The 72,089-nt window shown below is 39.1% G+C and overlaps 1 protein-coding gene across 1 annotated transcript; it reads right to left on the bottom strand.

The window, feature by feature from the left end:
* Positions 1-34,095: 34,095 nt before the first annotated feature.
* ABCB5 (ATP binding cassette subfamily B member 5) lies at positions 34,096-66,878 on the bottom strand. The gene is made up of 28 exons (XM_030968954.1): positions 66,830-66,878; positions 65,718-65,805; positions 65,535-65,583; positions 64,569-64,713; positions 64,066-64,132; positions 63,644-63,835; positions 62,311-62,482; positions 61,207-61,331; positions 58,695-58,869; positions 58,280-58,393; positions 57,297-57,407; positions 54,804-54,929; positions 53,363-53,566; positions 51,975-52,145; positions 49,440-49,601; positions 48,744-48,977; positions 46,658-46,804; positions 46,046-46,150; positions 45,133-45,210; positions 44,545-44,628; positions 42,406-42,609; positions 41,607-41,707; positions 40,175-40,315; positions 39,528-39,684; positions 37,029-37,226; positions 35,905-36,111; positions 34,812-34,958; positions 34,096-34,293 (listed from the first exon to the last, which is right to left on the bottom strand). The coding sequence occupies exons 1-28, from the start codon at positions 66,876-66,878 to the stop codon at positions 34,096-34,098; spliced, it is 3,951 nt and encodes a 1,316-aa protein (XP_030824814.1).
* Between the last annotated feature and the right edge of the window lie 5,211 nt (positions 66,879-72,089).

Genomic DNA, 72,089 nt, shown 5'->3' with positions numbered 1-72,089 from the left:
GAAAGGCTTTGGATAAAAATGCAGGGAATGCCTAGACTTTTAGTTTTTCAGTTTTAAATAAATATCTTTCTACATATTTTACTAATTACTACAAAATGCAAAGTGGTAAGGGGACAGAAGGGATGCCTGAAGAGAGGATAAATAAACACTGACAAGCTGAGAAAGTTATTTTAGGTGGTTTCAATTTAACTGTAAATTTTTTAGCAACGCATGTTTCATATTTTCCTGAAAAACACTCAAATCCTTTTCTCCAGCCTCAATTTATTAGTGTGCTTGACACACTATGTGGTTTAGAGTAATTCCAGGCATGTCATGCCTTTTGGATGTGCAAATATACTGGGATCATGGTTGTGGTGGATTAAAAAAGTCGTACCATCACATCTGAGATCAACAAGGCCTCCTCCAGATTAAACAGCACCAGCTTTCAGCCACTCCTTGTAAGACTCATGCTCCAGGCCCTTCCCCAGCTCCACTGCCCTTCTCTGGACACTCTCCAGTGCCTCAATGTCTTTTTTTGTAGAGAAGGGCCCAAAACTGATCTCAGGATTCAAGGTGTGGCCTCACCAGTGCTGAGTACAGAGGGACAGTCACTGCCCTGGTCCTGCTGGCCACTCTGTTGCTGACACAGGCCAGGATACCACTGGCCTTTTAGCTTATCTCCAGCCAGCTCTCAGCCAGCACCCTGAAGTTGCTGCCTGCTGAGCAGCTCTCAAGCCACTCTTCCCCAGCCTGTAGTGCCACCTGGGGGTTGCTGTGATCTGAGTGCAGGACCCTGAACTCCTTAAATGTCATGCAGTTGTCATCAGCCCCCCAATCCATCAAAGATCTCCCTTCATAACTTTCCTGCCCTCCAGTAGATTAACACTCCCACCTAACTTGGTGTTGTATGTGAACCGTCTGAGGGTGAGCTCAAACCACTCAGCCAAATCATCAATACAGGTATAAAACAGGACTGACCCCCACACTGAGCCCTGGGGAGCCCCCAGAGTGGCTGGGTGCCAGCTGTGTTTAGCTCCATTCACCACCATTTCAGGGCCTGGCCAGTCAGTTTTCCACCCAGCAATGACTACACCCATCCAAGCCACGAGCAGCCAGTTTCTCCCAGAGAATGCTGTGGGATGTGGTGCCAAATGCTTTACCAAAGTCTAGATAGGCAGCATCTGCAGTCTTTCCCTCATCTGCTGAGTGGGTCACCCCATCCTAGAAGGAGATCAGGTTGGTCAACTGCCCTGCCTTTTGTAAACCAGTGATGACTGGGCCTGATTCCCTGGTTGTACTGCATGTGCTCTGTGATGGCACTCAGGATGATCTGCTCCATGACCTGCCTTGGTGTTGAGATCAGGCTGACAGGGATCTGCTCCATGACCTTCCTTGGTACTGAGATCAGGCAGACAGGCCTGTAGCTCCCCGGATCATCCGACCTCTCTTGCAGAAGGACACTACATTTGCTAATTTCCAGTCAGCTGTCAACCAGGACTGTTGGTAAATGATTGAAAATGGTGTGGCATTTTTTTTGCCAGCTCCCTCATTACTCTCACATGCCATCTGGACCCATACACTTGTGAGTGCCTAATTGGCATAACAGGCATAATCCTTTCTTCTTTCTTCCCCATCACTAACTTCCAGCTCTGGGAGCTGGGTAACCTGAGAACAACTGGTTTTGGTATTAAATACTGAGGCAAAGAAGTCATTAAGTACCTTAGTCTTTTCCCTATCCCCAGATGCTATGCTACTCTCTGCAACCAGCAAAAGATTGAGCTGCTCCTTAGCCCTCCTTTTGTAGCCAAAGTATTTATAGAATTTTTTTGTTTCTTCAACCACAGTGGCTAAATTGAGTTCCAGTTTTATCCAAAAGGCTGTTGCTGAAATAGGAGCTGAAGTATTTTGAGAAAGTCTCTAGAGTTTCAAAGAATACAGATATAAACTAGAATTTATTTCCTTCTACTCAGAAGGCAATTTATCTTTGTGACAGTGAAATATTTTCCAAGATGTGAAGGGAGGTGTAAATCTGCACATTCTTAATAAACACATTTATGTTTATTAATTTATATGGCTTGCCTGAAAACACCCTTCACAGTCAGTCTCACATGAATAATTAGATACATCCTCAACCTGAGTCCTTCACTACAGGGGAAATACAGAAAATCAATCCTGAATCCTTAACAGGACCTACCTATCTCAACACTATTCTAAGTATTTCTGAAATACTCACTATTTAGAAACATAACTCACTTGAGAAAACCCAACATCATCTCCATTTGAAGAGTCAGGGAGTTCCATAAATGAGACAGCTTCACTAGTAACTGTGGTTCATATATGCAGCGAGATCCTGTGCACAGTAAGACACAGACGATCTCTTCTAATCTCTTCTAATCTCTTCTATTGCTTTCCTAATCTCTTCTATTGCTTTCACTAGGGAGTCTGTATAAGATATGACAAATTCAGGTGCAAATGACTGCTTGGTGAAAACCTGAAAATACATTATTTAATACAGAGCATCCATAAGTACAGATCTGCCCTTGCGAAACAGATCCAAACTTGTGAAACGTCAGTTGCAGTACTGCATCCAGCTCTGGAATCCTCAGACAGGAAAGACATGGACACAGTGGAGAAGATCCAGAGGAGGGCCACAAAAACAATCACAAAACTAGAATATGTTTCCTATGAGGACAGGCTGAGAGAGCTGGGGCTGTTCACACTGGAGAAGAGAAAGTTCTGGGGAGACCTTACAGCAACATTTCAATACTTGAAGGGCCTTACAAGAAAGATGAGGACAAACTTTTTAGTAGGGTCTGTAGCTACAAGACAAGGCATAATGATTTTAAACTAAAAGAGGGTAGTTTATGACTAGATACAAGGAGGAAGTTTCTTACACTGAGGGTAGTAAAACATTGGAACAGATTGCTCAGATTAGGGGTGGATGCCTCATCCCTGGAAACATTCAAGGTCAGGATGAAAGGCTCTGAAGAACCAGATCTAGTTTAAGATGTCCCTGCTCAATGCAAGGTCTAGATGACTATTAAAGGTCTCTTCCAACACAAACTATTGTATGATTCTATAATTCTATAATCCCCTGATTCTGTCCCAATGTCATATCGCCAAAGCCCCCCAACACTTGAAGAAGGAGGAAAAAAGCTTTCTGGAATCTTTTAAAACAGCATCCTTCAAGCAAGGCATCTGGGCAATGTTTGCTAACAACATATCACTCCTAGGAATATGCCTTGGAAGCCAGTCTGTCAGTCTATTCCTGACTGTGTGAGATCAGTTACTCTGAACAATTCTCCTTCCGCTTCTAAGAAATCAACATGGACTTGGTCTCAATCTGTTTCAGGTACCCAAAGGAAAAGGTACCTTTCTTTCATGTACAAAAGCAGAAGTATTTGCAGGATGAAATCACAGAACTACAAAAATAAATGTTGTTTTCAACTGTTTATAACAGGTCAGCATTTAACATCTAATCACCCAAATGTAACATCTTTCCCACATAAGAATTACCTAAATATGAGAAATGATGGTCATCAGAATTATTATAGCTAGCTACAAAAGGGCTAACAAATGGCAATGTATGATGCTATATCGTCTGTATTTCCTCTACATTATTTTATTTTTACTTTCAAATTGGTATTGAAGGCTGTTTCCTCCCTAAGAAACCTGTGCTCATCTACATCAGACAGATTTTGCTAGCTTTTCCCTCCTCATTTTTGCTTCTGAGGAGTTTATGAATTGTCCTGTTCTTTGAGGTTATATGACTGGGAATGAAGGGAATGTGCCTCTGCATGCCCCAGGAGTTACGCATGTTGTCTCTATGTTTGCTGACTGTGTTTGACTTGTGTCTTGTAATTTTCTTGTGAATTTTTTGAGTTTTAACATTCTCTTTATCAAAAATAAAGCTGATGTCCCCCCCAACTGATTGACAATATTATCAAGTGTGTATAATATATATATATATGTGTAAAATATTGTAATTTTTGGGCCATTTGTGTTACTGTGCTTATGCTGTGCTGTCATCATTGTGGTAGCTCAAAGAGCTTCATTTGTAGGATGTCACTGTGACAAGTATTGCACACAAAAAAGGGGAAGAAAGCTGTAAAGAAAACACATCCTAACAAGGACACATGTTTAAATTTAAATTCTGAAGATCGGAAGTAGCACTGACTTGCCTTCCCTGATGCCTGCAAGTCCCTTTTCATCCTGGTTGTCCATGGAATTTACATCATCTGTGCACTTACAGCATTCCTGTGACAGGAAGCATAGATGCTATGGAAAAGATCAGCAGTTATACATATATAAAGGAGACAATTTAAAGGAGACAATGACAGAAATACCAAAGATAGAGATGTTTTATTGCAGCTCCAAGTCTTGTGCCAGTAAGCTATAATCAGGAAATTAAAGAAAAAATAGTTTACCACTGAGTGTTAAATATTAATTCAAAATCTCATCCTCTAGATCACAGCAAGAACTATAAAAGAGCTGTGAAATGAAGAGGAGAAAAATAAGAGGCCATGAACATGTCATGGAAGTCATTCTCCATGGCCTCATCTTCCCTGACAGAAATGTGTATTGCAATCTGTCAACCAGGCAGTGACCATTTTTTAAAACACTCTCCCAGGCTGCATCCATCTGTAGTCTGTGTGCACAGAACTGCTGGTCACACAGGGCCGTGATTGGTTTGGAGGACAGAATCACACTGCCCTTTTAAGACACTTTGAGATGACACAATTTCTCTTCTCCCACTCTAGCTTTGTATTTTAACTCCAGAAAAGTAACCTGAGTTACTATTCCAGAATTTTATATTATCAGTTCAGTACATTATTTTATATTTATATGTTCAGACTGGAATACAGAATTAAAGATATTGAAAACAATGTCAATTTTTAGTCTGGCAGCTGAACCACAAAATAAGGAAATTACACATAGCTCAAAATCAGTCCAAATCAGAAAATCAGTGTATTTTTCAGTTATTAAAAAAGTTAATGGCTATAATAGTTATTTAATGGTACCCAAAGTTCTTTCTTTTCCTTTTTTAAATACTCAGTTCTCTTTGAGTGATATTTTAAAAGCTGAAGCTCAGCTTGAACTGAAAATACTGTTTTGAAACAGAAAGTTTCAGCTTGAAAATAACAAAATAAAATGTTTTGCCTTTTTCAAATTTCTGTCTTCTCTTTTCTATCACTTGATGAATTTAAGAATTTGTTTTGATTCTTGAGATATGTGACCATATGGGCAGATTTAAAATTTTAATTTTTTTTTGAAATCTGTTGCCTGCCTGGGATTGGTCCCTGTAACAGTTCAGTTGAAACACATTAATTCATGCATTCTGTCTCCCTCCTTCTCACTGATAAGTTCTCTTTTTGGAACTGGGCTAGTCTGAATTCTTGTATTCAGGTAGCCTTAAACTTTGAAGAGCCTTGAAGTTTGGCATCCCTCACTGTTGTCTGACCTCTTAATCCAAGATCTGAGAAGACTCAAGCTTTTGAAAAGTTGTGGTGAAAACTTAACTCCACAGCTTGATGGGTGTTACCTCTTCATCTTGCAAACTTAATTAGAATTTGATTGAAACACATGCACTTTACATTCATTTCTTGCAAGTACACTTTAGGTAAACTTTGATTACTTTCCCTCCTGTCTAAAACCTGCCTCTTTTTCTCTCCCTGGTGTGACTCTGCTTGCTTTGCAATGCTTCACCATAGAAATATGTACGCTGTAGTAAGTTTGATGTATGATATCCTTTAAGACTGACCCATATTTAATGCCAATGTAAAACTGATACAGAAATGTCATAAACAGACACAGGGTAAGATTTTTTTCTCTTTCTCTGGCTAACTTGTCCCCAAAGGTCCAGTAATTTTTTTTAATAAAGCGGGGGTTTTCATATAAGAACAGACTTAAGAAGCTAAGGCAGAGAAAGAAGAAAAGAGATTATTCAGTGTAAGAGGCCTCTTCTCTCCTTCCAACATTGTTACTATTAACAAAGTCTTCAGTGTCTGCGAATGCATCTGTTTGCACATGAGAAACCATGACAAGCTTTAGTTCAATAGTGCTCTTCCTAATTAGTATGAACACTTACATGCAAATCAAAATAACTATCAGTTTGTGCATGCAATTACTTTATTTATGCATGCAAATGTCCGGCTGAAGCCAGATCTTAACCTGTTGTAAACTGGAATAACTCCACAGGCTTCAGTCAAACTATGCTGGTTCATATTTGCTACAGAATTCTTCAGGTTTTTTTCTGGCAATTTTCATTCTTGTGGAATTATAGACACAGTTATAGACTTACTAAAAAGTTGACTTTTTTCACTCCTAGTAAAGGCAGAGTCTGACTCTAATGATGGTCTGGATTTTGCATTGCCTACAAGTTCTATATGCTGAAGCTCCTCTTTCTCCCTGTGAGCTCAGACTGTGCCCTATAACCTGCAGTCTGTTTCCAAGGCTGGAGTGAATGCAACTGCAAAATGAAGATCTGGAAAAGGCTTAATTTTTCAAATATTTGTCCAGCTTAAACTCTACTCTAACAGTGAGCAGGCTATTTTGATGTAGATGTTGATTCCTTCTGAGATTATTTCCATTGTGTCACTATGGCCATGTTGCATTTGACTAGGGAATGTTGTAGTCTGAACGATATCAACATGATCTGAAAAATATGTTTTTGAGGTTTTTCTGGGTTTTCAGCCTTCTAGAGGTTTAAAGAAGGAGTTTCAAAATCATTGCTAAAAGCTTTGCAGTTGATGTATTGCAGAGCTCATAAAATATAAAACATCATTTTTCTTGACATAAGATTAGTCTGACCCTAAAGAATACAGAGATGCTTCATTGGCTCTGCTGGGTGGAGAAACAGGCCTTCTGAACAAAAGTCAGTTGCAAAATAATCAGAATATGATATAAGCTCTCATTTGAGGGTCAGCTGTAGCAGGTAATTTGGTTATGGCAAATACTGCTGGGCAATAGATACACAGGAATTCTTCTCCCTCTTCAACTATTCACCATTCTAAGTGTGCACCCTAAATTGCTGCCCTGGTCACATTTGTAAGTACAATCATTCCCACCCAGGGAAGTGCATGTCACTGGTGTACCATGGACACCTTGGGAATGGTTTTCTGCAAAGTGACTGTGAAATAACCTGCTGAACCTGGCATTGAGATGGCCAGAAATGAGCCCCCATAATAATCATGAGTACTGGGATACAAGATAAGGAGACATACAGGTAATTCTGGACAAAATTTATTACTTTCAGCCAGATTTGCTTGTTTGATCGTAGGTAATAGATTTGGCAGAAGTAAGGATGCAAGGAGCAGCATGGAAAGCAGGCAGTGACAACAGACTCAGAGACACATGAAGAATGAAGCCCAGGACACACTGCCAGAAATGTGTAGAAATGCTTCCTATTTTCTCAAGCAAGGTCCAGGTTCAAAGAGACTTTTGGCTGTGATACTCAGAAACCCTGAAAATTTGGGACTCTATGCATGTTGCAGTGAGATTTTTTCAGTAGCAACATGCAGACAAGATCTGAGGAATAATCAACTTGACCTTCTAAAAGATCTGATGGAAGCAATGTTAGCATCCAGAGGTGACTAAATATATCTTTCTGCTCCCTGGCAAATGAAACAGCTATTTTGTCCATGAGCTCTGCTTCTTAAAATTACTACTTGATTTACAGCTGTTAAGTCATTTTAAGGACCCGATTAATCATTTGCTCTTGGCAGGCAGAGCTACAGCTGCTAAAAATAAGAAACAATGTCTTGTGTCTTAATCAGCAAAATGGGGATTGTGGCCAAACAGTGGAGATTCTTGCAAACTTTTTGAGCACATATATGTATGATGTATGTTGGGAATAAACATACAAACACATACTGCAACATGTTTGGTTAGTTGAGCCAGTTATTAAAAGGAAGCTGAACTTCATTCCCACTGCATTTTAGTGCCATGATTGGTCAAGGAAATTGTGTGAAAAGACAGTGTTCAGTTGTGTGTACCTTGCAAAGGTCTCCTCTGGTTCTGACAGGTATGCCAGAAGGTAGGTAGTTAGCAAATGCTTCAAGCATCATTTTTTTACCATAGAAATTGATACAATAAAATTGAACTGGATGAGAGTATAATGTAAATAAGACTATTTACTAATAGTTTGATTTTTGTTTTCAGTAGTGTGCCTGACAACAACCCACTAAAATAAGACTTTAAATTCTATACACCTGAGCAATGTTCGTAGAATTTCTCCCACTTTCCTATAATGAAATCCACGCAAGAAAACAACTGTGTGTGTACTATATTTCTCTTTTGCATTTATAGACACTCTGCCATTTTTACATACTCTATATAGGTTATTGGAGTAGCCTTTAGGAACAGAATATTACAGGCAAATTCTAAAGGGGCTGGATAAAGACAGTTGCATAGTGAAACACTTCCTCACCTCTTATGTCATGATCCCTCAGCTGTGAAAACTGAAGCTGTCCCAATTTAAACAAGAAGACTAGAAACTGCTTCTTCTAAATCTTATTCTATTAAACATAAGAATTATCTACAAGACTTCAGTGATTAGCAAAGAATTACTAATGTTATAGAAAAAGCATTTGGTTCCTTCTGAATCCCCTAATTATAATTCTTTATGTATAAAAAATAAAAACTAGCAAAAAAATAATACTGGTTTAATAACTTACTGAAGCGTGCTGGAGTTCATGAATTTTATACAATTCTCAGTCACAGTCTTGACAGTGGAATAGAGAAGGGAAGAAAATACTATATGAGTGATAATTTTCAGACTGAGAATGAACACTCAGTATAAAACTTTTCAAAGCATTTGAGTTGCAAACTCTGTAAAAGACATTGGGTTCTAATGTGCATTTTGAAAGAACATCATCAGTGTGACAATATGGACTTCATTAGCTCCAACTCCAACTGCGGAAATAAATTTGTGTTGAAGACACAGTCTAACCTCTCTATAACAAATCACCACTGAGCTCAGATAAATATTTATGATTTCAAACTGTTCAGGGTAATAGGGTTTTGGCTTGTTGCTGCATTAGAAAAAATGGAGAAACTTGCAATTTGAATTAAAGATTTATATATAGTACTTTTATGGAAATTGTTTCCCACTCATTAATATTTAGATGAAATCTTAAAAAGGAAGCCCAAATTAAATGAGAATGGGAATAAAAAGGAAATTTCTAGATCATGTAGAACATGTATTGGGGAAATTTTTTGTAGGTTTATATTAAGATTAATTTTGCTTTTTTTTTTCCTACAGACTGATGAATAAAATTAGTTCACTCTTGCTGATAGGAGAATTAAAGCGGGATGTTCTGTTGAAAGTTAGGATACTGATTCAGGAAAAATATTATGTGTATTATGGAGTATTTCCATAGGAAAAACAGCAGTAGAAACATAGAAATAGAAATAGATTATATGTAGCTTTGTTCAAAATATGCAGTTGTTACAGTTTTGCTTCGATATCACAAGAATATTTTAGTCTTATCTACACTGAGTATATGTATTTAAAATACACTTAGATATACATATAGGTACATATTTCAGTCACATACAGGAAATTTTTTATGCACATTTTTTTTTATTATCTTTTAAGATTTCTTGACCATGATCTTTTAAGGTTTCTTTGACTGCCCTAAGTGAGATTGTCTTACTGCCAGTTTTCAGTTTCTCCCTCCTGGATCATCAGTCTTCCCCATTTTATAGGTATCTGGGGATCCTGGTGGACCACAAGGTGGGCATGATGAGCAATGTGCTCTCCCAGCAAAGAGGACACCAGCACAGGGGATATGATTAGTGAAGGAGAGCAGTCAGAGGGTGGAGAGAGGCTATTATTCTGCTCTGTTCAGAAACTGGGAGCATGTGAGGAGCTGTCAAACCCTTTGGTTTCGGCTTCCTACTGCAAACAAAAAGGACATTGACATTCTTCAAGTGAGCTGCACAGAAGGCTACAAAGACAAAGAGGGCTCTGGAACACTCTGTATGAGAAGCTACTGAGGTGCTGAGGGAAATGTGTGCTCAGTTTGGAGAAACCAAGTACAATGCTTGCTGCCTCCAACCGGGTAATGGGAAGATCCAGAAGAGATGGAGCCACATTCTTGTTAGAGCTGCATAGAAAAAGGATGATGGGCAGAAGATACCAACTACACAAAGGAAACACTGACTGAATAATAGCTGCACAATATTCACAGGGGAGTGGCCAAGCAGTAGCTCAGACTGTCCAGAGGGGCTGTGGGTTTGCCAGCTCTAGGAATATTCAGGAGTGTGTTCGAGAGCCCTGAGTAACTTGACCTTGTTTCACAGTTCTTTTTGCTTTGAGCAAGGGTTGGATCAAATAAAACCACACAGCGGTTTAGGGCTGGGGCTGAGAAATACTTCGGTTTGCACTAGGGGATGCTAGAAAAGGAACGATTTAGCAGTGTAAACACAACAACTGGAAGTCGGAGACTCCAGAAATTCACTTTTAGGGGAAAATAAATTAAGCAAAAGCCTCTTATGCTCCTGAGACATAGCAAAGTGTACTCCTGGGAAAACGTATTCTCAAGTATACTGTAAAAGCTCAGTCATTAATTCTTCATGCTTTGTAAATGGAAAATGTGCCATATATGTGCTAGGACCCAATACAACATTAAAAAACTATGTAAAGAACAACTATTTTGAGTAGTAGAACCCATTCATTCTTTCCCTGAATGAAGCAGGACGAGATTCAGGACCATTTTGAGTTCAGTCATATTCTTTTTATGCTGGGGGATTAAAGACCGGGGAAGTGATGCCAATAATGTTTAATAATCAGTCTAAGAAACATTTCTAACTGGTATTTCCCTGTGTTATGGATTGTGGGAACTCAGCACATCACTCCAGATGTCCAGAATTGCCGAAGACCACCTTGGGGGGTTCGGAGATCCTGGCATGGTGCCTGGAACACCTGGTGGCTTGACTTTGATCCTTCTAGCGAATTGCCAACTTGGTATGGGGATTTGAAAGTCACACGAGTTTGAATGGTGTAATTACAGGGTGTTCACAGGGTGGAAATATAGATTTTAAGATTTTTGGTATAGGGGTTATGGCGACAAGATGGAGGAATCAGGGTGTGTCTAGTCCTTCTTTCTTCTTCTTCTCCATTTTCTGCAGTGATGTTGGCACTTTGGGATTGGTTTAGAGTAGAAGTGCACTGTCTGACATAGGTGATAGGTATTGGGAATTAAAAGTAAATATGATATATGTAGTTTGTAGTCTAAAAAAGATGACACCGCCTCAGGGGCGGTAAGAATGCTTGTGGCTGCCATGCTGAGAGGATCTCAGCTGGGTAGAGAGAAAACCTTATAGATAAGAAATAATAAACAACCCGAAGACCGAACATCAAAGAGTCCTGTCTCATTCTCCAGAGCGCAGGCTGCCTCTGGACCACACCCAACACATCGCGGGGCAGAGAACAGAACAGCCGACCCAAGAATGGATAATCAAAGACTGTTAAAGGTACTTACCATGTTACTTCACTGAATTTATTTTTCAATTTAATTATGGTAATAAAGGTAATTACTTTACACCTTCAGCAAGTGTGATGAAAAAGAGAGCACCAGGCCACTTTCAAACTGTGGCCAGTGCTCACAGACCAGTAAATGATCCTTCACACTTTAATTTATTATCTTCAGACATAAGAAATCAACAAATAGTTTGAAATTACAGTTATTTCTACATTGTTAGGATAAACTGCTCTTAGTGTTGTCTTCAGCTGCAGGAGGAATCAAACAGAAGGATCCTGAGGCAGCAGAGAACAAGGGTGAGGATACAGGTATGAATCATTTCATAATGCTGCCTCAGGACCACAAATAACAGCAGAATCCAGCCTTAATAAATGTGCTGTATCACTGGCACTAATTTTAGAAAAAGGAAACAGCCCTCCTGATCAGTACAGAAATAGTCCTTGACGTGTTCTTCTGAAGAAGTGATGTCAGTGTGAAAGGGGAAGTGGTGTACAGGAGCTCTCATCAGCGGTCATAAATTCACAGAACCTTGCCAGTCAGAACGAATCTCTAGAGGTCATCCAGTACACCCTGCACTCAGACCCTTCTGCCTGGGGCCTCACTGCTTGGAGCTTCACCAGCTCCAAGGATGGAGAGTCCACAGTTACACTGCTTGGCAAACATTTATCCTTTTGGTTGGAGTTGTTTTAGGGATCAGTGAGATCCCTGGACCTTTTAGCCTGTGTGGTTCATTACTTTTTGAAGGGTTTATTAATCATCTTCTTAATATGGAGCAGGATTTTGCTTTTGCTCTATTTGGATTCCAACTGTTGATGCTTGATCCAACCTTAGGATCTTCTGTGGTCACTAGTTCCTCTAGTAACATCCATTCAAACTAATTCAAGGAGGATAGGATAAGATAAGAAAAAAATTCAATCAGTCAGAAATGTATTGTGTTGGTCACTGAAGCTCTGAAAAGTGCACTGATTTCTCTTTGTAGTTTCACATAAGTACTCTGGTATTCAGTTTTAGATTTATTCACCAAGTAAAATTAGTGAATTAATCTAAAAGCTATTTCTTATGGGACTTGGTGATCTTAGATGTCTTTTCCAAATTCTGTGATTCTATGTAACATTATAAAATTTCCCTTATTCATTAGAAATCCACATACAAGTCTACAGTATAGAAAAGAAAGGGCAAATATGTTTTTTAAAGTCCTAGGAAAACAGTACTTTTTTTCCTCAATGGGATTAACTCTGTTAATTAATTAATTAACCTATGAAAGGTTCCTGCAAGTATACATTGACTACAATGATGTACAAATTCCTTAGCAGTTCTTCAAATTATGGAGTTTGCAAGTTTCTTATAACCATTGACAACTTTTAATTCCATTTTCTGGAATTTTGTCAAATTCTTGGTGAAATGCTTTTGGTGTCTGCTGCAATTTGCAAGTACCTTTTTGTCAGCGTCTACAATCTACCAAAGCTAATATTAAGTCAAGTAGAGCCAGATTTCACCCTTAAAATTTTGCAGTCATTTTGTTTGTGAGTCCCAGTTTTAGCCACCTTTCTCCCCACAGATTTAATTCTAGACAGTATGCCTGAAAAACCATGACCAGAGCACCCTGACAGCAATGGCAGAACCACACCTACCAAGTACTTCCATTTATACTTTTCATTTTGCTGTTGAAAGTAGATCAGTATGGAAAAAAGGTCCAAACTGTTAATATTTCTGCACCAAAAAAAAAAAGATGGAATGTTTTCTGCATCCTCTTGATTTTGGCTTCAGTTTGGCTCCTACATACATATAGGGCTCAGAATTACAGCCTCAGCTACTGCTCTTGTCTTTACAGCCCACTCTGAACAGTGGAAACCTTCACCCATACTTCAAATTGAGACTACAGGCAAAATTGTTGCCAGAAGATTGCAGAGAAATGATATAAAGAGGTGCAATCTTATTTGGAGGTCAGTTGATTTTGGTATCCCAGCACCAGGCAGCACTGACAGCAGAGCACCAAGGGGTTTTCCTGATGATTGCCATGATGTAGCTATTAGGTCTGTGTGTCCACGTCTCTGTGTGTCACTTCAAAGCACATGCCAGATTATGCTTGAATCATGGGTCATTTTGTATTTTGAAGGTCATCTGAGCCATTCTGAAACTAGCAGAGTCACAGCGGTGCATACAATAAACCAGCATTTGTAAAAGTGTCGTGTGACAAATGTTTCTATGCATGATCATATTTCCAACTCCCATGTCTAAAATATGGCTCAGTAGGGATTTGATCCATGATATATCCAGCCTGCATACAATGCAAGCAATAAAAGCAATGAAAATCAACATACCTGTGAAGTTACAAAGGAATAATATGGCTCCTTTTTCTCCATCAGCTCTGTGTGCATCCCCATTTCAGCCACTGTGCCATGCATAGTGCCCACTGTTACAGCCACAGTCTGAGCAGCGGAGAGGCAATGAGCAATAATAAGAGTAGTTTGACCTCGTGTGGCCTGTAAACAAAACACCAAAGTGTAATTCATGTCCCCTGTTGTTTGGCAGTTTGGAGTAATTCCTCTAATTTGTCATATTGATACTGCTGTTACATCCCATTGATCCCATCTGCTGAATATCCGTATAATCCATGATTCTCTCCCAGCTAACTTAAATGACAACCTGCTCCTTTCCCTGGCAGACTGAAGTCATCGCCGGTTCTCTCTTTTGGTTTATTGTCTACTCCTGCTTTCCTTGGAGTATGTTTTTTAAAATGCTGTTGAAAAGCCCAGCCACGATGTACAAAGTTGGGAGCATTTCCACAGAGAATGGCTCACTGGTGAGGGACACGTCTGCTCCCAGTGTCTCGCAGATTCTAACAGCATGACACCAGTTATTTGCCACTGCTAAATGTTGCTCAGCATTATCTGGCTGAAGGCAATATGTTTGCCTAAATAGGCAGCTTTGGGTTTCCTTTTGCCACACAAAAAATGCAGAGGTTATAATTTGGCAATTTAGGGAGGAAAGCTATTCACCTCGCATAAGCGCAAATGACAAATTTCCGGGAATAAACAAACATACAGGTTAGTACCAGCAGACTGCCTATATAACCAAAGAAGAGAGACAAAGACCTTTTTCAAAATGCATCTTACTCAGTTTTCTTCCTAATGAGCTGTTGGGAATTAAACACTCAGTGCAGTTAAACTGTTGGGGGTGCTGCAGCGAGGGTTCCTCCTGTCTCAGGGCCATGGTGCCAGCCCAGCCCCCACCTAGATGAGCCAGGTGGAAATCATTATTGCAGCGGTGGTGGGGTGGAAGAGATGAGAATATTGTCACAGAAAAACAGTAGACAGCTTTTTGCCCTGAATGGGAAATAATCCTTGTCCTTGTTACAAACCTGTCAAGGAAAATGATAACTGTTACTTACGTCTTCTCTCTGAATTTAAATTAAATTCATGATTGGAGAAAAGAAAAATGAGAGACATATCAATGACAAAGCAGTTATTTTCCTAGTCCAATGTGAGCTAGCAATGTCTTGCCTATATCTAGAGCAGATGCAGTGTTATCTAGTAAGAGAATTTTGGGATTGCACACTAAAGCTCAATCAAGAGCCATTTCTGGTTTCTGACCACTGATTTCTGCAGATTTCTTCTTTCAACCAAAATGTTAGCACATTTTGAGAAAAAGGGCATAAGATCTATCACTTTTTGCACTGTGAACAAATAATGTCTAATAGGACCTAATTGAGCATTAAAATAAGTGTCAAGATCCCCTTTGATTCTGCAAAGTTCAGGCTGCAAAGGAATGGGATCTAAGAGTAATATTTTCTTGCTAGGTGACATTTTCTCCTAGAAACTAAGCATCAGTGAAAATCCACCTTGGGTGCAACACCTTGCCGAAGCAGGGCACTGGGCATTCAAAAACAGATTTTGAGAGCTGCATTTTCCATTTTCGACACAAGGTGGCTGCAGAAAATCAGTTTGTGGTTTAAATTCCTACACATACCCCGTATCCTCCTCTGTTTTACTGGATTTGCAGGGAGGCAGAAGAGATCCACTTGGGAGTAGCATATAGCTCTCTTTCCCCTCCAATGTCCCTCCAACATTTCTACTGCGTTTACATTCACTCAGCCACTCTGTAACTTTGGACTTTTTTCTTATTATCTGGCTGATCTTAATTTCTCTATTCCTCGTGTGCATATAAACCCCTTCATTTTAATTTCATTGAGCTTAGAGAAAAATTAGAGATGAACTGGTTTATAGACAACTGGTTTATAGAGCACACAAAACTCCACTACACACATGACAAAACCCCCAGCTCCTATTCAGTACTGAACTTCATTTCAATGCATTTCCAAGGAAGAAATAGATTTGAATGTCATAACAGAAGATTCATTTGGTTAACATAAACATGTTCTCCTGTTGTTCTGGTTACAGCTTGTTCATACATTGTGTTTTCTCTGCGATGTCTTACACCTCTTTTATTGGTTGTCCAAAAATGATGGCTGCCTGTCTGACCATGCCTATGAGTTCTCAGAAACCTCTAATACAAACTGTTTTTTAGGTTATGTTCCTCCAGGATGATCTACAGAAAGCTCCCCACTTTATCAAAGTACAAGATTCTATTTTATGAGCTTTCACCTCTGGATCAAACTCATTTATATGATAGGGCAATCTGATATCAGAAAAACAAGTCATTACATAATGTCTCCTTTAGATGGGTCTTCAAATATGCCTGCAGATAGTTAGACATCAAAATTCTGGATGGATGGCTAAAGCTAGGTAAAATAATGCCCACATGAATTGTAAAAATGATTAAGTTTAAACTAAAAATGCTTTATGGGCTGAAATGTTAGAGACTGGTAAATAGATTGCTTTCAGGACTACCCATCTCCTGTGGAGAAAAAGGGATTATCACAAAAAGACAACAAGAAGGTAATTCTTAAATATTTATTGACTTAAAGAAGTAGTTACTATTAAAGGAAGCAAGAGTTATTATTACAGCAAGTTTTACATTGGCTACATTGTAAACATCACTATTTCATCTATAATCTCGCATCAACTAGCAAATCAAACTTTACTTATGTAAGTGAACATGATATCTATTTCCAAAAATTGTTTCAAGCTTGTAGAGTAGCTTACATCGTACTGGATCATCCATGTCTTTTTGTGTAATTTTCCCTCAGTTTATCTATTTGAAACATCCAGGAGAGAAGAGTTTACAAGCCTGAATGGAAGTTCCCAGTTTTGTCATGCACTTCCTTTATTCTTCACTCAAAGGGGAAATACTATGAATGAGTCATCTCATACAATAGACACTTTCTACAGCCCTCAAATATAAAGACACACATTTCTTCTGTACCAAAGAGCTGCAAACATGAGGAATCACACCATATATAGGCAGCACAGCATGAAGTTTGATAGGGTTTTCCAAAGGCATCTGGAATTGCCCAGGGATGAGCAGGAGCTGTGTAGCAAATAGCAGCTACAGATAATTTCAAGAGAAATATTAGTTCAACTGCAACCAATTTCCTGCTCTTTGCCTTGGGACACTATTTTGCATTAGTCTATTTTAAACTTGGGTTATTTCTTTACTGTGTTGTGGTAGCTGCAGGCACACTGCCTTCAGTTTATCAAAGCAAACATTAACTTGGAAAAATGGACTTATTCAGACTGTATATAAAGGCAGAAATAATACTTATTCAGACTGTATATAAAGGGAGAAATAATACAGTTTATCTGTAATTTTTCTCTTATTTTACAAGCAAAAAATCATAGCAAAAGATATATTGAAAAAGCTGGTGCAAAATATTTTGAAAGTAAAGTCTTAGGCACTGATAAGAAAAACATAGAGAAAGATCAGCTTCTCTGGCAGATACAGCCTGTTATACCATCCATGACGAGAAAACCCAATTTAAAATAAAACCCTCCACCCAAGCTGCTGGCTTTGCATGTGGTGGACAAGGGAGACTCACAAAGATTACTTCTTTGGCACCCTGAGCCTTTGCTGCTGACAGTAGTTGAGGGTCCCTAAGAACTCCTGAGGCTGTCCTGTGACAATTCAAATTTGAGGGCTAAAGGATCCCTTGAAAACAACCTCTTGAGACCATTAGCACCTCCAGATCGGCATTTTCTTACCTCTGTATTTTACCTCTAGAAGCAAATAAAACCACAACTCCACTCCACAGCATTGTTTCAAGGAGTATGTTTATGCTAATTGTGCTAGGAGGCCAGGTGTTACCACCAGCTGACACAACTTTGAGCTGAAAAGAACTGTCAGAGGCGTAAGGGTGAAGAACTGGAAGGGATAAGTGTCAGTATAAAAAATGACAAGCACTGCAGAGCAAGAAAAACTGGTACATCTCTTGCTTCAAATTCTACTGCAGGGAAATGAGCATGGGATGGAATCTCCAAGACAGAGGATAAAATGTGGTTCAGATACTTTTAAAGTATATGACAATACCTAATCCATGAACTTCACCACTGAAGTACTGCAGATCCATACCAAGACAGAAAAGACTATAGTCTTGAAAAAGATTTCTTGAATTACTTTTAGGATGATTGGCAACACAAAGTTAGCAATAGATGGATGTGTTTCTAAAACTGAAACACAGGTGGATTAATTTTCCAACCATCCTATATCATTCCTCCATTTAGTTCACCTGTTATCAGGATCATAAATATGCTAACTGAAAAAGTTTATTATAAATTTGTATTCAGGTAGATTGAATATCCAGCAAAGTCAATTGGGCTACAGAGCTCAGAGACTGAATTTGAAAGGTCATTCTACTCAGAAGAAGCAAAAACTAACAAGAGTTAAACTGCCTTAGTACAAATACTCATCTTAAAACAAAAAAGACTACAAGTGAACAAAGAACCTGGGGAAAGGGAAAAATATATTTATCATGAAATGTAAGTGTATTTTGGATGTCAGGATCATAAAAATGAAGCTCAAATAATGTCAAATCAAGCAGACCGAGGCGCTGCAAAAAATTAAATCAAATATCAAGTAGTTCTCAAGACACTGAGAGAGAAAATGAAAGAAGCAGCAAGGCCATTGTGAATAATTGCCTCCACCACGACTGCATAATGTAGGCATTAGGTAACTACAAAGTTATTACCTTGTCTCAGCTTCCCAGGAAGCTGATGATGTCATGTATGTGGGAAAGGCAGAATCACAAAGGGGTCAGACAGCATGGAAATGGAAATGACCATGGTCAGGGAGCTTGTGCGCTCAGCTTGGATAATCTCTGTTCCGGAAAGGAAATGACATCTGTGATTCTGCCCAGAGGCAGCCACTTTGGGACATTCTGGGTACAGCAGAGGTACATCACATGCTTTGCTTGGCAGAAAACAGACATCACAACTTTTTTTGGATGTGAAGAGACTGATTAAAAATGACTGAGTCATATTCTAGGCTTATGCGAACAGTTTAGGCAATCCTAAATTTATTTTACTGAATAAATAATATGTGTTAGAGAAATCAAGGGAAAGTGCAATTTTATATTCAAATTGATGACCAGTAATTTAATTTAATGAACTCTTCCCACATCAGCAAAAAACTGAATTTTAAATCATCAGGTTAAGCAAAGAGAACCTTCCAATATGTAGAAGGATTTTTTGTACAAATTTTCTGTGTTAGGCCAATGATGAGTATGACCTGTAAATCCAGAAAAAAAACCCCTTTTTACTGGTGTAGAATAAAGACTGGCCATCACCACCAGCATTCATAAGACATGACAAAATAAAATCTGTAAATCCTTTAAATTCATTATATTACAGCTTATGAAGTTCCTGTTTAAGGCTAGTGATTCATACCACTACTCTTGGACATGAAACAGATGCTCAGACCAGAAATTATTATTTCACATGTGCCTTTATCTGGTATTTGAGCACCTCTAGGACTGCTAATTCATAAATACACATATATAAATATAACATCATAAATGATGCAATTCACATGAGGTGTAGAGAACACAACTTGATTTAAAAAGAGCTATGGTTATAAATACACTCTTCTGAAAAAAATGTTTCTATTTGAAGTAGTGGAGTCACCATCCTGAAGTGTTCAAAAAATGTCTGAATATGGCACTTGAGGACACAATTTAATGGTGAACATGGCAGTGGCACTGGGTTGATAGTTAGACCTGATGATCTTAAAAGTCTTTTCCAACCTTAATGATTCTACCAAAATTCTGTGAATTACTTTAACTTACTTACACACTTTATGTATTTGCAATGAAATAAATACTACCACATATTTATGATATACTTTTAGGACATGTAAATATTAAATGAACTAAATGCATCATTGCATATGGTATATAGTTATGCACCCTGTATGTGTTATAAAATTAATATTTTCTTCTGTCTGAAGATATATATACATTTATTTCTCCAGGAGTACAGGGATTTGGGTCAGTAGATGGTATTTTCTTCATTAATTAATTAAATCCTTGATTTTAGAGTATAACTTAAAATAAGAACTGTGATCTATTTTTTCATGTTGTGCTTACAGGCTTTCTTTTGACTAATGAGCATTGTTGTCTTTTTGCACTTTTTCTTTGAAATACCAGCAAATTATATTTCTTTTCTGAACAGACTCCACACAGACCTTTCCTGTCCCTTCCCCAAGATTAATATTCTTGACTCCTAGAGCAATTCTGCCAACTCTTCAATTCATGTATTGAAATGGTTTCCTTTTTAGTATCTTATCTGTGTTTCTTGGTGAGGCATTTGAACCTGAGCATATAATCAATAATCAGCTAAAACATAAGTTCAGTGGGATATCTTCTCAGTTTTTTACAGAAACTTTTTGGATTAAAACTTTTTTTTTTTTTTTTTTTTTTTTTTTTCTTTTTTCTTTCCCCCCCTTTTTTCTTCTTTTTTTTTTTTTTTTTTTTTTTTTTTTTTTCTGAGTTAGTGATTTCTAACAAGAAAATTCTGATGGAAATAAACATTCCCATGCTGACAAAAATGAATAAAAAGTTCATGACCATACACCATAAAAATAGGCTTCATATTTTAACATATTTAATTTGATATGATGGAAGGAACACGCCTGAAGACAGCTTGGAGCCTGGAGCAGGAAGATGTTTTCTGAAACAATAAAATTATTTTTAAATGACAAGCCCTTTTTTTCCTGAATTAGGAAAGTTGCTATACTTGGATAAAGGATAGATATGATACATTTTGGAGAAGATTTGTTCTTTAGGACATTTCTCCTACAATTTTCCTTCATCTCAGCAAGACACATGGGTAAGCATGGCTAGAGAGAGACTCTGTGTTTCAACCCTATAAAACAACATTCTTTGCAGAATGTATTGGAAAAAATAAAGGAATTTAAAAAATACAAAAAGTTGCATGTCCATCTCTCCTTGCAATAATGTCCATTTTCAAGCACCCATAGTCCATTCCAGCTCTCCAAATTCATCACACACCTCAATACCTGTCAGGATTTCATTTTAGGGACAAAACTAAAGGTCAGGACTTCTTTCCATGCCCAGGCTCTGACTAGTAATGGTGAGGTCATGGGTTTGATCCTGTATGAGCCATTCACTTGAAACTCAGTGATCCTTGTGGGTCCCTTCCAACTCAGAAAATCCTGTGATTCTGCGAGTAGTAGTTTTGTCAACTCAGGAAAAGCCACCAAGTTAAATTTGGAGCAAAGTAGAGAACCTGTTGGACTACCCTTTAATTCTATGGGGTCTTTTCTCCTCACACTTGTCTCCATGTTAATATTTCTTTAGTATTAATTTCACTGGCTGGTCCCCCTAATCCTCATGTTGCTGGTGGAATGCTTTCCTTGATGGCTCCCCAGGCAATGCTGGGCTGGAAAGCTTTATCAAGGAAGGACATGCTTGTAATAAAGAAGCCAAGGAGGAAGCAAGAAGGGTTTTTCTGAATTCCAGCAAACTGTCTTTGCTGCCAGATTTTGCTGGTTTTGCTGCAGAGACTTTTAAAAGCTTATCTGCATAATTGATGACGAAAGTATTGCAACTTAATGACCTTTTTATAAAGAAATATAGATCATTAGCAAAATACCTTGCTGACTCTGGCTTCTTCCCTTTGGTTTGTAATGGTAGATCATCTAGTCAGTGTGTGCCATTGTAGCTCCTAAAACAGTGACTCAGTTTACAGTCAGGATCAAGAGCTACATGTCTGAATTCACAAATATAACCAGTTATGACATCTGTAGAAAGCACTCAGATAAAAGAAATATTTTAATTTTAATAAGAAAAAAAAAAGAAGTGAATGAAGCTTTGTGAAAAACTGAATTTGCCCTTCCTTGCCTTTCTTTGGCTCTGGCTCCAGTGAATCCTTAGCAAGTTGTTACCTAGCAGAATGATCACTTATGGAAAGAGGGAAAAACTTGTCACCCAGGGGATATTATCATGTCCTGCATGCATACAACTTTTCACTCAGGACAGCTCTGATGCCACTGACAGCCCTGGCTGCTTAGTGAGGGGTTTTTTGCATTGCTGTGTAGGAAAGCTACTCTCTTTCTCCAAAGGCAGTATTTTTCTCTGCTTGGGCTCCATTTTATTAGTCATTAGCAGTAAATGCATCAGTTATTGCTTCTCCTGAGAAAACAGCAATGGAAATCCAGTCTCCTCACTGTGCTTGCCTTCTCTGCTTTTGAGAGAGAAGATTTCATGATGTTCATGATGTGCAGTCTTACTCAACTTAGGTTTCTTTACAGACATCTGGCTTGGAGGTGAGAAACTTAAAACTCATTCATACAATAAAACTTGACAACACTTTATTACCAGAAACAGGTAAAATGGAAAATCAGTTTTATAGGAGCCCTCTCTTTTTTTTCCCCCAGGTTTCTCTGCTGACACAAGGAAAGGAAACCAATGTTTCTTGGTTAAAGCTTATAATCCTTTAAGTTTTCCCAACATCTCTTCAGACCCACAGGGTAGTAGGTAAATTCCTTGCAAATGAGATAATCAGAAAACAATGTCACTGAAAGAAGTCTCAAAAAACCCTAAAAACCTAGCAGAATAGAAGATTTAAACTGACTCAAAACTCCTAAAATACTAAAGCACACTTTATTCCAGGAACTCAGTTTATCTTCTTGCATTGAATTACGCAGTGAAGATATAATTATGGGAAAAGAGAGGAAAGATAACCAGGAGCTACTATCCATTAAACCACATACTCAGCTAAAACCATTCTTTTGGTGTCTCAGTAAGCAGGCAGCTACAGTTCCAAACACTCTAAGCATGGCACCCTACATGAGAAGAGTTGAGACTACAATGATGAGCAAGAAATAAAACCACCTGCTTATTGTCCACAGTCAGGCAAGGAGCAGCAGATAAAGTCTCCAATGCTCCTGTGCTAACTATTGCCTTGACTAAATCTCATTTATCTTCTCTGTGAACAGGCTTATTGACAAACAGATGTAGCACAGGATCTGACTGCAAAATTCCCTGGGATTCTTCCTCTGGAAAGTTACTACTGCGGTGCAAATTTTGTTTTTTAAACATATGGGCATGGCAAATCAAGTGATCTAAAAAACCCCAACCCAGAACTTTCAGAATTCAAAAGTTAATAATTACCTCTTGGGGTGGGAAATCAGAAGGTTGAAAAACATTGCAGTACCCTGTGGCTGGACTTACATGTAACCTCAAAGATTTTACATCTAGAGGGAATGGTTTTACTAGCAGTCTCATTTCTAACTTCCTGGCCCTTGGAGAAGAACTGGGTTTCCAAGAGAGAAGAGATTCTTGAAGTCTTTCCCTAGAATACAGCATTCTCCAGAATTCCCCAGAATACAGCATGTTACAAAACAATGTTGTTGCTACAAATGAATGTTTACACAAGTAGAAATATCTTAAAAAAAAAAAAAGCTAAAAAAGAGGGGGCCCACAGTGAGTGGGGATTGCAGAAACATGGACTCTGCAGTTCATATTGTGCAAAGGGAATAGGCCATTCACAGTCCAGACTGAATTTTTCATTGTCCTACTGGCAAGTTATCCCAGAGGCTCCTTACAGGGCAGCTCTGCCAGTCTGTGGGGCTGTGCCCTGGAGTGGCAGCGTGCTACTGCAACAGCGTGGGCCGCGCACTCACAGCCCTGCTAATGCAGCTAAAAATATTGCCACAGAATAAACAAGCAGAGATCAGTACACAGTTTGTTTGCCAACAGATGTCAGTGTTCCATATCTTATGTAGCTTTACAGTTTTGGCAAGTGTTAGCTCTGCTGGGAAAGATCTGTGTATGTGTCCTGTTTTGTTTCATGGGCTCTTGTCTGTGCTTTTTTTTTTGCATCTAAGCTGTCCATATGACAAAGGGCAAGTAAGCTGGGGCATCTGCTGGCTAGTTCTTCATCAGTTAGATAGTTATAAATAAGTTTTATCTGTCAAATAACAGTAAAAGCAGACTTCTTTCATTGATCTGATTAAATTTGCAGGCCAGACAATTAGCAATACCATCTGCAATCCTGTTGCTAATCAGACTTCAGAGAGAGAACAGAGGTGAAATGGAGGAGCTGCAGAACTGCACAGAGCAGCCCACAGCTGCTCTGATGGCTCGGTTGATGCTGCTCATGGGCTGAGTTGTTGTGGGCACACGTAACTGAGAGCAGGACTTGGCATGTATTTTTGGCAACCCCTGGGTCTGACTCATGCTCTAAGAGAAATACCAGAGCACTCCCCTGCTAAAGCACTGGGAGAAGGTGCCTCTTCCTCACTGGACACATCAGCGGGAGACTCCACTATGCAGGAAGGAGAAATTTTCAGGGGTTTTTGTTCTCTCACCAGGGGTTTGTTTTCCCTTACTTGCCACATCATTCATCCTGGCCAATTCCTTTTCCGCTGCAGCCCCCAGTCATGCTCCTGCATCCGTGGTTATGTAGCAGGGGAATCACAGAAAATGTTACTATAATTAATGTGCCACTGCAGGATCCTGTCCTGCCTGTGCTCTCATTCTTGACTAGTGACTCAGCCCTTCTTTTATTCCCCCTTATGGCAATCAACACACATCAGTGCCTTTACCCCAAATGGAAATGTTTTGATTAAGGACAGCTGGTGCACCCTTTGCTTGGCAATGCCAGGTAGAGCACAAGCAGTTTTGATACTACCACCACAGCAGAAAATGCTGAGATTTTTCGGCCTCCTGAATTTCCTGTGTCTCATTAGACTGTCCAGTGCACATCTGTAACAGTTCACAACCAAGACTGTCAGCACATGGTTCATTAAAAAGCCAGGGCTGGCAATTTCTTTTGGCTGAAATCCTTCCCTTCAGCAGTAATACAAACACTGCTCTGTGCACTGCATACCTTCCCGGGAGCTTGGAGGGAAGGAAAGCAATCTCTTATCTGACAGTTCACTTCTCTGTGGGGGGTCCGTGTGTGCTCATGTGCAATAGCCTCTGCTCTCCTCAAGAGTGGGGAAGTTGAAAATCCCCAAAGATGAGACTCTGACCTGAGGAAGTTGCCTTGTAAATTACACAAAAATGCCCAATGGGTGAGAGGTCTTGCTCTCCTGAATTTTTTGTTTGTTTTCCTTTTCTTTCCTCTCCCCAGTCATATTCTATTTCATTCAACACACAAGAGATATACTCAAAGATAAAAAAAGGAAAAAACCAGATGAGAATTTAAGTCAGGGCTATTATATCCAATTATCCTTTTCTCTGTCCAAGTTAAAAAACCTTTCTGGTAAATCATTGGAATTTAATTCTTAGAGCGTGTGAGCTACTAAACTTACGTCAGAAGCCAGAATTCCTTAAGCTTAAGCTGCCTTGAAACCTTTCTCATCCCAATAACAAAAGTTGGACATGCAGACTGAGTATCATCACTTTGCTCTGTTAATGCTGCTATTCTTCAGGAATCTCAGATATATCCTGCATTGAGCATCCAGACAATTTCTCATGAAAATGTAGCTCAAGATCTATTTTGGGTAAAAAACATTGATTTATGGCAACTTAAAAATATTTGACTATCTGCTGAAGCATTAAAAAGTACTGAGAGTTCTTGGACCTGTGTTAAGGAAGGAGGAAAGGTGGCACTTCATCAATAAGGGGAAATTGGGTGTTGGTTTTTTAATAGTAAATATGCTAAAATCAGAAAATCAAAAGGAGTCAGGATGAAAACACAGGTGACAGCTTTCCTCCTCCAGACCAGGGGCCAAGGCTTGCTCAGAAGGTCCATGCAGGCACTGCCAGCAGCCCTGAACCCCAGCGGTCTCCCAAGGGAGAAGGGTGGGGAAGGAGCAGCACTGCAAGTGTTCCCTGGGACAGTGCAGGTGGTGGCTGTGCTGGGCAGGTTCAGAGGGGCACAGAGACCCTCATCATGACAAAACCAGTTTTTGTGTGGCGAGCACCGGGAGAGGCACGCTGAGGGTTGTTATTTTGTTTCTTGTGCTTGAAAGCATTCTGACAGGACTGAAGCTGGATGGTGCCATTCGTTTCACAACCTGGGAAAATTCCTCCCCCTCTCTTGACATGCTTGCCATTTATTCTGAAGCAAGATGGGACAAGAGAATATGATGAGCTGAAAGAAGGAAGGCCACGGGAAAGATGGATGGCTAATGTCCTTGTAGAACATAATTTATGCCTCAAGCCTCATGAAATATTTCCAGAAAACACCCACATCTGACTACCATTCAATTCAACCTTGAATGGTTGCCAAGTTTTTTAAAGGTTAAAATAGTGCAGAGTTCTGAGAAGGATTTGAAGACGCTTCTGTTTGTGCGTATTTACCTATCCACGTACTTCAAGTATTTAAGGTTTGGGGTTTTTCCTGTTTTATTTTTTTGTTAGATTGATCTAATTTGGGACAGGATTTTCCTTGCCTCATCAGAACAAGGCCTACATTTTATAGGCAATTGTCCAAATAATAAATATGGTAATGATTATAGTAAAGTCCCATCTGACTCTGACTTGCCATCAGACTAGGTTTACATGCAGTAACTGCATCTCAGTACTGGGAGTTCCCAGACATTTCCAGTTCTAACAGTTGATCAGGACATCTTTATCTCCCTGCACAGTAGATAAAACAGAGCAGGTCACTTTTTGTGAGCCTCTGTTTCCAGAGAAACATTATTTCAAGTAATGTCCAACTAAATGGGGCCATGCTAGTCTTAGTGAAGGATGGAGCTACCAGGATACCTTAGTTTCTTCCTGTGTGGCAGCTTTTGCCACTGAAGCACTGACTAAAACCTGGGGCAGTCTGAGAATAAATAGTAGAGATGAAGGAAATTCCATCAGATTTTGGGGAAAACAAATAGAGCTACGGGTATTAAAAAAAACCCCAAACGCCTATGTATGTAATGCAGTAGGTTATTTTTCGCAATGTTCTGCTATTTACAAATCACTTTTAATCAAAGAACACAACCTTTTATATCCAACATTAAAAAATCAATGTCTGTTCCTGTACTTTGTGGTTTTTTTAATTAAAAATCTGAGATTCAGACAAGATATGACTAGTGTTAACACAAGTCTGTTATAAAGACCTGTGGATGTTTATGCAAATATGCCACTCCTAGGAGCATTATGATTGAGTGTACTTAACATGAAAGAGGATAAAATGCAGTTTTATGTGAACTATGCTCCCCATCAAGATGAAAACAATGAAAAGAAGTCACAGAAAAAGCTGAACTTTAATGAAATGCATTTAAAATATCACTACACAACACATTTCTTCACTGGTGCTTGGCAGCACTGTGTGATGATGACCAGGGCGCTGCCATTGGCTTGACACAGTTTTTAAGGACACTCAGTGTGAGGGTGTTGGCCATGGTGGCTGGCACTTCTAGGCTTCTTCTGTGCTGAGTATTTTCTAACATTGAGTGGGGTCCTGAGCAGCAGCAGGGCATTTCTGTTTCCCAATTGTTCAAGAATTATGTGTAACTGTAGGATGGATGGGAAGAATAAAATATGAAGCCTTCACAGGAAAACTATGCTTTCTGGAAGAAAGGAAGCCTCTAGCAAAGCAGAGAGATGAGGAAAGGTTTCATTTTGCTGTAACTATTTTCAGATAAGCTGTTTTGACTTGTGTAGCATTTTCATAATACTTTCTGTCATGAAAGCCGGGGGCAGCTGGACAGACCCTCTGCTGCTTTCATAGTCTGAGCTGTCTGGGCTTTTCAAGTGCAAGGGGTTTAATTGCTTTCTCAGGAGGCACAGCTAAAAGGCCTAGACATAAAACTAACAATGGTTCATCTACTGAAAAATTGAATAAATACGTGTGAGTCACTGGCATCATGCAGGCAAGTGCAGTATGTGAGTCAAGGGAGAACTTCAGAGTCTGACTAAGCTGAAAAGAGAAATTGCATCATCAAAGCTCGATGAGAGAGATTTGCAGGAGAAAAAGATTGTTTGGACTCTGCAAAATTGAACTAAAATGCTGACAGCAAATGGAATTTTCCCATGATTAATTTGAATTTTTTCCTGGATAATTTTCAAACTTCATATCATAAAGCAATCTACAATGTAGATAAGTATACAGTAATATATATTATATATATAGAACTATATAACCATTTAAGTATGCTCTTGCATATATTTGAAAAATTTCAGCTTTCCTCTTTTTTATAAATGGGGCAGATTAGACATTTTCCTGTTAGAAAAAGCATATTCATAATGGTGTTTATTTGTTAAAAACAATTATGAAGTGATAGATCCAAAGATTAAATGGTGGTGCTGGGTGCAGACAAATTTATCAAAATCAAAATACACTATCACTGTATGCATCTAAATTTATGAGTGTGAATAATTGCAGTGAGGCCCTAAGATATACCCTAAAAAAAGAGAAAGAAAGAAAGATAGATGGAGTGAGAGAGAAAAAGAGAAAAATAAAATAAGTATTAAAGCATGACACTGGTTGATTCCCAAAAGAATTGTCATCATCTCATGGAAGAAGTTTTCCCAGGTCTCAAAGTACGTGTGATATAAGAAATTGAAGAAATAATGTAAGCTTATATTGGGAATCCTATTTATTCCAACTAAAACTACATTACTGAATACTGAAAAGTAGACCAAATTACAGATATCTCTTCATATTGCTCTGGAATAATAAAAGTCACCCATTATAATTTTGTTTCCATATTCAACGTTGCTGATATACACTTCATTTGTAATAAACACATATAGTGGGTTTATAACCACTATTAGTGCTGTATAAAGTGATAGTTTTTTGGTTGAGTTTGAAGAAACATGCATACTGCATTGTCGGGGATATGTTCATATGAGTAACAGATGTGAAAATGGGAACTCTACTTATCATTTTTAGTGTGATTTCATAAAAGGCATTATATGTAGATGTTGGTGACATCAACTATTTTGATTCCTGAAAATGTTAACTCCTTGTTTAAAATTTTCCACATGCCATGCAAGAGGGAAACAATGCAGATTCTCCTAATTCAGTCATGGTTAAAAGCTGGTTTGGGTTCTTCTGCAACCTCTATGCTTCCTTTCCATTTTTACACATTCTGAACAAATATTTCCTGGTTCCTGAATGTTCTTCCTTCACTCCAAAGCTTCTTGCACACCTAATATCTAGATGAAGAAAACCTGGCCGTGTTTACTGCATTTTTGCTCAAAGCACTTGGCTGCAAGACTGGGCTCCCCAGTGCCTATCTGGAGAGGCCTGGAGATCCCAGGTAAGGATCTCCAAGAATTATTTGCAGGACTGATAAACTAACCGAGTGATCTCTTTAAGAAAGATAAAACATTTGGAGTTGAACTCCCTTCACATGACAGAAATGTAAATGCATACTCTGACTAAAAACTGATACTCTTCTTTTCAATTATGGTAAGAAATAGGCACTTCCCTGACATAGTTCACTGTCTGTTCAGGCAGACATTTGGAAACAGAAGAGTCATGTACTAGAAGGGCTTTAAAGGCAATCTGACTGATTGCTTCAGACCCAGATGTCTGCAGTTAAGTGGTAAGTGCCCCACAGCCATGTCCCTTCCCCCTTGTTGTCCTCTTGGATAACATGTGTATTCTCCATGAATGCTGCTCACATTGGATCAAATACTGAGAGGATCCTTTTCTCCTTGGGGTGAATTTGAACAATTATTTCCACAAAAATGGCCATATTCATATGGTCGTTCTTTCAGACTTCAAGGACCATAACAAAAGGGACTCTTCCAGTGGTGATTGACTGCAAGGTGGTTTTGCTTTGGATAACACAAGAGAGAGAGGGCAGTAAAAACACATTCTGTTCATAAGGACTAGAAAGAAATGAGAATGTTACTGCTATGGAAAGAACAGTGCCATGAAAAGTATATTGGTCAATTTAAACAAGTCCACAAAATCTATTTGTTGAGCAAACATGACTTAAAAACATCTTTCTGTGAAAGCATCCAGTAAAGACTGGCATCATCAGGAGAAATACAGGAAGGCTCAGCAAGTTTTTTTTGGAGCTTGTGATACTGATGTCACTGAGCAGGCTGGGGATAATTCCAGCGGATGTGTGAGCTTCCCTAAGGGCAAAAAAAAATATTTCCAAATGGAAAGATACACTTCAGAAAATAGTTCCTGGACTTAACTGCTGATGAACCAGGTAGGCAGTAAAATGCTAAAATGAGCTAATTGCTCGAGTTTCAGATAGGTGGGAGCTGCTTGCACTCTGGATAACAGAGCACAGCACAGAGGCAGATGAAAGCAATCCAGTGTAAGTGATTAATTTACTGAATGCAGTGACTAGTTTTCTGCTGAGAAATTTTTGTTAATTTTAGAAAGTAATCCTTTAGCTTTGCTATTGTTTTTGACACTTCCCCTCTCATTCTCTCTCTGTGTTTTGCACATGGTGCAGCATCTGTTGTGTGTGCTAGGCAAGGTGCTTGAGGAGGAAAAGCAGTCCAGGCAACAGGAAGAGAACAGTCAGGGAGAGCCATAACTCTGGAAAATGTCAGGGCGATGGGCAATGTGTGGTGAAGCTTATATATAGGGCAGCTGGAAGGTGATAAGCGATAACAAGGCAACTGGATTTTTCCACCTTTACATCTAAAACTACCAGTCATTTACAAGTACCTAAGGATTAAGACTAAAAAATATAAACTCTTCAAGTACATTTTGTAAGCAGAAACTACACAGATGCTGTTTGTGACCTTGCTGCCCATCTGTTTCTCTTCATTACTATGTTGATGATCTTAGAAACACTTTAATGCCTCAGACATGGAGAAGATGTGTTTTACAGAAGTCTGGTTTGTTTACATGCAGCAGCAGGGACACACAGAAAGAGCTAAAGCACAGGCTTTTATCCATTGTTTTGTCCAGTTTATTTGCAATTTGGATATAGTTCTAGTGATGGCCAGACCACATTCCTCTAATATTATCCAAATCCATTAAGAAACAGAAGAGTTCGGAAATACCTTGGAAAAGCTGCCACTGTATTTCCTGCTTCAGCAAGACGTCCAGATAAACTGTGGTAATTTTTCTGCTCTCCATGGAATCACAAGTTGGTTTGGGTTGGAAGGGACATGGAAGATCATCCAGTCCCAGCCTCCCCACCATGGGCAGGAACACCTTCCACAGACCACTTTGTTCACAGCCCCATCTACCTTGGCCTTGAACACCTCCAGGAGAGGGGCATCCATTCTTCTCTGGGCAGCCCATGTCAGTGCTTTATCACCCCCATAGTAAAGAATTTCTTCCTAATATCTGCTCTTAATCTACTCTCTCAGTTTAAAGCCATCACCCCTTGGCCTACCACTGCATGTCCTTGTAAAAAGTCCCTCTCTAGCTTTCTTGTTGGTCTCCCTTAGGTAAGCTGTTTGTTTCTCCCTGGGCAGAGTGCCCATGGTTGCAGGCAGCAGATGAGCCCTAAATGGGGGCCATCTAAAGAGCTGGAGCATTGCTAAAACAAAACCAGTTACTTGTCCAAAAAGAACCCCTTCTTCCCAGAAGAAACTGTTTGCCCCACACCCAGCAATGATGATGAGGTGGTAAAGAATACCTTTTGGGTCCTGGCCAGGCCCCCTCCTTGCTGCTGCAAAAACTAACCCTTTCCTGGACAGAACCAGGACATGTTCATAATGACTTTTTTTTTTTTTCTGAAATGTTTGCTCTGTGCTGCTTTACATTCCAGGTCTCAGAATTCAAAGTCTCCCCTAACCTTGCACAAGTGTTGGTGTTCTCCAAATGTGCCCATAATATGGTGAGTCACTGCTGGTGTCACTGGGGATTTTATCCCTAAAATGACTGCCACAAGGATAGGGGTGAATGGAACATATTGGCCTGTGCTTGTCAAGGAACACCAAAGGCTTCATTCATGAAGAAGAGAAGCACTTAGCTCAGAAACTTGCTTAATGCCAGCACTGATCTGTCTTCTATGGAATAATTAAGATACAACTTCCCAGAAAAGATAATGAAGACTTTAGAGAAAGCATTCAGACGGGTTTTTGAAGGAAAAATTGTGTCTACTTAGTGGCACCAACAAATCCTCTGTCAGGGTTGATTCTTTTGATATCTATATCATATATAGGCCCTGGTGCTGAAATAGGTGCTTTTGACGTACATTTCTCTCTTAATTTAGGTCTGCTTTTAATGAGTTTGCAAGCTCTATGGGCATACCAAACCTTAAAGGTGATTTGGATGGTCTGAAATCAACTATCAGAGCATAGAGTTTGCTATTAGTGCCTACAGCTGAACATATTTATCTCTTTAGATCTCATGTTGTCAGTAAAGTCACCCAGCTCAATCTGTGTGCCAGTGGGCAGGCACAGCAGTGTCCAGGGCCTGGGTGTGTGCGCTGGTCCTGCACCAGGGAGAGGGTTCCTTTCATGGCATCAAGGGTGCTCTCTGCTCATGGTGTCCCCGAGGCAGAACAAAAGAGCTATCAAAGCAGTTTACACCTCCTCAGCCCTTTGGCCATCGATGCAGCATCCTCAGATCCCTGAGGATCAGGCTGGCTGTTACAGAGGTTGAGGCCTGGTAAGAGCCTCAGAGTGGGGAGCTGTTTCCAACCTCCACTACTGGAAAGCTCCAAAAAAATGGAGACTGGTAATGGAAAAGGGAATTGAACAAAAATTACCCACTGCTAAGAAAAGTAATGGTTACTTCCCGTTTTTATTTTCAAAACTGAGAATCAAAATCTAGTTAACTGCAGTGTAGGAAAAAAAAACAGGGAAAAGGGAATTAATTGGAGCCCACATTAGGTAACTGGAAATGTAATAAGGGCAGCAGTTCCATAGTATGTGCCTATCACAAGAAAATTAAGAGATCACACAAGAGGGATGCCTGAATGAGTAAAAATTCCTCTTGAAACAGTCTCTGAGAAAAACTCTTAGGGAGAACAACTGAATTTATTTTGGCAAATCTGAGATCAGATTTTTTTGTGTGTGTGTTTTATTCCCCTTGCAGGTCCTGATACCGGAAAATAATTGAAATGACCAAAGGAGATGGTAATTACTGTAAGTTTGTCTGCTGCAATCTGGAAATTATAAAGTAGTGCAGGTTGCTCCAGGCTATAAATCCTAACCCAAAGCCATGTGCAAAACCTTGGAAAATTGAAATGCTGCAATTGGGTTTAACCAGCCAAAAAACCCCAGCTGCTGAGTCACTCTGACTACATAGTACATATTCTTCAACAGTTAAAGGAGGATGTCTTGCAGCAGCCTGAGGAATATATCAGAGGACTAAAAAATTATTAGAGCACATGTATAAACAAGCTTTGCCAACACTTAAATTTTTTTTTGAAATTATTCATAGGATAATAAACTCATTTAGAATGGCAAAGACCCTTTAAATTATCAAGTCCAAATGTTAACCTAACACTATCAGGTCCGCTACTAAACCATCACCCTAAGTATTATGCCTATTAAAAAGAAAGGAACTTATATTGAAAACAACTTTTCCTTTTTTCTTTATTTTAAAGAAAAGCTGTTTACATGGCTGACAGGATTCCACTCCAATAGATGCCATCCTAGCTCCCCACAAAACTTTTGAAATTATCTTGATGGATACAAAGAATGACTAAATTCTGTTAGGTCAGCATTTGAAAAATACTAAACAAAACAATGGTATCTTTTATGAAGTTTATTTTGATATGGAAAGGTTGTAACTATCGTAATTATTGTCTGAATTAGAGTATTGAACAACCAAGAAGTGTGTGAAGCACAGTAATATGAGAAATGTGGCATAAAGTAGGGGAAAAACCAAACCCATGCATCAATATCTTTCTCTTTAATGTAATTTTTTTTGGAATCTCAGTTTTCAGTGATAATCATCTTTAACTAAAGAAGACTTTATGACTTCATCTGGCTGATGAAGCAACCCAAAGAGCAATCACAAACATCAGCTTTTTGTTTATCCATGATGCTTAACTGCTCCCATACTCTGTTATCACCGTGGCCTATGGCAGCTGCTATGGGCCAGGGTTTGGGGGGACAGGGAGAGCAGGGTACCCACCTGAGCTGTGGCTGAGACTACACCAGGTGTGACACCCTGCAGAGCATGTCACACACCAAACTGCTCAACACATTCAGTCCCTAGGACTCCTCTGTGCCCCTTCTGTGACCCAGCACCGGGAACGTACTGCTCATCCCCATGGATATGTGGGCCAAGGGCTACACTGGATACAGCAACCAGGCTGCAACACAGGTCCTGCTCAGTCAGCACAAGTACAGCCACAGTAATCCTCTGTAGAGATTTTAACGTCTTCCCATAAAAAATCCAAAACAAAATAAAAAACCCCAACAATTCAGCAAGTAGTACTAATTAGAGACTTGTGCGTTTACAAGGGCATAGTAGTGTCCTTCCTTGGCCAGCAGCTGGCTGTGGGTGCCCTGCTCGACCACCCTGCCGTTCTTGATCACCACGATGATGTCGGCTGTCTGCACGGTGGACAGGCGATGGGCAATGACGATGCAGGTCCGACCTTGCCGGGCGTTATCCAGCGCTTTCTGGACAATCTGTCCACAGAGAACACAGCAATACTGTTAGCACCTGAAAAGCCTTCCCTTGTCCTAGGAACTACCTTTGATTTCCTCACTCTCTTATCACATGCCCCACAGATATATAGGTCAGTGCACATGGGAGACCTTTTCTCAACAGGATTTCTCGCTGAGGTCAGTGAGCCTGATCAAACAAACGTGAAACATGGAGAAGTGGGTTCTTGGGCTCCCAGCTTGGGTCAGAAGACAAATTCAGTATTTTCTATCAAACACATCTGATAGGAAGAAAACTGACATGTATCAGATTAATGTGGAGTTTTATACTTAAAGTTTCAGGTTTTTTCTACTTTTTATTCAGTAAATATAAACATCTTTCTACTAGAGTTCAATTCAAACCTTTCAGGTGAAAAAGCTACTGTGATACACCTGACTTGTTTCACAATTGAGCATTTGTAGCATGTTTGCTTTAATTTTATTCTACAGAGAGCAACTAGCCATGTACATAGGCATAAGCATTTCACATAACAATCACTCACCTTTTCACTTTCAGTGTCAAGAGCAGAGGTAGCTTCATCCAGAAGCAGAACAGCAGGATTACGAACCAAAGCACGGGCAATTGCTATTCTTTGTTTTTGACCTCCAGAAAGTTGTGTCCCTTTCTCACCCACCCGTGTATTATATTTCTGGATATTAAAAAAAAAAAAAAGATCACCAGGGAATACTTTTAGAGAAGGAAGATTAGAGAAATAAAATTTATTCCCGGCTATAAAAGTTAAGCATTTTCATCTTGAAAGAAAGAATAGTGCAAGTGGTTTTAAGAAAGCTAAGGCTTTATAAACATCTCTAGTACAAGCAGTTATATATACAGCCACACATACTCATAGCCAGTCTGAAAATTTACTCCCTCAAAGGCTGGAATAGGTTTTGAATGGTACCAGAGTGAGGCATCCAAAGAGCGTATGTTCATAAGATTAACTAACGATTTAATTCTTACTGACATATTCACAAAGAATTTGAAGTTGCATTGCCTGTGAATTAAGAATCTCAAACATTATTAGTAGTAATGAAAATGAAATATTTTTCAGCATTATTGCCTCAGTTTCAGGTACCTAGAACTACAGTGAAAACAAGCTATCAAAGCATTTTTCCTTGTTAGAACCAAATTCTTGTCAAACATGAAGGTCAAACGCCATGCTATTCACTTTTGATTTACTGCCCCTTTGTATTTATTAAGAAAGACTCTCTATGCATATCCATTCAGTTAGAAATAGACTATTTTACTAAATTTTTTTAGAAAAATAAGATGTCTTTATCAGAGTAACTTGAAGAGTTTCTGCTGTCAAAGGAAAAATATGGAAAAAAATTATTATGAGCACTTACTTATACATAGAACATCCTCTCATTTCCCTCTCCTCACTTCCTCAAATATTGTGGGCTGTATACCACTGTAATTATGAAAACATCGGCTTTTTTTTCAACAAACTAAAAAGGATTTTAAGCTTGAAACACTGACATTTAAAAACATAAAGGTTATTATATTAGGGAAAACAAAAGTGAGCACTGCCTTGATATCTCTATATTATTTCAAGTATATGATCTCACTGTGAAGAGAAGATCACTGTCTCTTACCTCTGGCAGTTTTTCAATGAAGGCATGAATATTTGCTGCTTTAGCTGCTTCTTCAATTTCCTCCTGACTAACCACCCTACTGTTGTCTCCATATTGGATATTTTCAGCAATGCTGCAGTCAAACAAAATGGGCTCCTGTGACACCAGGCCCAGCCTGGACCTCAGCCATTGTAAATGTAGAGATTTGGTATCAAATCCATCTGCTAGCTAGAAAAAGCAACAGAAACATTATGCCAAGCTGGCTACTGAGCTCATCCACACATATCTGCTGTAAACAGGAAGTGTAAATTCTAAGACAAAGCCCATTATGTGTTATTTTACCAGATGTAATCAGGTAAAATTTTGCATGCTAAATGAAAATGAACCAGCGGAATAGACAAAATAGTTTCCTGCATTAGTTTTTAATTTTGTGTTTTGCTTCCATTTGCTAGCAAGCAGAAACAACCTGCAGATAACAGGTGGTTCTTGTGGTTCTTCCAGCCCTACTGACCACAAGGAGCACCAGGAAGCTCATGGGAAATGCTGCCTCTTGCCCCTTAAGGAGCTGAGCACAACAATAAATATCCTCAGCTGTAGGCCTTTCGATCTTGCAACCTCCAAAGGAGGTTTCTTTCCACTTTTTTATACCCATTAACAAGGGTTGTATCAAAAAGCCCATTGGGACCTCATGATGATGAAACAATGACATCTATTACATTTGTGTTATCTGAAGCATATATCTGTCCCTAATGTGTTAGTTCATATCAGCAAGAAAACTTACACACTGACAAGCAAGATACATTAGTGTTATGCCCCTGTCTGACCAGGGTGTGAGGAGCCTTGGGGAAGAAATGCAGTCAGACCTGGTCATTCCTTTCCCAGGCAAGATCTGTGACCTGAGGATGCACCCTGTGCCAGCATGGATGCCACTGCTGGTACATGTGGGCAAATGCCCAGGCCAGGCAATGACAGCGGTTTGGGGATCATCTACAGATCCACTGGAGGCACAGCCTCTAACTCACACCTCTAAAAAAAGGCATCTCAACAGAGGGACTGACAGGCTTGTCAAAAGCCTCGGAAACCTTGGCACATAAAGAGCTCTGTAGATCTAATTACTATTAATAGCCACACAAATCTATTCTTACCACTTGTCCTTCCACAGGGTCATAAAATCTCTCCAAGAGCTGAATGGAGGTACTTTTGCCACAGCCGCTGCTTCCTACTAATGCCAGAGTCTGTCCTTTTTTAACTTTCACATTAAGTCCTTGCAAAACCTGAACTTCTGGCCTTGTTGGATATACAAAATGGATGTTTCTGAATTCAATGTTGCCTTCAAAATGGCTCTGAAAAGGAGTAGAGAGTTCACATGCTCATATTAACATTATTAGCCTTAACTATAACAACACTTGTTAAGACTTGGTTATTAAAGTGAGAGATCCAAAAAAGTTTGGGAAGGTGTTTTCAAAAGTGCTTTTGAAATTCTTTTAAATGACATATTGGACTGAGCATAGTATCACTAGTTATAGGATGATCTTCAAGTCACAGCATTCTTCTGGAGAAGTTTTCTGCATCTCTTGTGTCTATTTTTTCACTTAATCTTTGAAAAGAGTATCACAGAAGCACAGAATAAACTGAGGTGGAAGGGACTCCCCAGGATCAGAGTCCATCTCCTGGCCCTGCACAGCACCATTCCCAAGAATCACACCATGTGCCAGAGAGCATTGTCCAAACACTTCTTGAATTCTGTCAGGCTTGGTGCTGTGACAGCTTCCCTGGGGAGCCTGTTCCAGTGCTCAACCACCTTCTTAAGAAGATTAGAAAATATCCAGATTTTTCATTTCTAATAGATTTATTTGAGATACTTCTTGTGACATAAACTGTATCATTTGCTTTCCTGATCTTGCCCTGCAGGTAGCACAATTTGAACAAATGTAACACATGGTCAAAATTAGAGATTAAGATAGCACAGCTAAATTCTTCAGTAGGTTATTCACGAGCACAAAGGACAAGCTGTGTTTAAAAAAGCAGTGATAGTTAATTAGACATCCTAGGCAGGTTGATATTTAAGAACAAGTAGAAGAAAGGGGGAACACGCCAAAGCTGTCCTGTTCTTTGGGGTATGAGCCAGCCCCCTGTACATGCCAGCAATACTACTAACATGATGTTCTCACAGCAGGTATTAACCTAATTTGATGGACTCAAACATTTTCTTTGCTAAGTCATAGTCATCACTGGCAGTTAAGTCCAGTCTACAATAAAAATGTTTTCACTTCAGTTTTATTTTACTGGAGACCTTCTGCCAAGTCTTTCAATGTCTGTGTCAGAGAAGCCTGGTTCAAGAAAATATGCAAGCATGCTCAGAACTTTAAAGGCTGAAAATCCTGTATATGAGCTTGAAGTTATAGAAAACTGGATTATGTCTTCCTGAGTAGGAGCTACCTTCTAAAACTGCATGAGAGGTTAATTTTAAATTTAGATGAACCTGGATATGCCATTGTAATCCTTCTAGAACATGTAATTTGAAAGCATTACATGCAGAAATTTGACAAGTGCTGAGGTCAGGCCCCCCAATGACAATTTTGGTTTAGAGGCAAGGCTCACCGGGGAATTTTTGAGTATTTTCTGATTTTCACTTTTTATTGGTTTTTGATTGTTGTCTTTCCTCCCCCAACTTTAGAGCAAACTAAATTATTCATTAAGCTTATTTTGACTTCACAAGAGCACATTTTTAATTGTAAAAGTTTCCACAGATGGAATAGGATGGCTTTTGGCAAAGTGCCTGTCTGTAAAGGAACTAATCTATCTTATTTACATAATAGTTAGGAAAATGCATTAGTATTTTATTTCTCCTATAAACTCTTACAAAGACAACAAAACTTTTTATTGGAAGTAACATTATCAGTGTTTTCCTGAAGCCATTTATACTGTGAGTCAGTAGAATGAAAAGTATTTTTTTAATCATTTAGAGAAAAACTACCTTAAAGGCCATACACTTTTGTCTAAAACCCAGAAATAATATGGTCCCTAAATAAGTCAGTGCCACTATATAGTGTCTGCCTTTTGACAGAACCATAGAATGGTTTGGATTGGATGGGGCCTTAAAGAACATCTAGTTCCAACCCCCCCTGCCATGGGCAACGACAGCTTTCATTGGACCAGATTGCTCAGAGATCCATCCAACCTGGCCTTGAACACCTCCAGGGATGGGATATCTGCAGCTTCTCTGTGCAACTCATCCCGTCCTCACAGGAAAGAATGATTTTCTAGTATCTCATCTGAGTCTACTGTCTTTCAGTTTGAAGCCATTCCCCCTTGTCCCGTCACTACATGCTCTTGTAACAAGTCCCTCTTCATCTTTCTTGTAGGCTCCTTTCAAGTCACAAGTAGGTCAGCCTAATTCAGAATCCTTTTGTGACACCCTAAGAAATAGAGGTGCCTATTTCTTAAGGTGTCATGAAAGGTGCCAGTTTCTTAGGGTGTAACCTGTGAATACAATTCCTGACAATAATTGCTAATTTAGTTTGTTACAACATTTTTTCCTGTGAAATAAAGAACACTCCTTCCAAAAAAATTCACCCCAAACCCCAAAGGAACAGATCTCCAATATCCTGCCAAGCTCCCATGCAAAATAACACAACCCTTACCAATTTTTCACCTTGTTCACTGTAACTGTCAATTAGAGGTTTTCTGTCCAAAAGCTGAAAGATTCTTTGAGCTGACACTCGAGCTTTGCCGTAGTCTGGTGCCATGGAAGAAGACTGCCCAACATTCATAGCTGCAAATATGACAGAAGAGAAGACTCTAAAAAGCAAAGGACAAAGCATGATTCATTCCAGGTGGAACAATGCATTTGCTTCCCACTGCATAAAACATACCTTCAGAATAAAGCTTTTTAGCATCTTTAGGTTATGATGTTTCTGGAGTTCCTCACACTCCAAGATGTCATCCAGTACTAGGAAGGTCAGCTTGCTCCCATAGCTACTGTATAGCTGGACAGCAGTATCATATCACTTTTCTTTTCAACACCCTCTGCCTGCAAGGGACGTCAAAGGGCAAAGGCTTCTCCAGAGTAGATATGCTGATCTTGCTGCTCACTTTTGCTGTTTCGCTGTCCAAAGGAGCACCTTTCCCCAAAACAGCCCTTATGCCCAAAGAAATCTTCCAACCAGACTGAATTCCTGGATTCCCATACCCCATTACCTCTGTAATTTGATAAAATAATCTGCATGCATTGAAATCACTACACTGCGTACTAATTTTGATCTTTTTTTGTTTTATAAAGTATACTCACATAAAGACATTTTCAAAGTTGGTCAGACCATTAGCAATGAGCCATGCTCCAAATCTGAAGACTGCTGCATTAATAAAGTACTCTGAACATTGAGCTATTCCATAGGTAAATCCATAGAAAGGAGCTTTTCTCAGAGATTTTCTGATAAAAGAAGAGACTTTCCATAAATGACTTGTAAAAGAGAAACAACAGACACTGGTTGGGGGATAGCCAGACTTCTGGAATAAAATCTTCAAGCAATCCAGCTCACCCCCAAAACCACAACAAATCAGCCCACAACACACACACTCACAAACAATCCTTGCCAGACCCTAAGAGCCCCTGGCTTCAGGACATAGAACCACCCTTAGGACAGAAAGCAATGAAAACCTTGATCCTCAGTCATGTTAAATTGAATCCCCTTCCTTTGCTTTTATAGCAGGACAGGTCACTAGAGCAGTTAGTTAAAATGAAATAAGTTAATAACTACCCCATATGACCCATTTTATTAAGAAAACAATTAGGCTTAAGCCTGGCCTGAGAGCTGCCTGCAGGCTTCCATCAGCTCATCCCATCTGAGCGGAGCACAGATACATTGCTGGGTATCCCCACTAGAATTCAGACTATACCATGATTTCTCAATCTATCCCTCTGGAAGCATTTCATTCTGTGTAGCTAATTGAAAACACACCAAATAACAATCTGGTGAACTCTCTGTCCTCATTGTTTAGGATGCTCTCAGAGGAAGAGGAAATCTCCTTTCTAGTTTGAGCTGTAAATCAGACCTGTGACAGTCCAAGCAAGCATCCTGCCCAAATCTGGGCTCTTAGCAGCTCACCAGACATTGAATTTTAACACTATTTTGGTCGAGGACAGATTGTGCAATACATCACTTTCAATTCCTTCTTTTACATTAGAAGCAATTTCGATTTTGGGGTATTTTATTTAAATAAAATGGAGCTAGAAACATCTGGCAACTGTAATGATTCAAATGCATTTCAGCAGAGAAAAGACAGTGGGATGTAGTGGATCAAACAAGGGAAATGTATGAAGTTCTTTTTAAGGTTTCAAAGTCATATGAGGGGAATAAAACTTATTTATGCTATAAAGGGTGTGATGGAACTGTTAGTTCCTAAGTTAAGTAGCATCAGTGCAATACACTGACATAGAGTGAACATATATCCCATATTGTAGGCAAACACAATATTCTATAACACATGTGCAGAGAATGCAGCTTCTTAAGTGTTTGCATAATAAAAGACAAATCCTGCAAATATTTTTTTCACTCTACACTTAATAATGTATATTAAAAGATAGAGATTATACAAATTCCAAAGATATGTGAACAGCTGTTGATATTCTTCCCAGTCTTTTGGGTATTGGCTAGGTTCCAAGAAAGGTATTTACAGTAAATCTGAAAGACTAAAGTGCACTGTAAAGAAAAAAACCCCACCTATATGTATGATTCAAACAAGCAACATATCTTTCATAAAATGCTTCTTCCTTGGTCAGTGAAGCTACAGTTCTTATGTTTTCAACGGATTCTGTTGAAATCTAAACAAAGAGATTAAACAAATAAGAGGTAGTCTCTTACAACTGCAATCTTCAAGCTATCTTCTGAACACTAGATTTCTTCTCTAGCATTTATTATTTTAGATCAGAATGTGCTTGTTTAAGAGTAGTGATGAAGATGAAGAAAAGTCCTAAGCAATGAAAGTATTCTTCAGCAGTGTCTTTATTAACCATGGGTTGTGGCCCTCAAGAATTAAACCAAATTTAATAACATGGGGACAAGCACTAGTAATCTGGACACAGCTTGCTCTTTTGCACGGACTATTTCTGTCTCCTAGAAGAGCACTATCAGGTGAGTGAAGGCAGTGCCCTGAAACTCTTGAGCACATTAATGGCTTGCCTTTATGACAGAATAGAAAGGTATCAATGCTGCAAACACTTCTGGCTGCAGCAGAGCAGTGCAGAGCCACATTGCTCACCCTAGGCACCAGTGCTGGGGCTGCTTCTGCTGCAGCTGCCACGGCCCAGAAATCCACTACTGAGGCTTTCAAATACATTTTTATATTCTAATTTGCAGATGGTTTGTGTTATCTGTATTTTGCTGTTCTTGAAGATATATTAATATTCCTCTCAACACCCTTCATTTATCTTGGACAATTGAGTCAGCTATAGTATAACTACAGTGTTGTCCTTATAAGTGATCTCACACAGTACTCTGTAGTTAAAACTGAAGAACTTACTCTTCCAGCCTCTTCCAAAGCTTTTTGGTCTTCTGCAGCATGACCAGACATAGAGCTGGCACTCACAGCATTTGCACCAACAATAAAAGGAATGCAGGCCAAGATAAGCAAAGTTAGCTGCCAGCCGTATGCAAATGCAATAATGATGGCAGTCACAAGGGTAAAGACAGTCATAGTCATCAGTGCAAGTCGGCTTCCAGTTGCCTAAGAAAACCCCAGAAACCCCCCAAATATATGTAATTAGATTTTTAATTTTTGTTGCTTAAATTACAACTTCAAATTGCTGTAATCGAGGCCAAAGGTTGGGCTGAGAAATGAAGCCATGTGCGATCACGTGTGTGGGCATTATGCACCAACTTCTGTAACCATTCCTAGGGATTCCTCACACCTGCCAGCATTCAGGCCTTCAGGAGGTATTGTAGTCTGGAGAGTTGGACATGACAGTTGTTTAATGAAATGCATCTGGGACTTCACACTCTACCCAAGGTAGAGAAAATTGTGACCACTGTGAGAGTAGGGCGAGTTGGCAGTTCGATGTCCAGCAGTAGGCAAGAGTGGCTTGGTTCTAACAGCAGCCAACCACTGAGACCCTCCACACTTACAGTGGTGAAAAATTCATCCTCAGCTTCTTACATTGCTGCACTTGAGGTTGTGTTCTTAGAGCAAAGAAATCCGAATTTGGGCACCCTGCAGAAATGTTTTATCTCAGGGGGGAAATGAGTAGGAAAGACTAACTCCGACTGAAGAATTTTCACCTCCTCCCAGCCTGTATAACCTTTTCACCAAAACCTTTTTTAAATGAGCATTGATTAGCATCCAGCATCCAGGTGGGCTCTGATCTGCAGAAAGAACTTCTGCAAATAGTCCTGTGGAAATAGTTCATCTTCCAGACCTTGGCATGGTGGTAAAAACAAAAACTCTTGGGTAGGAAGCAAATATTCTTCTTTCTTTTGCCAAAGGGTTTCCTGCCCTTAAAAGACTTTTCTTGTTCCATAAATTTAAAATATTATCAATTAAACCAATGCCAAGGTGAATTGTTGCCATATGTTCTAGGGGTTGCACGTAAAGATGGATTTGGAAACATCAACCAGTGCGGCATGAGGCATGGTACTGACTTACCGATGTCTGGTATTCCAGACATCACAATAGCTCTGGAGATCCATTCATGCCTTAGTTGTTTTTTGTAGTTAGGGAGCTGTGTGCACCCCTCCTTTTTACTGCCCTGACAGGGTGATAGACTTCATTGCCACTGAAGCAAACAATCTTTTAAAGATGAAGATGACTAAATTTTGTCAAAGACTATTTCATTCCTGCAAGCCCACAATGAAGGAGGGCTGGAGAGAAACAAAAACCTATGGACACTGAAAAGTGCAAGGATTAAAGGATTAGTGATGTACAAATATGAAGGGGAAAAAAATACACTAGTAAACCTTTCCCCACAAGTCTTGCAGTGATTTGCTTTTCCCCACAAAGAGACAGAAAGAAAGAGAAATGTTTGGCAGATTGTCAGGTTCTGTGGGTGAGGTGAGAAGTTGAAGGAACTGTGCAGAATTTGCCATATTCTCTCAGCAGTGTCCAGTGGCCACCTGTCTTACACCAGCTTCTTGAGTAGTTCCCTTCCTTGGCCATTGTCCTCTGTGGTATTTTTAAATTGTGCTAGTCTATTTCTTACTGTTTGTGAAGCACATTTTGTGGCAATGGGAAGAAGAATTCTCTTCACTCACCTTCAGGTGAGTAAGGGTTTGTATCCTTTGCAAATGCAACCTCTTTGTGGCATTCAGGGGACACTCATAAGATGATGTAAAAACCTAGGGTCCAGTGACTGTGGTCCAAGCATATATATGCAGATTTCACTTTGCACAGTGAAATGCTCTACAGTTGTTATATATTTAGCTTAAAGACTTGCAGGGAGGTACATGAAAGGTACATGAACATCAGCTGGATTTTTGATAGTTGTAAATTATCAATGAGAAACCATTTCCATTGTGTCTGTAGCATGCTGTGTAAAGGCATTTACCAGTCTGTGGGGTAGATTTCCTACTTTGTTTTCTGAAATAATCTTGGAGTTCTTTGCCAATTGCAATTAATATTTGTAAGGAAAAAGACATTTGAAAAATACACATAAAAGAATCAACATACGCCTTTAACTTGGGAAGCATCTGTAGCAAGACGAGTTAGCAGAACACCAACAGCATTTTTCTGGTCATCATACCATCCAATCTCCTGCAAGAAAAGATATTGATTTTTGTTTCAAAAAATTACATGAAAATACAAAACAGGATGTCTAATTGAATATTCTGTCTGTGTAATCAGCATTTCCAAATAAATTAAAAGAAAAAGCTTAAAAATATTATTATTTTGTGGACATCGAATTGGTTGTAATCAAAGTGTTCTTGGCTATGATATTTTCCTGAACATACCTATTAAGAAACTTTTATTATAACCTCCATTTACTTAGACATTCCTTGGTCCTGAAGAGGTTAACTATTCTCTTACAAATTACCTATCCATCAGCTACAGAATCATAGAATATCCTGAGTTGGAAGGGACCCTCAAGGATTTGTACATACAGAAAGGAAAAGAAGATTTTTTATTTGCAAAGGCTATGGTAGGGTTCTTTTTTCTTCCAGTCACCAATTTACCAGTCCCTTTCATATGTTTCTACAAACACACAGTTTCTTGTCCACACCCATTTCTCTCTTGATATCGTAACTGCCTAATTCATACCTGCTGAAGTAATGCTCTGAAGCACAAAGAGCGCAGTCTCATTGTTAGGGTTTCCCCAGACTTCCCAAACATGAATCCCTGGGGGAGGAAAACCAGTCACATTTTCTTATCTGATGCTGTAACTGTTTATAAATCTGCACAACAAAAGCAATCATACCAAGAAGCTCAACAAAAGCCATCACACCTGCAACCCCCTGTGAATATGTATGTCCTGGGAAAAGCGTCATTCACATTCCTGAACCTGAAACTTGATTTTCTCACAAGAAGGAAGCAACATAGCAAAGAAGGCATCTATATATTACATTCTTGTATCACAACCACCCCAAGCAAAGGGAGATTAAACTTTTCTGGTCAATCATGCACACACAGACAGCAGCACTACAGTATAAATCAACCTGTCTAGTGATTGGCTTCCCTATCCTGTCTGTGACCAGAAACATTCACTCACAGCAGTCATTCCGATGGATTTTTATGATGTGGACATCAGAGAGCACGCAGTGCTTTCTGCAAGCTTTAAGAGTGCAGGAAATGATGGAATTTACTCAATGGTATGAAAAGCACTGTCTGCAATGGAAAGATTGAGTCTGCTTTATACTTGCTTTGGCAAGACCCTATAGACTAGTCAGTGAGAAATATCAGTATTAACTTTGACTTTTAAGGCTGGACCCTCAACTTTGATTTCAATCATGTTGAATTAACATTTCCTTCAGTGGATTATTTAAACCATGAGCAAATATAGATCTATGTCTTTAGGTAAATATTAATCCTACGTATCTCAGGAAGACCCTGGCACTTGTGCATATTTTTGTAAGCTCTGATTGGTTTTTTACTTCTCAGATTGTGTTGATATGAGTTATACCTGCAGCCTGTTGGAAGGTCAGAGCTTTTAAGATTTCAGTGTAGTGACACTTACTTGGATTATGTACGCTGCTAAGATAATCACTCCAAGTAAAAGAAATATTAAAGAAAGCAATACAGTGTTTTTACTCCTTTTTTCTGGATCTCTTTCTTGAAAAGCCTATGAAAAGAAAAAACCCACAAAAATGAGTACATAGACAAGCATCCATTACATAAGCCAGCCTTCATCTCAAGAAGCTTGTCTGCCTACTTTAATTTCTTTTAGCAAGTATCCTGGATTCTAAAATCAGTCTGCAGTCAACTTTCTGCTGAGGACCCAAAAGATAGTCCAACTTTCCATTTAACCTACATTGCACTAATTTGTTCTCCCAGATCCATCAACGTGCCTCCTTTCCCCAGCTAGTTAGACGCAGTTCCACCATCCTCTGCTTCTAGAGTCCCTTCAACATTTTTCAATGGATGTATTTATACGAGTTAATCCCACTCAGAGACTAACATGGAAAGAAGTGAATGGTTGAGCATGAAGAAAGCTCAGGACTGCAACTTCTAGTTGCAAAAAACACCCCACCCAAACAAAAAAGAACAAAAACAAAAACCACCCCCCACCCAAAAACCCCCAAAAGAAAGAAACAAAAAAACCCCCAAAACCCGCAACTAAAAAACTTACCCCAATGATTTTTCCAAATATAACAGCAAATGTAGGGTGGACTGCACCTATGACAGCAGCAGCAATCACTCCCAGCAGTACATAGAACCACTCAGGTTTGTTCAGAGCCAAGATTTTTAAGTAAGGCACAGCAGGGAGATTTTCTTCCTACAGGAGAAAGTTGTGAGTTTTCCTTGGAAAGAGAAAATAAAATTCTCCAGACAGTGGGTGTTCATTAGGCCTTGAGCAGTGAACAGTCTTCGTAAAATACTGAAAGCCCTCTCTGTGCACTCAGATCAAGCAAACATGCTGGAGATTTGCTGCTTTGCTGTTTCATGTCCTAGAACACAAACTGCACTGTAAAAATGTGTAGGCAAAAAACTTAACAAAAGGCTAAGTCATGAGGGGAGAGGGGCCAGGACAGTTCACTGAAAGTCAGAAGGACTGGTCACCATGAATGGTAACTAATATTTCAATCATTATAAAGAACTGAACATCTCACAGTTCAGAGGACAGAAAAGACCCCTCCAGTTCAGCTAAATACCAGTGGGCTGGCAGTAGAACAATTGGGTAGAGAGGTCATTTTTCTCTTTGGCAAACTATATCCAATGAATCATTACCAAAGCCAGGAACGAGGCATTTGTTAGAGTCAGTTAGCCTGTTTGTGTTTTCAAGGCACAAAAAATGTTCTGTCTTGCTCTACCACTTTATTTAAGTGCTTATGCCTCCAAAGGGATATTTCTGGAAAAGTAAATAATGAAAGCATCAGAAATGAGGCAAAATATTAGTCAGGATTATAAGCAATTTGCTCTTGCTTCCTGGTTATTTTATCTTGCTTTTTAGATGCTGAATGAAGGTGGCTAAATCTCAACTCTAAAAGTGGGCTGATTTTTTTCTGAAATAATTACAGCTGCTGGATGTTTGACTTCATTTCTTCTGAATGTGATGAATATTGTATTCTTGAGCATGAACACCCACTATTTCCTCTAAGGTCTTAAGCAGTATTAATATACAGCCAAAAAGTATCTTTTGAAGTTATACAACATTTTATATGATAATGGGAATGGGTCCAGCTTGTTCTTGCTATTTGAAATATTCATTAGCTGGAAGATGAATTTTAGACAGGAGGAAAATCTACAGATAAAATCATACTAAGAATTTAATAATTATTTAAAATATTTATTACAGATGAGATCCTAACTACCACAGACTTAGAAGAATTAATGCTTTTACTTTGGAATTTATATTTTAGTTCTTCACTGCAAAGTTCTTGAAATCAGGCAAAAACCCCCAAAAACTAAACAAAAAATGCAAGCAACGTTAATATATCAAATCACTCTTCCAATATGTTTAATGAAAAAAGTACTACAAAATAGAAAACAAAATCAAGTTTCTGTTGAGCTGCTCATCTCAAGTCTGTTCCAGAATGCACTAGAAATCTGCTCTTTTTGACGCTATGAGCAAGTTTTATTCAACTTTGAAATAAAATAATTTTTCTTAACCCCAAACTTCCTACATGACTTTTATTGATTATGTCAATCAAGTTGTTTTATCTGTAAATACCCTGCAAAACTGAAGCATATACTAAACCAGAAGGAGAAACATCTCTTTTAATGGAAATGTTCTTCAAAATGACAGGGGTTCAATTCTTTTTTGTTTTTTTGCTTGACATAAATGTAATATGATACTCGAAAGTGCCCTCAATTTGGGTACGCACACTCCAGGGATTATATTATCCAACATATTTGCAACAGTAAGTACCAGGGAGTAAAGAATCTTGCAAATGAAATCTCATAACTAGCTTCAATTAGATAGAATTAAAATAAAGAACTTAAAAAAATCTGTACCACTGAAATAATTCTCTTAAAATGTACAAAGCAATGTACAAACCAATAGCAATTTTTTTCAAGTTCCACATTAACTCAGTAGCATTAAAATAAGGTCTTTGTTAAGACAAATTATCCTCAGTCTGGTGAGTACTGACTGCAATATCACATGAGTAAATGTTGCAGAAAAGACAGCTATCTAAATGTAATCCAAGTTATGTGGGTTTTGTTTATGCTTACATCTTATAATTAAAATTCTAAACTGAAGTTCTAATACCAACCTCCACCTCCTTTTGTTTCTTCTTTTGTCCAAAGGGATTTTTAGATGAACTCCTCTTGCTCTTGTATCGGCTGGATCTTCTTCGTATGCTGCCTTTCTCTGGCATCACAGAGATTTCAAAATGATTTTGAAGACTCAACTCTTCTACAGGATTTATGTTTTCCTCATATTCCTCAGCTCCTGAGCCTTCACTATCTTCTGATGTGCCACCATCCTGAACATCACTGTTATAACCCTAGTGAGAATTCAGGATATACATTTACAAGGCATTTTGACTAGAAAAAAGACTTTTTTTTTTCTCCTGAATACTACTGTTTCAATTGTGTAACTGTAGTTGTCTATAGGCCACATATATTTCAGTCTACAATTGCAGAGCAGTAGACTATTTGATTTTGTCCCCCTCTTTTCCTTTAAAGCCATCTATGGAATCCACCTGGAATCTAACACCTCTATGGTTATGCCATAAATATGCAGTCTGTGCCCTAAACTCACTTATGTTTTTGTCATATTGGATTGCATAAATATGAAACATTATGGGTAAAACCCCCAAGAATTCCAAGCCTGTGCCCATGCCCAGACTAGAGTAACTGAGCAGCTGCCAGCTGGATAACATGCAGGAACTAGAGAGAAAATTACTCCACCAACCATTTGACAGCTTTGTGAAATGGAGAAAGAAAGTAAATAAATTTGCCTTTACCTGCTGCATTACAAGGGAATAGTAGACTCCTTTCTGTAGCATCAGTTCACTGTGTGTCCCTTGTTCAACCACGATACCTTTCTCAAATCCGGCGATAGTGTCAGCAGTCCTGATGGTAGACAGTCTGTGAGCAATCACGATGGTGGTACGTCCAGCCCGAGCCTACAGAAACACACAAAACCCAGTTACAGTTAAGTTGTGCAAGAAAATAGCACAGAAATAAAGTTATTTTAGTCAACTGTAATACATAGTAAATTGAAACTTTAAAAATACTTTTCTTTCTTTTAAAAGCAAAGATTGTTATTTTTGCCTGGCTTCGTGTCCTTGTTTAGCAGTGCAAGGACAGTTTTATTTGACTAATTTAGACAGAGAAAGCCACATTAGTCTTTGAGACAGGCAACAAAAATTAAAGACCATAATTAAAGTTTATTTATTATTTGACTTTTATAATATTTGACCTCTTTGAGCTAAAGTTGCTCACAAAGTGTTTCCATGTGCATGCAAGCATGATGGGGAAATGCCATAAGAATAGTTAGATCTTTCTGAAAATAAAGCTTGGATCACAAATATATAAAGAGCAGATATTTTCTTTGTCCCTGCAAACTTTTGGAAGTACAATATCAGCATAATTTCTGACCAGACTTAGCAGGAAAGCATAGAGGAGCAAACTTGCATCAAAAATGGGTTTGAGCCACTCCCTTCTGAAACAAATTTATCTGACAATAATTCTACTGGGATTTGGCAGGAGGAGCTGCTGAATTCTCAGTCAGCAGGTTACATGCTCCACCTCTCTCCAGCGCCCTCACACAGACCAGAGGCATACACAGCCTTCATGCAGCAAATGAACACAGGACCCCTTGTGACTGCTGGAGAGGCTGGCTTCCCTCCACCCTAATGCCTGGAGCAGATGGCAGCTTGGCAGGAGGAGAGATCCAAGGGAACCTCAAGTATGTTCTGTGAACCTGGAACCTGCTGGAAGTTGCTTGCTACAGAAGTTGTACATCATATGGGCACAGGAACAGGGACATGAAGATAATGAGGCCATCTGCAGTAGGGGACTGCTACCATGGAGGTTTGAATTCTTCCCCCCCAAGCAAGTCACTCCCAGGAAGTTTGCCACAACGCGGTTTTATGCCTCTGGCCTAACACACAAAGCCTCACCACTGCAGCTGGGAGCTCTGATCAGAACTAGCAAAATGCTTTATAGGGTGCAAAGTTATCTAAAAACAGCTGGCTACAAGGAGCTGCACATGAATGCCTTGAAACAGTGAGTGTTCATGAGGTTAGTATCTCTGCTCCTCAGCTGTAAAAATAATGAACAATAGTAGCACCACTTTTTCCACTCAGGGATGTTGAAATGAAATTTGGAAATCTCATTAGGGGACTGCACTGATAGACATCAAAATGCTGTGAAAACATGACTAAGTTATGATTCAGGGCTCATTTTGGTGTGTTCTGAGAATATGAAGGATGAGAAAGAGTTCACTTAATTGAGTGACCTCCCTCTGTTATGCACTCAATGAAACAATAAGCTTCTGGGAAAGCTAAGTACTTGATTACAAAATTAAAAAAAAAACAAACAAACAAAAAACAAAACCAAAACATGCAGAAGAAAGATAATATTAATATTATTTTTGCATTCTACATGTTACCTCAATATTAATCACCAGAATTACATGGCTATAACAAAGAGCTGCACTCTACCTCAGATTTAAGCTCACTAATAAGTGAAGATGACAAATTCTGTGTTTCCCTTGAGCCGTAATGGGAATTCATATTTCTCTGCATAACTACTGAAATGAAAGGCAGGATTTTTCACCTCATTTAAAAAAATATATTAAAATAAATATTAGACAAAAGAAAAAACATTCAAGCCAAGCCATGAAGATCTTTTTCAATCAAAGCCTATGAGTTCTACTGTATGTTGATGGGAACAGATGATGAAGAAGGTGGGCTGTGAGGAAGGTATCATGTGCTGATCAGAGACATGGGTACAAGATCTGACAGCCCTGCTCTGCAGTAGCACCCACCCTAGAGCTGTGGGGCTGCTAAAAGCAGGAAAAGAATGAAAATTGCTAAATATCAAAAGCTTTCTTAAAATTATGAAGCAACTATTCAATAAAGAAAAAATACTAGGGATATCAATAACATATACTTTTCTATTAATCCACCTGGAAAAAGCCATTCTGTCCTCATACCTTGCTTTGATAAGATGCCATCAATTTACCAGCAAATGAACAATTATGATTGGAGAAAGGGAGTGCAGGAGACCTAAGTTACAGTTCCACATGACTAAGTGTCTTCTTGATTATTAGTAAGGCAAAACCAAAACCCCTAAAAAATTAAACCAAATTTTCACATAAATTTTTGATGGTTCAAACTCCTTGTTAAAACACTGAAATTAAGCATCCATCCAAATTTTATTTTCCAGTGTTCTTGATTCTGATGGAAGCTGGCACTGAAAATTGTACACTAAGTTTCCTTAAGTGCTTGTTGCACTTTTTCATGGCAGCTGCTAGCTTCAGTGAGTCCTACCTTATCAAGAGCTGCTTGCACTATGGATTCACTCTGAGTATCTAATGCAGATGTAGCTTCATCCAGAAGAAGAATCTTGGGATTTCTTGCTAGGGCACGGGCAATGGCTATTCGTTGCTTCTGTCCTCCACTCAGCTGAGCCCCTCTTTCACCCACCATGGTGTTAAATTTCTGATAAATGAGACAACAAAACAGAAGTTGTGAGACACCTCAAATCCTCACTTCTCAGTGCAACCCTAAGTACTCATCTTCTAGAAGATATATCTTCTGGCAGCTGACTTGAGCCCAAGCAGAGCAAACATGGAAGGATGTCCATCCAACCAGCCCTTAGCCAAACCCTCCTGCCCCCACATGTTATGCCTGTTCAACTTTGAACTTATGGCTCTTTAAAGATCTTTATTGCTCACACAGTGCTCCAAACCCTAGGGTTTCTCAAGGCAAGCCTGTAAAAGGGATCTCTATATTTTCCGAGGATTGCCTATCTTTCCAAAAGGGCTGGAATTATAGGGACACACCAATAGGGTGCCTCCTTTGAATCTGAGACACTCCCCCTTGGAGCCATGGTTTAGTTCCTACTGACCATATCACTTACTGCAAAGTCACAAGTCTCAAAGTCCACTGTAGTTTTTTATTACATAGCTATTTAAGAGTAAATATGAACAAATCACTCTTCCTGAGAACAAGGAACCTTGGAACAGATTGACATGTTTGAAGTGGCGCATGCTTGAGTGATGGGGCCAAGCTCTCTAAAGTAGTAAAAGGTTTTGAAATCAAATCCCAGGTGGGCACTTTTCCCACATTTTTAACTTCAGGAGCAAAGACAAAGACATATTATCCATTTATGAGGATGTGTTTAGAATTCTTGACCTCGCTTCTCAGTCACATCCTGAAAGGAGTAACACACCTACTGCTAAGAGAGGGCTCAAAGCTGTGAATCTCAGGCAGAGGAAGATCTTTGTAGCTGCTAAAAGGGCATACTTATTTACTTCAGGGCATATTTATTTACCTCCACCCACTCCCCGCTATTTCCTGTGAATGTACAGTTAGCTCCTGACAAAGGGCTCTGGATTTCTGGTTCTTCTTTCTAAAAGCCAACTCCTCTATGCCTCATGGGATGGGTAGGGATGGCAATACAGCTGTGAAGCTTCCTTTCTCCCTAGTTAAGCCATTGACATTTTTTCCCAGACTCCATCACAAGTCCTTTGAGAGCAACCAAAGGCACAATATTTAGTTGAAAAACTCTCTACTGGAGGCAATAAGCTGCTGGAGGCAATAAGTGTATTTTGAGAAGTTGTAGTATAACTTTCATTCCCATGCTCTGCCTCTCAGAAACAGGACACCAGCTTAAATGGATCTTTCATTCTTACACTCAAAGTTCAGGAACTTACATCAGGCAGTCTAGATATAAAGTCAAAAGCATTGGCTTCCTTGGCTGCTTGCTCAATTTCAGCATCAGAAATGTCTTCTCTGCCATAGCGAATATTCTCAGCTATTGTGGTTGCAAACAAAACAGGCTCTTGGCTCACAATGCCAATATTTTCTCGTAGCCACTTTGTATTAAGGGTCCGAATATCCCGACCATCTAAGGTAATCTGAGAGGAAAAGAATGTGTCAAAGAAGTCAAGGAAATGCACTCTGTTCATAATAAAGCAATTAATTACTCTTACTTGAATGAAGTATCAGCCACAAGGTCAAGGAAAAAAAAATTCTTTAATAGAGAGCTATGTTGGGGGAGAAGCTACAACTGCAGTTTTTCCATTTGTTGCACAGGATGGAAAATTATGATGAGTGGCATAAACAGAGAAGACATCAGGGGCTTTTTTTCCCCCCTGTTTGTTATCCCCCAATCACCATTACGTCTGAGTTGGCTTAAGAATTTCACAGCTTCCTTGCACACTTTGCACATGATTCTCGTGCCCCTGTGCCAGTTTATTGTCCTCATAGTTGCGGCTACACAATCACCTCTCTGGCTGCGCTTAACACCAGATCAAAGAGAGTCCAAGTTGACTAAAAGGAAAGTTATTTTTTAACGTAGGTAATTTGCAGTGTGGTCTTATGAACATTGGCGTTGACACAGCAAATGAGGCATGGGGGCAGGAATGAACAGCCACAGGAAAGCTAAATTTAAGAAAGAACTGTGTTGAAAACAGCTGCCTTGATACCTTAAATACTGATAGTTCAATTTTTCATATTTGAAATGTTTACCTACTTTCAACTAGCAGTAGTAACTATTAAGTAGCATCCTTCAAATATCAAATTTTCTTAAAAATACATTGTTTCATTTACCTAATTTTTTTCCTTTGGAAATTTCATGTGGGACATATTTACCATTTACCAACTGGATTTATTGTTTAGTGGTAAAACACATACAATTCGTAATGATGGAAACTTCTGTGCGTTAGCGGACAGTGAAAAACAAGCCAAGAAATCAACCATTTAAAATAGGAAAACTCTCTCCAGGTTTTAGCTTACATTCAATGAAAAGGAAGCAAAATACAGCAGGACTCTGTTGCATTATGCTTTGCCCAAAAATGTTTAGGGAATTTAAAAAATGAACAGTTAATAATTATTTTAAATTCAGATCTTGCAAGTCTACTCCAAGACTTGTGTCATTTGCTATTTGTGATGTAGTACTGTAAGAAGGAGCAGAATAATGAAGTCAAGCCAACAAGAGGAGATAGTTCATTTGAAATTTAAATTGTGGAAATATGAACTATACAGATATATGGTGAAATTCAGCCAAAATGGAAAACAAGGTTCAGTCAATATGGGAAACTCATGCATGTCCTAATAGCTCTGAGTTTTTACAATTCCTTTGCAGACACTCACTTCTCCCTGGTCAGGGTCATAGAATCTCTGCAGCAACTGAACAGTAGTGCTTTTTCCGCAGCCACTGGCACCAACTAAAGCAATGGTCTTCCCAGTTTGCACTTTCAAGTTTAGACCTTTGAGGATCTGGAAATAAATAAATAAATAAATAAATATATATATATATATATCTTAGTTTTACAAGTTTGATTAGAGAACAGTCTGTCAAAGTAAGTGTAGCTGTTGCTATCAAGGTCGTAGTGAGTGCCACAGTTTGAAGGTATGGCAACATTAATAATATAATTATATTGTATTATTGACAACAATAATATAATAATTTTACCTGGGAATATCCTGGAGCACTGATAGGAAAAACTCTTCACCTATGCTTGTGACATGTATTAGCCTTTGAAGCAGGATGGCTGCATGCAACCTGCCTTTTGGGAATGGCCCCTAGATCCTTCTGGCTACCAAAACAAGCCTGGGAAATTTTTGAGAAGATTGATAACTGGAACAGGCCAAGTTCATGCCAAGAAACATTTTAAGAGTTCCCTTGCATAGACCATTGCATTCCATTGCCTGGGAAAATTCCCCAGCACACTCAAACTAATATAGACACAGCCACACTACTCTGAACTTCATAGCTAATTTTCTCCAATTTGTGTGATTTAGTAGGAGGCTTGGGGTTTTAAATTATCCTGCTGTCCTTCATTTTCCAGAGCATAATTATTACGAATCTCACAGAAAATTATTTTCAGGTGCTAAAAGGTATCACTGAACCCAAGCCTGCTTTCCTCTATTTTTAAAATATAAATGGCTGTTTTGATGAAGTAATTGCTGGGAAGCCCTTAATAAGTCCCATTCCTTATTTTTAACAGTCTCAGCAACCTGGAGAGTAGCTGCAGTTAATGATATAATTTTTGCTATTTTCACATTTAGAGAACATCTTACCTCAAAAGATGTCCATGTCATTACAAGTAATGCTGTGTAGTTGCCAAAATATTTAGCTGCTATGGGAACTCTTCTTGTTTATACCAGGCTGATTTATAAGTTTGCCTACACATGTTTTTGCAATGAGAGATTAAAATAGCTGCAATATTCCTCTCCTCTCGCATTATTACATCCACGCAGCTTTACATCCCCAGGAAGCTGATATCCTGGTGCCTGCATTAGCAAGAATGAACTTTATTCTAGATACCACAATATTTACAGATGCAACTAATTACTACCACACACTAGGCCAGTTCTAACTCTCTTTCATCAGGCAACGTATTGCCAAGATTAAACTAATAGAAACTGTACTCCTTAGCTCTCTTTGATTTGGTTTAACCTGGACAGGGAAGATTATAATATGTTGCATTGACTGCTTGAGAGATTGTGGGTAACTTCTACACAGCTTTGCTGATTCCTTTGGCTCTACTAAATAACATTGATGCTCTTAGTAGGGAGAGCTGCTGACTCAGATTTGGGAAGGATGAGAAATATTTCTTATTTCCCTCCCATCTGGTGTGCTGACCCACAACATAACTCAGCAGCCTGAATAGGATTTTTAGGAAGAAAAATGAAGACTCTGCTCTGCGCCTTCTGATTTCTGAGCCAAGAGGGATAGAAAATGCCTTGTAAAAAAATCAGTTAAGGAGAAAGCCCAGCTCTGAATCTGCCCTCCAGATATCCCAGTGTCCTAGAAACAGATTTGATGCACAATGGGACAGACATCAGATGACTGAGTTGGGAACAGCCACCTGAAGAAACAGCCAGAGAGGTATAAACATTCCCATGCTCACCACTTAATCAGCATGTCAAGTTCTTAATTGTTGACATTTGAAATCTCTATTTCCACCTTGTTCTTCACCAAGGAAGAAAGGACAGCAGCAAATTCCTTTCTCTTTCACTTTCATCAAGGTGTTTAAAAGATTGTAAGCAAATACTGTAAGCAGAGAGGTCAAACCAACGGTGTCACCACAAAAGTAATCACTATAACATGATGTACACAGGTCATTAATGGGAACTGAACTAGCAAAGAGCAGGCACAACTGTTTCTTGAAGAGCAATTTTAACATATTTCCAAAACAATGTTTGACTTCCAAATGTACATTTAGGATGATATGCCCACAAAAATACACTATCAATGTATCGAAAGTTTTTCTCTGATAATTTTTCACACAGGATGTCGTAACTCCAAAGAGCCAAGAAACTGGAAAAAAGTAATTTTCTGGTTTAACTGCTTAAAGTCTGGAAGCCTTAAGGAAAGATTTTGAAAAATCTTATTTGATTTATCAAAATTCTTTTTCATAAAAATTCAGATGAGAGGCAACACATATTATATTTGTCCCGCAGAAGAGACTGAGATACACAGTGACAGAAGATCTAGAGCTTTGTCTTTATGTGTCACTGGGGGGGAAATTATGCCCCATCCCCCAAAACAGGAATGCATTTCACATTCAAGAACAAAATTAGACAAACAATATGGACACAAGTTGAATAAGATCAGTAGTAGAAACAGTAGAAACTTACTTTAACATCAGGTCTGGAAGGGTAACTGAAATGGATGTTTCTGAATTCAATTTCTCCTACGAGTTTGTCTGGCTTGTAACCTTCCTTAGAACTGCTATCTATGAGCCGTTTCTGGAAAGAGGTTTATAAAATATATTGGTGGTTATTTCACTTTTGGAACTGTTATTTCTGCTACATGCATTGTTCTTTACTTTCTCAGATGCTGGTTTACACTGCATTTTACATCATAGCAGAACTGCTGCATTTTACCTGCAGAATGCTGAATATCAAGGAACATCAAATTGTGAATTTTACTTGACAAATATAGTGAATTTCAAAAGCAACAAAATCCATAGCAGAAAATCTATAATTGAAGAACTTAGCTGCATTCTCTTGCAACCAAAACATGGGCCTCAGTAATCTGTATTGGAGGGTTTTATACTCACATCAAAAAGAATGATGTAGCCATTTCTTCATGAACTTTTGATTCCTACTTTAAAATATTTTATATACACAGATATGCAATTGCTGCATAGCACAGCAAAATCAAGATAATGATATGGAAAACCTTTTTTATAGCAACATCAGCATCACAGATTATTATTGTTATAACTTTCAATAGTGATATTAATCCCCTCTTCACCAATTCCCCCTCCCCAGTAAACCCCATCTCAGCTGAATTTGTGCATACATGCATTTTTAAAAATTAGAATAGTGCCATACTACTTTCCTTCTGGTGCTGAAAGTCTAATATTAGAGAAAAACCTCAACCATATATCTCAGACACACATGCCAGGTTTTCCAGCTTTCACTGTAACAAAGAAGCTGGGTTTTTTTAGATCAATGAAAATATTATGGGTTTCTGTAGTAAACATCTATAGAGTTGATGATTTGGGGCTTTAGAGTGCTTTTGTTACATTTCTCAAGAGAAAAAAAATAAAAAGGAGAAGGAGTGGAAGCTAAGTTGGTTGAAAGGCTTCTATCCTATATAGTTAGATGTTTACCTTATTGATAATCTTATATACTTCATAGGCAGCCCCACGTGCATTGGCCATACTCTCCAGGTTAGGAGCTGCCTGGCCCAGGGAGAAAGCTCCGACAATCACAGAGAAGAACACCTGTGGGAGACAGAAAGGAGCATTGCAATTAATTATTACAGTGCCACCAGTGCCTACATGGGCACTAGAAAGACTTAAGCACCAGCTCTAAGTTATTCACCCCACCTTACATAAATAGAGTCGAAGACAATCGAACTTGTTTTATTGAAAGCTGGGCAAGATGACTACCATTCAGTTGTTTTATACTAAGTGAGTCTCTAACAGCTAATTTAGCAAGCATGTGGCAGAAAACAGACACATCACTTACATAACTTTCCCTGAAGATACAGAGCATTTTTCAAAGCTGCATTGCTGTACTTACAATTAACACACGGCCAATGTCATAATGTGGATCCTCAGCAGTGAGCTTGGTCCCATACCAAAATGCAAGGGCATAGGATCCAAAGATAAAAAATTGTGAAAGGCCTAGGCACGTGTTAGTGGTAATGGATTTTTTCATTCCAACACGTTTAGCCATCTCTAAGTTAGCATCATATCTGAAAGTGAGTGAAGAAACCATTAATTTGACAGGTACCACATGCCATTCTGGTTAACACTTCCCAGGGCCCTTTTCTTAATTAACAGGATTTATGTAAGAAAAACAATTAAAATCTCAAAGGGAATACAGGGTTTGTTTGTTTGTTTGTTTGTTTGTTTGTTTTTTAACAGACTATTAGGGAGGCAATTAATTTGAATAAATCTGCTCTGACATATGCCAACAATATTGCCATACTGTTACCAAAGACATTCAGAAAACAATGAAGCATCACAACTTTGTTATCACAATGGAAGACATAATAGCACTCTTGAACTCATTGTTTCCATTAACCCTGAAACGAAACCTTGAAAAAGTTTTAGCAGCACTGTTCATCACGAAGGTAAAGGTTAGTTGTCCACATTTAAAACAAGCAAAATAAAAAAAAAATCCTCCAAAAACCCCAGGCAATAGGGAAGGAGGTAAATGAGAGCTCCCTCCAAATGCAAAGTTGTTCCCTTACTGGCCATTTTGGGATGTCAAGTATTTTTCCCTTCGGTCAGTTTACTTATTAACATATATAACCAGTGAACACAGAAGATCAGTGTAGAGACTAACAAGATCAACTAGAGAATTATTTTTTCCAAGGATGGTTCAAATTCGTTCCATAGTTTTCAACAAATAGTTTTCATTTACTCAAGCTCTTTATGCAAATTGTAGCCTAGGAATAGTGTAACTTTCTACCCATAATATCCATAATCAACATGGTCAGTAGCTTGCATTCTTTTCCCAGTACGTATTTTCAATAAAGTACAACCCTGTTACAGGAAGACATGCAATTCATTCAGCTGGGAAGCAATCTTAAAAAAAAACTGCATTCATTTTGTTCATGTAAATTTCTAAGATGCCACCAGTGCTGTATTTGTTAGTCAAACATATTGAAATATTTTGACTTGATTGTACTCTTAAAACCAGGCCCTAACTTTGAGTCAGCAGCATCATAGGTTTTCCAGGGAAATCGGTACTGCATTTAAGTAGTGTGATAAATACAGGTGATCACTCAAATATTGAGGAAAAGCCAAGCTACTGCCAGAAACTAAAGGTGATTGAAGATCCCTTACAAGAGTAAACTTTTGCTGTCAGTGGAAGCACTGTGCAGTGAAAGGATGCTTTTCCTAACTCTGAGTTCAGCACTCCCTGGTAGGAGCTTGTCCCTAGTAGAAGATATTCCTAGGGGAGCCACTATGTTTGTTTGGGGTTTTTAGATTAAATGGAAGTAGAACTGTAGAAGAGGCTGACTGGTCAATCATAAAAAGGAAAGGCCTTACTTGACTCAGGTATCAGTTATTTTGTCTGTAGACAAAGTATTTTGAATGAATATTGACAGCTCCTGTCATTTAATTTTCAGACACTGGTAATTGCAGAATATGGGGAGAAGGGCAGAGGGCAACTTATCTGGGTCATCCTAGGGCTTTTTTTTTGCCTTTGCTGTGCAAACACGAACAGTCCAAATACTGTTACATGTTAAAAACAAATTCCAGTAAGCACAAGATAGGGCTATAAGATAGTCAGAGCTCAGTCCCTGAAAGCAAATACAGGAGCAGGCCGTAGGATCCTAAGTTAGGGTTGACACCACCTTAAAAATTCTGCACAAGACAAAGGCAAACATGAATTGAAAAAGATAGAAGAGTTTCATGGGGCATATGGATCGGGTCATCTGCTTTGCATTTCCCAGCTGCATGGAATCAGTGATGCCTGGTATTTGTATAAAAAATTTATTGCTTATGCTTGTTGAGTTATCTGATATGCATGTCAAAAAAGTTTGTGGCCAGTCACAATCATTCCATCTTGTATGTATGACTGCAGCCAACACTGGGCAGCTACACATGTTGTTTGCAAATCATTAAAGCTGCAAATCATTGTAAAAGCCAGTAATGTGTTTTTACCCAAGGCTGTTATCCAGTGTAGCTTAAAAATAAGCTCAGTAATTAAAGATCAGAGCAGCAGCACAAATGCTCTAGAAGATAAGCCACTGATTGCATACTTTGCTGCATCTGACCCACGGGTAAAGGTAACCTTCCCACCACTTTCACATTCAGTTCAACTCTAGATCTCAATCAAAGGAGAAATTTTCATCTCCGCTGCAGTGAAAACACCAAGTAGTCTGTATTCACTGACTAGGTCTATTTGCACACCTTCATTTTCAGCTGATTTGTCCACTTATAGAAAGACAAAATGACACAAAGGAGAATCTCATCCCTCTGCCCCTCCAAAAAAAATCCCCACAAAAGAAATCCCCACAATCCACAAATAAATGTCCTTGCCATATTTTAAATATAGTTATTAATTTTAAACTTACTTCTCTAATGCCTTTTGCTGTCCATTGAAAGCCACAACAGTCTTGATTGCTGTCAAAATTTCTTCTGCCACAGCTCCTGCTTTGGCATAAGCAGACAGCTCTTTAGCAGTAAGGGATGCCAGGAGCTGAAAAGTTGGAAAACAGCTGTTATTGCAGCCTACTGAAAGAATACTCACACAATCTTGGTGAATAACAACAATCCCACAAGGTGCACAAGACCAGACTGAGCAATGTGGGGGTCAGCTCCTCCCCATGTCCTGAATTTCCCTCAAATAGAGTTCAATTTATCACTGTCTCCTCATTACAGTCAAAGGCTACACAAACATCAGGTGAGCTTCCTGACTGATCTGCTTTCCTCCCAAGCCTACAAACTACACTGGGAAGAGTGAAGCAGGGAGTGCTGTGGCTGCTCTGACTTTCTGAGGTGTTCAGACACTAGAACACCAGCTGATATTGAAGTAAGCAAGAAAATCACATTACAGCCTCTAACATTCTTTTTCTTGGCTTATGTGTAATGCTTCAGGTTGGAAAAACCCCATAAGATCATATAAATAGCCATTCAGGAGTAAAAGCCATACACATTAATGTGGAAAATAGTGCATAAGGGGAAAGTTTTCCTATCTGAAAGGGAAACTTCTCCAGCCATTTCACTGATTTATATCACTTCAGTTTTCAGCAGCTGTTTGTATCTGCATAGTTGTATAGATTTATTCTGTACACAGCATGAAACCTGGTAAATTATTTGCAAGAGATGTGGTACAGGCATGTGCAGATGGAAAGAGGTTGAAAGGTATTTGTGCTAGGAGGGAAAAACGAGGGCTTGTCATGAGGAAATTGCTGCGCCAGAAAGATGCTCTGATGGAGATTACCCTCATGCAACATGGCATGAGGACAGGATATGCAGACAGAAGGAACACAACTTACAAGAGTGTGCTTGGGAACCCAGAAAAAGGCTGCAGGAGGAGTAGAAATCAAAGTAAGAGTGGGGCCAACCTCCCAACTTAAAAATCACATTAGGTCTCTCCCATTCTTTGCCCCTTTTAGTGCGCATAAGAATTGTAAGGTTTTTCTGGTCTCTTAGTTTAAAAATCCCCACACACTTACAGTTGACCAAATTGCTGCTGATGCAGCAAGAAGTGGGCTGACTGACATAACCACCAGAGTCAGCTTCCACCCATAGATGAATCCTATAATAAGCCCTGACACAAATGTGGACAAAAACTGCAGAAATATACTGATCTTGTCTCCGATGCCTTCACGGATGGTGTTGATGTCACTTTAAATAACAATAATAAAAAAAAAGATTTGTTAGTATAGAATGAGTCTCATTTTGCCTCCCTCCCCCTTTTCTTGCTGTGTGGCCTCATCTCAGGAGTTTTGCCATTTCCTAACCAGCAAAAGAAAATTTCTGACCACAGCTACTGAACTGTACCATTAGGCTCTTCTGTAGCCAAAACACAGCAGAAACCTCCTGTTTTTAAAGATTCATTTTCTGTATTCTCAACATTCTCTGCTGTTTCTGTGCCATGTCACTAGGCCACCAATGACCTAGTTTCCTCATCTGGCATCCAAATGGAGGAATATAAGTAAACAATCAAGCAGCCTCTTAATCCAACCTGACCATCTATAAATGATTTCTTCTGCTCAGCTCTCTGATGCATTTCATGTTTGTAATTTTGGCTACTGACTCAGATGAAGAGCTACCTCCATTCCATCATACCATTTTTTGGAATAACCTCAATTTTTCTTACTAATTTCCTTCCCTATTTTCTCTTCCCAGAACACACAGATGTTAGAGTTGAGAGTGGTTTCATTCAAGCTTCTCATACGCTTTTCAGGGCAGATCTGTGTCCAAAGCTACTATAAAATCCAGAAGAAAAGTACTAATAAAAAAAACTGTAGTGTTCACACATATAATCCCATAGCACAAGGGCATTACAGTCCTCACCCCTAAATCTATTTAAGTTTATGGAATAACTCCAAAGACTTTAACTGGCTAGATAGAATACTGCCTGAGATACAAGTACAAGCCGTACTTGTACAAGTACTGATACTGAAGTCCAGGCTCATCTCCATTTAATTAAGCATCAGCTTTTGGTGTGTATAAACTAGGTGGAGACAGTAGAGCTGTTTGTTTAGCAGTGGCTGAACATGTACTTCATGGACTTCAGAAAGCCAGTGTCAGGCATTTCATGAAAAAAACTCCTTCCAATGCACATACCACAAACAGTACAAATGAAGCTGAAAAGGATAATGAATTTCTCACTTTGAGATGTAATATGTCACACTTTAGGTTTGGTGGATTTTTTTTGGTTTTGGTTTTTTTTTTTTTAACTCTCTATAGGCTATTCTGCTGAGATAAATTGTCAGTTTACTTTTAAGTGCCATACTTGGGGGTGTGTGTATGTGTGTAAAAGAACCAAAACAGAACCCTCACTCCGTCAGTCTGGTGTTCAATGCTCCTATTTGGGTAGTATCAAACCAAGCCATCTCTTGATGGAGCACTGCAAAGAAGAACTTCTGCCGGATCCTTGTGGTTTGTCTTGTAGCAGTAACCAAAAATGTCCACACTTGGATGATGCTCAGGATCAACACAGCAAAGCCAATTCCCACGTAGTAGTAGGCAAACCTGGGATAAGGGAACAAAAGCCCATGTGATCCCACTGTAGCTCATGAGAGAAGTTAGACACACAGAGCAGCAACTAGTCTTCATTAATCACACCAAAGTAATCAGCTTCAGCAAATACTGAAGCTTGTGGTACATTATTGGGAAGGCAAATAAGGCTTCTGCTCAAACAGATAACACAGTAAAAGAAAACCTTCTAATACATTATTAACAGGATAACTACAGACCCTTACTTTGTCATGTCACCTTCTATATCCACACCTGGATCTGATGGGGAGCTGGAATTGTTTACTGAAGTATCTGTGAAGAGGAAATAAAAAGTAGGAATATTTGTGGAAGTGCTATATAGAGGAACTGATTCATGGCAATATGGGGCCATCAAGTTTGGGAATGTTTTGTATTTTGCAAGTGGAGTCTTGCAATACAAACGTAAATACAAAATTATTTGGCAAATACGCATTTATTTTTAAGCAATTAGTGATAACTAAGGTTGATCGTACTCCCTACTATCTCAACAAAGTACATTTATAAAGTGCACATCCAATGCTTTGGTTTTGCCCTGGTCTAGTCATTAAAGATGGATTGAAATGACTGGGTTATTTCCAGCAGGATGCGTGTTGCTCATAATATGCTCCCTTAGATATGTACCAGTGAATAGTCTGGGGAGAAAAAAGAATCTTAGCCTCAGTAGCAAAGCACAGCCAATATGTAGAGAAATTTAGTTTAAACGTTTTACCATTGGGTTGCACGCCACTTAGCACAAAGCTGTTTGTCATCTCTCCAAAGATAATGATCATAAGTGGCATTCCAGTACCATTTGCAGCCGCTGCAACCAAACCAACTATCATCAGCAGGAGATCCAACCCATCAGCATAGCGAAACTATGTAAGCATTAGAAAGAAAAAGAGAGAAAAGTGACATTACACCTGACAGTTCATGCATTTGCTACAGTACAGCAGACTTGCAGAACATGCTCCATCAACATATTCTAAGTAGCAGCCCTCCAGTTGAAGGTAAACTCAGTACATAAGGATTTTTGTAGTAGTGCAACACATCTTTAAATTAGTACCCAGGCTGCTAAGAGAATACTGGCAGGACGCAGATTCTTAGTCTGGGAAAAAACTACATGCTTGCAAGCGAGGATGACCTTTGTAGAATATATTGTGTTTTGTGTTCCATTGAGTTACATATTTACTAAGATAATGCCTCTACTATGTAAACAAAAGCGAGTTATTGACCAGCACCTGGCTTATACCTACCAGTAGAAAATGTTTTCAGCAGAGATAGATTGTACTTTAAGACTTGCCTACCTCTGAAGCTTTGTTTTGTTTGACGAAGGGTGTGTATTTAAACTGCTATAGATACCCTAGGATGTGGTTAATCTGAAATCGGAGCATCTTATTCCTGACTGGTCTGACCATCTCATAAAGTGTAAACATACATAGAATAAACCACAGAAGAATAAAACTTCTCTTGTTCCAGAGTAATCAAGTCCACATGCAAGAGCTATTTTGTTTGGGAATAGCTGTCCTACAGAAAACTGCCACAAAACCATTATCACTGGTTCTCGGAGAGCAGGTGTAGAATCAGTAGTCCTCAAGATTCTTCTCCAATGTTTGGTTGCCTATGAATTGTCATTCATAACAAACTCACAATGTCAAATAAAGAAAGTATAAAGCAGATCATTAGACAGGACACTAACCAACTCAAAAATGCCAACCATTCGTTTCTCTGCCTTCTCATCTTCCTTCCTAGAATAAAGTACAAAAGACTAATTAAGATGAGGGGTTTTTTTAGCAAACCTGTATTAAGCTCTTCTCCTCCTTCCCCTGCCCTTCTGACATCCCCATACACCCAGGTAACTTTAAGCTAAAAAAATACCTACATTTCCTTCTTGGGCTTTGACTGGTCAATTTGTTCTACATGTTCTTCATGCTGGAAAGAAGGATCATCACACCCCTTGCGTCCAGATTCTGTGAAATAAAAAGATTTTCTTAGCATACTAATCCATCTATTGTACTACCTTCTTGTGTCTTTCACAGCGGATTCTTTTGCACTTAAAGACTAGTTTTCTCATGTTCTTGGGAGGAAATTTCAAGAAAAATTCACCAGGCTCTTTCTCTTCAGTTCATCTTTATTCCCAGGAAAAGCTTCCATTTCTGAGATGGAAACAACATTTTTATAATTACAATGTAATTATACGGAAAGATTATCAAAGACTAAAAGAAAAAGAAAGTTAATTCTTCCTTCATATATCTGCGCAACTCAATGCAAATTAGTAGAAGTCCTCACAAAATTGCTTATAGTGAAGGTTATAATCGCTGTAGGTAACACAGAATAGGTGGCAGTTAACTAAAGTATCATGTCCTTGACTCTAATAACCATCTTCACTATTCGATTGCAGTAGTTGTTACACGTCCCACTTCCTTTGTGCTGGCTGGGAGCTCAAGAAAGTTGGATGAAAGCATAATCCTACCCATGAAGCTTATAGTTCTAAATGCATCAAATAAGAAATAAAAATATATCTAAAGAAACAGATGAGTAACCACAGTGGGGAGCCACCTATAAAACAAAAAAGAGACAAGGTGCTTCCCATACCAACCACTCCCAATTTACATTTATCTTAACTTTTGCTGCTGACTCACAATGAATAGAATTTTTTACCCACTGTGTTAAGGTTAGTTGGCCTTCAATGGCTGTTTGAGCCAACAATTTGAAAGCAATAACTTTCTTCCAGCTTACCTCAGGAGAATTTTCATGCCCGGGCTAGGACACTCCTGAATAGTTTTACAAATGCAAATCTATTTTGTTGAACTTGATGGAATGATTCATACAAAAAATATTGTATAGGTGTGGCTTCAATTCACTCATTCATAGGAAACTCATCATGTTATCACCTACAAAATCACTATGGCAATCAGGAGAGCTTTACAACATTCTTCAGATTCAAATCTGTGGAACATATTCTTCAAAGACACATGTGGTGTTCCTTCTTACCAGGATCAGAGAGGTTCTGTTCTGTGGAATTTGCAGAATAGTCCTTCATTGTTCTTTTTATTGTGTGCTTATGAGAGAGTCACATTAGAACCTGCAATAAGCACCCCCCCCCCAACAAAACACTTTGATTTAGTAAATATTTAAAGACTTCATACCTGTGGGTTTTTCCATTACTCATCACATTTTGGTCTAAACATGATTCTACTTAAATAGAAAGACTAGGAAAAAAAAAGGTAACAGCATGAAAAAATAAGTACTATTAGTGAGATATTAAGAACAGAGCACAGTATTACTAAGCAACCTAGGTCAGTAGCCTGTTTTAGTAGTCTTTTATGATAAATCCTGAAATTACTAATATAAAAGTTACTGAAAACAATCTATTTCAGAATAGATGATTTCCCTCATTACCTTATGTTTGATTAGAACTAAATGAAGAGCTATAACATGGTCACAAGTACAATGATAAGACACGCACTTGTTATGCCATGTTATGCTAGGATGCATTTAGAGGCAGTAAAGAACTGATGCTCTTAGTTCCCCCCAGGCTTTTCTCCCTAATCTATCAAAAATACTGGTTAAAAAAAAAAAAAAAAAAAAAAAGAACAACAACAATAAAATCCCTAGCAAGAAGCTGCACATGAATCCGATGAAGCCTAAAATAACATTGATAAGAAAATGCGTAATCAATCTCAGATAAAGTGGGAAAAAAAAGAGAGGAAAAAAAAAAAACCCAAAACCGACAACAAACACCTGTTCGATTTCTGACTGTGCGTTTCCCCTCTCGTTATTTCAGCTCACCTTCACAGCCCAGGAAGATTCCCGCCCGCTTGGGTGGCTGCTGCCCCGACGGCGCGGTCCCCGCAGGGCGGGTCCGCAGCGCCCGTCCCGGGCTTTATAGCGGCGGCACCGCCCGCCCGCCCGCGGCTCGGGCTGCGGGTGAAGGTCGGCGCCGCGGCCGGGCAGGGCCGCTCTCGGCTCGCGGTGCAGATGAAGGTCGGTGCCGCAGCCGGGCAGAGCCGCCCAGGATAAGGGGCCTGCAGAGGGACGCCGGCCGGCTTCTGCCCTCTGTCGCCTTTCAGAAGCCGCCCGAGGGTGTCCGAGCCTGCGAAGTGCGCACGGAGAGCCCATCAGCCCCTTGCCGCAGCACCGCTTCTGTCCTGACTCTCACAGAATAGTTAGAAGGGGACCACTGGATGTCACCCGGCCCAACCTCCCTGCTCCAGTGGTCATCTAGAGGACATAACGTAGAATTGATTGGTACAGACATATTTTGAATATTCCCAGTGAAGGTGGACTCCACAGCCTCTCTGGGAAACCTGTTAGAGTCCTTGGTCACCTGCACAATGCAGAAGTTCTTCCACATGTTCAGTGGAACTTTTAGGTGTTCCACTTTCTGCTTGTTGCCCTTTACTCTATTGCCTGGCATCACTGAGAAGAGATGCTCTGTCCTCTTGGCACCAGACACTCACAGGCAGTGATGAGATCCCTCTCAGGCTAAACAGGACCAGCTGCCTCAGCCTTTCCTCATAAATCAGGTGCCCAAGCACTCTCATCATCCTCATAGCCTTATGCTGGACCTGCTCCAGAAGCTCCATGTCTCTCTTATGCTGACAAACCCAGAACTGGACACAGTCTCTCAGCATTACTAAAACTAGATGAATTTAAATCTAGAAAACTCAGCTGCTAAGCAGAGATGAAGGGGCATTTGGAGAGCTGCTTGTCCAGGGAAACATTCAGATTTGGGAAAGTTATCTGCAAGGTCCTGTCACGTTTGTGAAATTGTATGACTGCACTTGGAGAATTTCAAATAAGACTGAAGATATGCTGGTGAATTTCAGCTAAGAATTGTTATTAAATAAAGGCTTTTCTGTTCCACTTCTAAATGACATGACAACTGAAACCGGCTAAATTCAAAATTATTTTTAGAGAAACTAAGCAACGTCTTTTGCTCATTTGGTTCTCATCTCTTCCCCACAATTTGACTTGGTTTGGGTTAGTTGAGAGGGTGGTGGTTGGCTTTGTTGATGTCATTTATTTCTGCCTTCTGAAGAAATCAGACAAAGAAATCAGGTTTTCTGCACAAGCTTAAAAAATAACGGTTTTTCAGCTCCCCTGCTGGTACATATTATAATCCATACAATTTGCTTTCAGTAATGCCTCTAGGGTTTATGGTATATAAACTCCTAGTTGTTCTTCCATCCACCAAATGCCAGTATCCCAGAGAAGACTCCCAGACATTTAAACTAGTTACTCAGTTGAAATTTTTCTCAAGTAACAAGTTTAAGACTTGGCCTAATTTAAATTTCTCTTGGCTACCTCCCACTAAGTATTCAGATTATGTTTGTGTTACGTTCATTGGTCATGATGCTCTGAAAGAACCTCAGAAGAAAATGTGTTATTGGGTATTATTGTCTCCTGCCCACTGGAACCCTGTATGTTTAGGCAGAGTCAAACTCCTGCATGTCAGACCTATGCCTGTTTCTGTACTTTCTTATCTCATTAGAATTACCTAGGATTTATATTACTTATATTTTATATTACTTGCATGTATATGTATGTAATTTATATTAGCCTGAAGAAAAGGAAGTGCAGGGGAGCATTGTCTTTCTCTACCTGAAAGGAGGCTATGGCAGGTGTGCATCTGCCTCATTTCCCAAATAACAAGTGACAGGATGAGGAAGTGGCCTTCAGGCGTGCCAGAGGAGGTTTAGTTTGGATATTATGAAAAAAGATCTTCACCAATGTTGTCAAGCATTGGAATAGGCTGCCCAGGGAAGTTGTTTTGTCACCATCCCTCATGGCATTTATGATGTGTGCAGCTGTGGCACTTAGGAACATCGTTTAGTGGTGGACTTTACATTGCTGGGTTAATAGTCTGACTCAATGATCTTAGAGGTCTTTAGGTCTTTTCAAACCTAAATGGTTCTGTGATCCTATGGCTCAGTGTTAAGCCTACATTACGCACATACACATCTGTTCTCTGCTTCAAAAAATTAAGAAGGCCTTTGGCTTCTGCTGCCATGAAGAACAAGAATTTACAGATTTTTGGAAGAGACAGAAACACCAAGGTGAAATTACTTTACTGTCCCAGCCTCAGGCTTCACAATTTTATGGAGTATTTCCTTCACCAAAGGTAACAAGTTTTCTTGTTACTTGCCTCAACGAGAGCGACAACATCTCCTTACCACATCTCAGATTTTTATTTAAACTGGTCACAAACTATTATCTTCAGAAGAAGATAATAGTTCAGAACAAGATCTTTGCACATAAAATTTTTGACAGAGGGACATCCCACCTGGAAAGCAAACTCCTGGCGTGTGACTGAGAGCACACAGATAGCAAAGTAGATGAATGGAGGTAGCATGAACCCAAACAAATCACTAGGACTCTATTTCAGAGTTTTGCAATACTCACAGATGGTACTCAGCTCACTGGCACCTAGGGAGTGTTTAATACCTCCAAAACACAGACACTTTCACTTTTCAAATCTTCATTACTAGTTATTCACACACAGTAACAACAAAGTTGTTACAATCACAATTCAGATCCATTGCTCTGTACTCCACAGGCCTGGCAAGAAAGAGTCCGAGTTCCCCTGCATAGAAAAGTTGGTCCAAAAAGGGGGTGGGAGAAGAGCAAAGAACTGATCATGCAGAAAAAAGAATCACAGGGTCTTGAGCAGGCATTTGTTTCCTTCTCTCTCCCTCCTCTCCCCGTTTCTTTCTTTGGAAGGGATAATATGCTCTATGCAAGTTAATGAGCATCTTCAAAGGGGGAAAAACCCCACCCAAGCTATAAACAAAGAGATTAAATAGAAAATTAAAAAAGGAAGGAATAAGAAATGCTCTGCTGGAAATATATTCTCCATCAAACCTAGTGAGAAACATAAGCTTGTAGTCTAGTTACAGCTAACCCCTCTATGCTTAAGTTAAAAACAAATCAGTGTATTGTAATATCTTTGCTGAAGCAAAAATTTGGACTAAAATGCACATGTAAAACAGAGAAGACTCCCATCAATAGAAGGGAGAGGAGCAACACAAAAAATTGCAGCTTACAATTTTGCCTTTGTAATTTTGAGATGAACACATTATGATAAAAATATTATAATGCAATTTGGAGAAGAAATACTATTCTTCCTTTACCCAAAAATATTTTCTATCTTTGGAAAGTAATATATGCATCTGAAAAATATTCTATCCCAAATAGCCAATATACACCCATGTCTCCATGTGTTTGGTCCATGTGTTTGGTTCGTCTGTCCAAACATTGTCACTGACAGAAAGCGCAACATTAAACACAATTAAATATAATCAATTAACACAACCCATAACAGACTAGAAAATGTATCTACTTAAAAAAACTATTATCCATAAGAACATCTTTAAAAACAGGCAAACCAAACACCCCACCAGAAACACCCTGTTACACAAGTTGAAAACGAGGACTTGTTTCCCCAAGAAAACCATTAACCCTGAAAAGAATGCAACATATGGTGTGCAAAACCAGATGACACCCAGCTCTTCTGAAATATTTCCTCAAAATGACAGTCAAGTACAAAGGTGTACTTTATTATGCAGGTATCATAAGCACTCCTAACCCCTCCTAACCACAGTGGCTCCTAGCCACTTTGTGATTTCTCCAACAGACCAGAAGAACACCAGCAAGACATCTCTCTGCACTCAGAAACCACTACCTTAATCACAGCTGATTACCTTCATATTTCGTGCTTGTAATTCACAGGCAGGACCTATAAAAGACTGTGTTGCACTTTGGTTTTTGTTGCTTTGTGACTTTTGTTTATATGACCTGAGATTCAGCCAGAAAGGACTTGACAGAATCACTTTAAGATAAGAAAGTCCTGGTTTCTCATTTATTTGATGCCAATCAGACTAAAAATAGAAAATTGTTATTGTAGGGTTTGGGGATAATTTGACATAATCCCCTCCCACATATCCACAGCAGTACAGTGACATTTGTATTGTGCTGACGCTCAACAGTAAAACTATTAGTAATCACTGGGAGTAGCTGTAGTCATGGCACAGTGCTTGGAATTAGGAGACTGGATTTTGGTGGGCATAAATGGAGTGTTTTAATTAAGGGAGCAGCCGGCGAAATGTTGTAATTCTCCAAACTGAAACAATGTTGCAGTTATTCTGTCACACTGGCAACTGCTGAGCTATTGGAGATTTGATGCAGTGAAGGGAGAAGTTCTGGGTAGAGGTGAATGTCGGAAGGACGAAAAATCAGATAAAGAAATATG

This window comes from Camarhynchus parvulus, chromosome 2 (genome assembly GCF_901933205.1).
Source record: "Camarhynchus parvulus chromosome 2, STF_HiC, whole genome shotgun sequence".
Lineage (NCBI taxonomy): Eukaryota > Metazoa > Chordata > Aves > Passeriformes > Thraupidae > Camarhynchus > Camarhynchus parvulus.
Note: the sequence above shows the minus strand (reverse complement) of the source record. Positions and strands in the feature narration are given on the sequence as shown.

What these genes read in the sequence shown, in the direction of transcription:
- ABCB5 (XM_030968954.1), bottom strand. Translation starts at nt 66,878, where the DNA reads ATGAAGGACTATTCTGCAAATTCCACAGAACAGAACCTCTCTGATCCT. An exon ending in TCAAAGCCCAAGAAGGAAAT is followed by an intron (nt 65,584 to 65,717) that starts GTAGGTATTTTT and finishes ACTTTATTCTAG; the next exon opens with GAAGGAAGATGAGAAGGCAG. An exon ending in TCATTGAAAAACTGCCAGAG is followed by an intron (nt 34,959 to 35,904) that starts GTAAGAGACAGT and finishes TTTAATATCCAG; the next exon opens with AAATATAATACACGGGTGGG.